The following is a 60,948-nucleotide window of genomic DNA, read 5'->3' as shown; positions in this document are numbered from 1 at the left end:
AAATTATTAAAAAAGGGATGGTTAACAAGACTAATAATGTCATAATGCCCCTGTATCGTTCCATGGTGAGATCTCATTTGGAATATTGCGTTCAATTCTAGTCTCCATATCTCATGAAAGATATAGTGGTGCTAGAAAAGGTTCAAAGAACAGCGACCAAGATGGTAAAGGGGATGGAACTCCTCTTGTATGAGGAAAGACTAAAACGGTTAGGGCTCTTCAGCATTCACAATTCACTGCTATTGCCGGCTTCAGGCCTTCCTCTCTGTCGGGTCCTGTCTTCATGAAAACAGGAAGTAGGCAGGACCCGGCAGAGAACAAGGCCTAAAGCCGACAACAGCAGTGAATTGTAAACGCTGCTGCTGCCCGAAGAAGGTAATTGAGCACCGAGGCAGACCGCTTCTCCCCCCTCCCAGCCGAACCCCCGCTGACCCTCCTATCTCTCCCTCCCGATCCTCCCAGCGAGTTGACAACCTCCCTCCAGTAGCGTCGGCAGCCGCAGCAGCTAAACAGGCTGCTTCGCGGCTTTCTCCTGCCCGCGAATCCCTCTGCCGCGTCACCGATGATGTCATTAGTGACACTTCGCCGGCAGGAGAAAGCCGCGAAGCAGCCTGTTTAGCTTGCTGCGGCTGCCGATGCTACTGGAGGGAGGTTGTCAATTTGCTGGGTTGGGAGAGATAGGAGGCTGCGATCCCCTGTCCCGTTGTCCCCACTCACAGCTTTGGGACACCCTTTCTGAAAAAGGGACATTTCGGGCGTCCCGAAGCTGTGAGTGGGGACAACGGGACAGGGGATATGAAAAAGGGACTGTCCCATTCAAAACGGGACGTATGGTCACCTTAACCAAAACACACAGCTCCAACCAAGGGGCAGCTCCAACTAAAGTAATAGATTTACAGCATTTTAACACACATTCATATACCATGAGTGGCATAGTAACGGGAGGGGTCCATCCCGGGCACTGTTTTGCTTAGGGCACATCTCGCCTCCTCTCCTTGCTGCACGTGCATGGCCTTTACCTTCCCCAGCATGAGGTTCCTGTCTGTGTCGGCATCGGCGCTCTATCTGATGTCACTTCCAGGACCTGTGCCTAGGAAGTGATGTCAAAGGGCGAGCCGACATCAATGTGGGCACACTGCTCACATCGGAGAAGTTATAAAGGTATGGAGAAAGGGAAAGTGGGGGGGGGGGGGTCAAGGCCTCAGTTCCCTGGGTACCGCTTACCCTTACTATGCCACTGGTGGTATATGAATGAATGCTGTAAATCAATTACTTTAGTAGGAGCTGTGTGTTTTGGTGGTTATTAGGGGTTGTATTTGGTGTGTATGGGGTTAAAGCTACAGCCTCAGCACCCTGAGGGGATGGTGAAGTTCAAACCCTCTGCTGCTCCTTGTCACAAATCTCTTTTTTGCTCCTTCTGAAAACATTGACTCAGCGCAACTGACATTCTGCAAATGCAGAGTTGGGAGAAGGAACCAAAGGGCAGAAAGAGATTTGCAGCTGGAACTTTCTCTTCAATCTTCCTGAAATAAGAGGCTGGTGACGTCACAAGGGAGAGGGCGGGGCTTCATAGCGAAGGCCGAGTCCTTATAGTGCTCATTGGTCAGAATGGTCCCTTGATGGGAAGAGGAGGGGGGCGGGATAAGGGAGATAGAGGAGTTAATTGGTCAGAATCTCCCTTGGGCGGGAAAGTGTCTCTGCCTCGCGCGCTCTCATCTCCACCTCGCGTCCTGGCTCCTCCCTCCCCCCCCCCCGCACGCGGCCTCCTGAGGGGCAGCTGTGGAATTTGTCTCGAGCTGTGGAGCCCGCTTAACAAGCTCCGCCCCTTCCAAGCTGAGACAGGTAGTCAGGGCCCTTCCCCTGATGCTCCGCCCCCTTTGCGATGTTATCACAATGTGCCCAGAGGCGTCGTCCATCTTGTGACGTGCAGTTCTCTCTCCCCCACCCACGGCAAGAGACAAACCCTGAGCTGGAGAAAGAGCCCCAGAGTTGTTTCTAAGGCTGGAAAATGGCTGCAGGAGCTTCTGCTCAGGTAGGAGGTGCCCCTCCCCCACCGCCTCTGCAGAATCAACCCCCACCCCCCAAGCAGACTTCCTTGCCCTGGCAGTAGGCCTCATTCTCTTCGCATCTTGGAGGGTGGGGGTGGGCAGAGGACTCTGAGAAGATGAGGGAGGGGAGGAATTAGAGAATGACATGGGGAAAAAAATCTGTCCCCTTCACCATCTCAGCAGCATCCATACAACCCTCAGTACTGCAATATTTAGCTTATTCCTTCCTTATAAATCAAAGTTCTGGTTGCTGAACTGGAGAAAGAGATGTTCAGCTGGCAGGGCTTTGTTTATAAATTTTTATCAACACAACTAATATACTACTTTATCCTGAAGCAAAAAGAAATATAATGTTTTACCTACCTTTGTTGTCTGGTTTCTGCTTTCCTCATCTTCTCATTCAATTCCTTCCACTGCCTCTCTTCTCTCTGCATCTTCCATTTGCTCTGTTACTGTGCCTCTCCCTTTCTCCCCCCCCCTCCACATTGGTCTGGCACCCATCTTCTTCCCTCTGCTCCCCCCATAATCTGGCATCTCTGTCTTCTTCCCTGCCAGCATCTTCTCCCACTCTCTTTTCCCCATTTCCCTTCAGCGTCTTCTCCCACTCTGTCTTCCCCATGTCTTTTCAGTGTCCTTCTCACCACTCTGTCTTCCCCGTGTGCGTTCAGCATCTTTTCCTCTCCACCCCACCTTTCCTCCCTCCCTGACCATTACCTTTGTGGTGCTTTCACCCCCACCCTCCCGGACAACAGGCCTGGTCTGACAAACCTCCCTGCCCTTTACCTGTGGCCGGCAATGTCTAAACTGCCTTCTTACAGCAGCCGGAGCGCTGAAGTTGCATATGGCTTCCGGAAAGGTCGTCTCTGATGCAACTTCCGGTTGCATCAGAGATGATCTTTATGGCAGCCACACGGACTTTGGAAAATTGCAAGCCATGGAATTGAGGGTGAAATATTCACGTGGATTAAAAACTGGCTGAAGCATAGGAAACAGAGAGTGGGGGTAAATGGACAATACTCGGACTGGAAGAGCGTCACCAGTGGGGTCCCGCAGGGCTCGGTGCTTGGACCCGTGCTCTTTAACATTTTTATAAATGATCTGGACATAGGTACGACGAGTGAGGTGATTAAATTTGCTGATAATACGAAGTTATTCAGAGTAGTAAAGACGCAGGGGGATTGCGAAGATCTGCAACGTGACATAATCATGCTCGAGGAATGGGCATCGAAATGGCAGATGAGATTCAATGTGGATAAGTGTAAAGTGATGCATGTCGGTAACAAAAATCTCATGCACGAATACAGGATGTCCGGGGCGGTACTTGGAGAGACCTCCCAGGAAAGGGACTTGGGAGTTCTGATCAACAAGTCTGTGAAGCTGTCCACACAATGTGCGGCGGCAGCAAAAAGGGCAAACAGAATGCTAGGAATGATAAAGAAGGGGATCATGAACAGATCAGATAAGGTTATCATGCCGCTGTACCGGGCCATGGTACGCCCTCACCTGGAGTACTGCGTCCAGCACCGATCGCCGTACATGAAGAAGGACACGGTACTACTCGAAAGGGTCCAGAGAAGAGCGACTAAGATGGTTAAGGGGCTGGAGGAGCTGCCGTACTGCGAAAGATTAGAGAAACTGGGCCTCTTCTCTCTCGAACAGAGGAGATTGAGAGGGGACATGATTGAAACATTCAAGGTACTGAAGGGGATAGACTTAGTAGATAAGGACAGGTTGTTCACCCTCTCCAAGGTAGGGAGAACAAGAGGGCACTCTCTAAATTTGAAAGGGGATAGATTCCGTACAAACGTAAGGAAGTTCTTCTTCACCTAGAGAGTGGTAGAAAGCTGGAATGCTCTTCCGGAGGCTGTTATAGGGGAAAACATCCTCCAAGGATTCAAGACAAAGTTAGACAAGTTTCTGCTGAACAAGAACGTGCACTGGTAGGGCTAGTCTCAGTTAGGGTGCTGGTCTTAGACCAGAGGGCCGCCGCGTGAGCAGACTGCTGGTCATGATGGACCACTGGTCTGACTCAGCAGTGGCAATTCTTATGTTCTTATCATTACACCACTTCTCCCCTGCATGATTCATCCAATGGTGGGGGAGGGTTCACTCCAGGCACTGTCTTGGTAGGGGGGGGAACTGGTACCCGTCCTCTCTGCCTCCCAATCCCACCATTACTATGTGCTTTCCCTGTACCTCTTTAATGCTGCTGACGCAAGCAGGGAAGGGATTCACGTGTGCGACAGGATGGGGGAGGGAAGAAGATGGTGGGGGATGGGCACCACCGCCCTGGGCGCCTCTCACCCTCGCTATGCCACTGGGTCCATCCAGTCTGCCCAACAATCGCATTTATTTTCAAGGTAATGTTGAATCAACAATCCAGTTTCCAGTGCAATAGGGATGGTATGCTGAATCTTAGGGTTGCCCATGCCTGATAGCCAGCATTCTGCAAAACATGTCAATCCCAGCTTTTTCAGCTCTTCCTTCTCCCCAGTCTCTGCTACCCCTTCAGTTCTTCCTTGTGCAGGTGAGCATGAATAATAATAATAATATTTTAATTATAGACTGCTAAAGCTGCAAAATTCTAAGCAGTTTACAATAAGAGGACCAGTACAAACTACTGAGATTTACATTGTAAAGTACATTACACTAGAAAGAGGAAGGGTTATAAAGCTATTATAAGGGGCAGTATAGAAGTTGGTGTTTTGATCTGCTACCTTTATTTCTTTATTTTGTGGTGTTTTTCATTTTTTTTCAGTTGTTTGTGGTTTTTATGCAGCTCCAGGAACTGCTGTGCCTGCTTAGAGAGGGGCAGATTTTAAGTCTGCAACTGGCAGGTGTATCCTTTGGGGACTTGTGCCGCCGAACATTGGTAGAGATGAGGGTTCCTGGCCCACAATGACACCGGCCCTTACGCTGCTCCTTTGAAGATTGGAGGTTGGCTCTCAGATTTTCTGGAGACAAGGGAACTAATGACATCTGAACAGTAGGTTCTGGATATTGTCAGAGAGGGTTGCATAGTAGAATTTGTGCATCCTCTCTCCAATTGGTTCGTGCAGGCCGGCCAGAGAAAGCAAAAAGGATCCAAGAAATGCTGTGGAGGTTGCTAGATGTCCCAGCCATAGAACCAGTGCCTCCAGACAACTTGTAGATACTCTATATACTTTGTTGTGCCAAAGACAGGCTCAAAGAAATGGAGGCCCATCCTGGATCTCAAACATGTGAACACGGCCCTGAGAGTACCTTGTTTTTGAATGGAGACCGTTCAGTCCATTATCACAGTGTTAGAACCATGATAATTTTTAGCTGCCTTAGATTTAACGGAAGCTTACTTTCACATCCCCATCTTCCTGGAACACAGGAAGTTCCTCAGATTCCAGAAGGTGGAAAATTACTATCAATTCTTAGCACTTCCTTTGGGCTAGCAACAGCGCCCCAACTTTTCATCAAGGTTATACTGGTGGTGGCAGCTCATCTCTGCATCTCCCTTAGGTTTCCCCACCTCCAAAATCCTAAAATCGCTGTTTTAAAAAAAATTTTAGTTAAAGCATTTTGGAGCCATTTTTTTTTTACGCCAAAACACTTTCATGGCGGTCATTTCATATTTCCCAATTTCTTTTTCAAAGTTGTCCAGAACCTTCAAATCACCTAATTTTACCTCAAAACTGGCTTGGATGGAGTCCTTGGGCTCCTTTACCATCAATTAATGCCAGATTTCTGCTGGAAAAACGCCCTTATGCCATGTGCCACACAGCACATGAAGGGGGGATGGTGGGAGTGGCCAGCTTAGCCTCCCCTTTACTCTCTAGGCCTGAACAGTCAGGGGGGGGTCTATCAGTTGGGGGTAAATCCCTTCCAGAGCTCTTGTATGTGTTTCCTCCGTGGACCATGATAGATAGTTCAGATACTCCACAGGATTACAAGCCATCAGGGAAAGGTCATTCTCATGATTCCAGATTGGCCTTGTAGACCGTGGTTTGTGTCTTCAGAAGGGAGCATGTCTCAGACTGCAAAAACTTGTTAAGTTCCGCTCTAAGATGTCTTCCACGCCCCCTGAGATATGTAAGACCTGTACTTGGACGATATGAATACATATATTGCTCCTGATCCTTTCTTTCCATTTTCAGGGCTCAGACTGTAAAAACATCTGCCCTGTATTGGCCATACTCTTCAGCTATCGGAGTTGCAGTCAAAATGTGCTCTGTCTTGCCACATATGAGATACAGACCATAGAAGTCCATCCAGCATTGGCTACATCACTCCACTGCTGGCAACTCCATCCTGATCTGTCTTACCATATAGACTGTTGAAGACGTCCAGCATCAGTTTCACTTCCTCACTGTAGGAGCTGCCATTTAAGCACCACTCCTGCATGTCTTAAAGGAAGTTATAGCTCTTGATCTGTTGAGTTATATTTTGATACTATCCTCTTTCTATTTAGGGTTCTAATATATGCAGATCTCTCCTCAAGTTTTCTGTTCCCTCCGGCGTGTCTACTCTGTTGCAAATCTTCATGTCATCTGCAAAACTACATACTTTGCCTTCTAACCCTTTTAGAAATGTCACTCAAAAAATTTATTGAACAGAATGGGCTCCAGTACCGATCTCTGATGCACGCCAATACTTGCATTTCTTTCCTCTGACCAAATTTCATTTATCACCACTCGCTGTCATCTGTCAGTCAATCAGTTTCTAATCTAGGTCGCTAATTTGGATTTTAACTTCAGGCCACTAAGTTTATTGATGAGCCTCCTATGAGGAACCATGCCAAAGGTTTTGCTGAATCAAAGTAGACTACATATAGTGCATGTCCTCTATCCAATTCTCTAGTCACCTAGTCAAAAAATCTATCAGATTCTCTTGGCATTATTTTTCCTTGGAGAAGCCATGTTGTCTCAGATCTTGTAACCCTTTTGATTCTAGGTAGTTCACTATTTTTTCCTCTAGCAGAGCTTGAATTATTTTTCCCAAAATGATATTTACTGACCTGTAGTTTCAGACTTTTTTCTTTACCTCGTTTACTCTTCTCCAATCCCTCAGAACCTCTCCTGTCTCTAAGGATTTATTAAACAAGTCTGTGAGAGGACCTGCAAGAACTTCTTTGAGCTCTTTCAGTATCCTAGGATGGATCTCGTCCGGTCCCATGGCTTTTTCCACTTTTAGTTTTTCCAGTTGTTCATTAACGTTTTCTTCTTTGAATGATTTGATATCAACATAGTATACATATATAATAGTGTAATAATGCAAATACAAACATGATATCCTAGCCAAGCAGCTAGGAGGCCGACAACAATCACACTGGACTCCATCTGAATCAGTATTTAAAATCCATTACAGATGTCTTTGAAAAACCACTCTGAATTGACTCCCCAGTCGTTGCGGTATAGAAGTTTCCGATAAAGATCTACTCCATCCCCATATATATACCTGTAGTAATAGCAGGAGAAGTGCAGAATTTACACAACACCCAGAGAGGCATAGACGCACCACATTAAGACAGGCATGTACCCAGAGATACACAGCCCACCCTACAGACAAGCCCAGAAAACCATTTTGACTTTCTGGGCAATTGTATAGATTGGCACCAAGATGGGAGCTTAAGCAGTTAAAGAATACAGTACAAAGTCACTTTGGCACACTGAAACATAGGCACAATAACTGGTCAGTGGCTGGTGTAAGTTGGTGTGCCTAAGTGTATGATGCTCAACTGATACTATTCTATAAGACGTACAGGTCACTTGGAGACAAATCCACGCTCCATCCACATGTACGCTTCCCCTTGCAGTTGCACACTAAGCAACTTACGTGCCCCAGTTATACAATAATGCCTGATGGTGATACAGAAAGTGCTGAGTGTGTTTCTGGTTTGTGTTTCAGATGCGGGTGACGTTTGAGGACATCGCTGTCTCTTTCTCCCAGGAGGAGTGGGAGTATTTAGATGAAAAACAGAAGGAGCTTTATAGGGAGGTTATGAAGGAGAATTATGAGATTCTGATCTCCCTAGGTAAGAATTGTTTTATCTGCATTTAATATAATAAAACGGTAAGCCGCGCATGCACAGTTCCTATGCGTGCGTCCGTTTTCCGTGAGCTGTAGCTAGGAAGTGCGCATGCGCGGCTTATGGTCTTCTTCCTCCCCCCCCCCTTCCGAGGTGGATGTCGGCCGCGGCGGCCCAAGGTGGATGTCAACCGCGGCGGCTGCTGGCTGCCCGAAGCTCTCTCTCTCTCTTCCTCCCCCATGCTATAAAAGAGGCACGCACGCACACGCACGTTTCTGCACATGCTCAGGAAGGAGCCCTTTTGAGACTTCAGGCTGTTGCCAGCCTAACCCAACCCGGCGGCTAACCCGCTATGGAGGGCGATCTGGCTCTTGAAGAAGAGATTGAGCTGCAGTTAAGCAAAGTGAGCGTGAAAGGGGAGGATGCGGAGAGCAAGGAGGAGGGCTGGAGCGCTGCCGAGGCGGTAAGGCAAAGCGCTAGCCAGAGGGAGGCAGAGCGGACGGTTGCTAGGTTACCTCAAAGGACGGAACGCGCTTTGCCACTTCCTGGGTAAGGGGTTCGTTTTTGTAGATGCTGCTGCTCCTGAGAGTTTAAAGGGAAACTTGCACTTTGGTGGGGGGTGAGGGGAAAATATGCACAGTTCAAATTCTAATGTCAGAGTTCTTTTGCAGAAATGTCTGAGAATGAGCTCAAACATAAGTAGGGCATGGAGTTCAGGAGGAAGGTATGGGGGGGGACAAAAATACTGCACAGGGAAGTGGGGTGGGAGGGAAATGCTGCAACACACGGAAATGGAGGGGCAGAAAAGGGGTTGATGGACAGGGGGGGCAGAAAAAATGAAGACAGGCCTACTGCTGGACAGGGGGAGCAGGAAGGAGGTGATGATGGACAGGGGGAGGTAAAACAAAGGGAGAAGGGCTTCTGCTGGATAAGGTGAGCAGTGATGGGGTGGTGGAGGACACAGGGGAGGTAAAAGGAAGGGAGAATGGACAGGGGGAGCAGGCAAGGGGTGGTAGTGGATAGCCAAGGAAAAAAAAAAAAGACAGACATACATTTTTTAAATGAATCACTGCATGCCTACATAATTCCATAATAATCTACATAATAATTCTATAATAATCTACAATGGAACATAGGTGTTTAGGTTCCATCATAAATAGGCTCTTACCACATGGCCTTTGAGGTACATAAAGGGAGGTGCCCATTTACAGAACTGTCTCCTTAATGTCTCCCATTGGGATAAGACAGAGGAGGAGCTAAAGACTTTGGCATTGGTACTATACTGTGTTCCATCACTAATGGGAACTGTTTCTCCAGTTTACTGTACTGTGTTCCATCATTCATGGGAACCATTTTTCCAGTTACTGTACTGTATTCCATCACTCATGGGAACCGTTTCTCCAGTAACAAGGTGCATAGTGCTGCCCAGCAGTATGATAAACATAAGGTGGCAAGGATTAACACAACCCAAAACGTCTGAGTATCTAGCGTATGCTTTTAATAGAAATGTATATTCCTGTAAACCTGGCCATTCAGCAAAATGTAAGCCTGCGATTCAGGTTGTTCCCACATTAAAGGGATATAGTACACGATTCTTTTTCTCTGTAATTGTGTTCACTCGGTCTCTGAAACCTGAGTCACTTCTACTGTTTCGGTGTTCTCCACTCCTTCAGATAATTTCTGTCCTTGATGCTGTGCTTCCACGCAGTTAACCACTTGCATGATGCTTTGGTCAAAAGTACAGTTTCAGTCTCTTCCCCCACTACCTCTGCTTCCTGATCTGCTGCTACAGTGCTAACCACATGCTCCACTTGAGTCCCCTGGTTAAGGGACTGGATTTTGCAAGGCACAAATCACCATGGTACTTGGTCATGTGTTGGCGTAGCGTATGAGCATCTCTTTTTTTTTTTAGTTCTTTATTTATTGCAGTTTCTACATTTGACAATAAAACAAGTCAAAAAAAAAAACAAACAACGGAAACAGAAATAACTTTATTTTTTTTCTATACCGCCATAGTCAAGCGACTTCTAGGCGGTTCACATTGAAAGAAGACTGGACAGTCAGCGAATAACAAGAAGTCTAAAATAGAAAAGTTACATACTAATTTAAGTTCCGTGGGTAAAGAATACATGAAAATTGGAGCTTCCTGAGAGATTGTAATAGCGTTTCCAGAGGGGAATATCATAGAGAGAGAGGGTGGTCTGTTTTAGTCAATATAGCTAATTAGCAAGAATCAAAATATTCCTACATAATAATTAAAAATTAAATTATACATAAGGTAAATAAAGATGGAGCTTGATAACCTCCGAGCAATTTCCATTGAGCAGATTAACTGGAGTACAAATCTCACGAAGCAGGTATAGACTGTGTGGAAATAAATTTAGATAGTTGCTGCGGCTCATAAAATACTTATCTATTATCTTTATATACCATTACGCATTTACATGGATATCGTAAAATGAAGGTTGCTCCTAACTGCAATACCTGGGGTCTCAAAAGAAGAAATTGCTTGCTTCTATTCTGGGTGGGTCTAGATACGTCATGGTACATTCTCACTTTACATGACATAAAGGGAACATCTCTATGTTTAAAGCAACCATTCCCTATCGGAATATATGGCAAATTGAACCAAACTTGGGCTTCACTATCAGACCTCTCTAGGAAATTAGTTAAATCAAGGCTATCGGCAGATAAGTTCTGCTGGCTTACGAGCATCTATATAGGCTTCATGGCACACTGGACAGACATAGGGCTGCTCTCCAGTGTGTGTTCTCGCATGACGTTTCAGGGAACGGGCATCTGCCCTGGATACGCCACATGTCAAACACTCAAAAGGCTTAACTCCTTCATTGTTATTCATGTGTCGTCTGTACTTCCACAATGCTCTCAGACACGTTCCAGGTTCTGCTTTGCTCTCCCTTTCTTCCCATGCCTTCTGCACAAGGCCTTTTCAAAGAACTCTTTGCCACAGACAGTGCACTTTTATGGGACTTCCCATGGGAGTACCAGACTTTTTTCCAGCTGTAGCACTTCCCACAGTACTGCCATTGGAATGGCTTCCCGCCCAAGTGCTTATTCATGTGCTTCCGGAGATCCCGAGCTTCATAGAAACTCTTCTCACACTGGCTACATTGAAACCCTCGAACTTCAGGTTTTGGTTTAGGTTTCTTTAAGTGCTTGCTGAGTCCTATGTGAATGCTCGGTTGTCCTTGAAAGACTCCGTTTTGGAACAAAAGGTTTCTAACATAAGTGACATCTGAAATGCTTCTGCGCTTCATGAAGCACCGTATGCATTTTTAAGCCATGCAAATATGTAAATGTCTTCCTAAAATCTTGCCAAAAATGACTCGGATATCATGAAAAGTCAGTAATAATATGTGAAAACACTTTCACTATGAATGATACAAAATATCAAATGGTACACTATCAGAACAGTACAGGCTTTGTAGCAATTTGAAAAAAAAGGAAAAAGCCTCCAAGGGCCCTCCCACCTCCACAAATGTGATTTCAAAGGTGGTTGAGCGGTCACCTCGTTGGCATAAAACCTTCATTAAGTTTCAAAAAAGCTCTGTGCTGTGCTTATAGAAGATGTAAAAAGATAGGAGAAAAATCTTTTCATCTTATCTTCAGCTGATCGGTACATCAACGGTGACCAGCGTTTCACAAGTCTGCTGCCTCAGGGTATAACACGTCCAATCAGACTTTTAAATGGAACGCCGAACGCGTCTCCTATCTTTTTACGTCTTCTATAAGCACAGTATAGGTTTTATTCAAACTTAACGAAGGTTTAATGCCAACGAGGTGACCGCTCAGCCACCTTTGAAGCCACATTTGTGGAGGTGGGAGGGCCCTTGTCGAGGCTTTTTTCTTAAGAACATAAGAACATAAGAAGTTGCCTCCGCTGAGGCAGACCAGAGGTCCATCTCGCCCAGCGGTCCGCTCCCGCGGCGGCCCATCAGGCCCATTGCCTGAGCAATGGTCCCAGACTATCCCTATAACCTACCGCTACTCTTATCTGTACCCTTCAATTCCTTTATCCTCTAGGAACCTATCCAAACCTTCTTTGAAGCCTTGTAACGTGCTCCGGCCTATCACAGCCTCCGGGAGCGCGTTCCATGTGTCCACCACCCTCTGGGTGAAAAAGAACTTTCTGGCATTTGTTTTAAACCTGTCTCCTTTTAATTTTTCCGAGTGCCCCCTTGTACTTGTGGTTCCCCGTAATCTGAAAAATCTGTCCCTGTCTACTTTTTCTATACCCTTCAGGATCTTGAAGGTTTCTATCATGTCTCCTCTAAGTCTCCGCTTTTCCAGGGAGAACAGCCCCAGCTTTTTCAGTCTGTCAGTATATGAGAGGTTTTCCATACCTCTTATCAGTTTAGTTGCTCTTCTCTGGACTCCCTCAAGTACCGCCATGTCCTTTTTGAGGTACGGCGACCAATATTGGACACAGTACTCCAGATGCGGTCGCACCATTGCACGATACAGTGGCAGGATGACCTCCTTTGTCCTGGTCGTGATACCCTTCTTAATGATACCCAACATTTTGTTTGCTTTTCTTGAGGCTTTTCTTTTTCAAATTGCTACAAAGTTCTAATAGTGTACCACTTGACACTGGCATCATTTACAGTGAAAGTGTTTTCACATATTCCTACAAATCTTGCACACTTTACTCCTGTATGCTTAAAGAAGTGTAGTCTCAAGAGAGTACAACTTCGGGAGAATACTTCCACAAATATCACAAATAAACTGGCGTTTTGTTTGACCTTTGATTTCTTCCACTCCTGCTTGCTGCATAGTTGTGGCGGAAGGTGGTGCCTCATTTTTCCGAAAGTGTCGAATAAGGTGGACTCGTAAGGAGGTGGCATACTGGAACTCTTTCTTACATAGAGGACATTTACAGCTTTTTCTTCCTTCATGTTTCAAGGTGTGCATTATAAGTGCATATTGTCTCCGGAAAATCATTCCACACTTGTTGCACCTATGATCTGTCTCTGCCTCCACCTTCTCTCTTTTTGGCTGCTCCATCTTCTTGCCCCTTTGCACTAACTTCATAGCCATCTGCTGAACTTCTGATTTGGGAGCTGCCATTCTGCTTTGTCATTTTTTTCCAGGCCCTTGTGCAGTCGGATGTATCCAACAGTGCGCTGCCAAAGACGGATTTTGTACATGCTCTTCACAGTGAAATCTTTGGGCTCTGGGACTATAGCCTCAGGGACTAGGCCCTTATCCAAGCTATGGCATGTTTCACCTCTACGCCGCTTTCGTTTGGTTATTTCCTGAACAGCGTGAGCTGCTTTGGAGGTTGCATCATGATTCCTCTCGTTTTCATTTTGAAAGTTAGTGGTGATGTCATTCACCATTCCAGGTCTTGTATCTACCGGATTAACATGGACTTCTGTAGGTATGGTTTCAAGTTTCAAGTTTATTCAGATTTGATTAATCGCTTTATCTTAATTCAAAGCGATGTACATAATAAAATTATAATTTAAAAAGTAATACATTAAAGAATGATGACTAAACTAATGACAAATTTGACAATACTGGAAACACTTTGGAAAGAGAAGGGCTGGAAGTTACATTGTAATATAAAGATGGGGAAAACATTTAGGGAAAGTACATGAGGCAGGGGTAAAACAAAGTTTTGAAATTATTTTATAATGAAATTATTGACTTAAAAGGCATCAGTAAATAAAAAAGTTTACTGATGGTCTCGGTTCCATTTGACTCTGACCTGATAGGCAATGCTTACACTGAACAATTTGCAGTTACATTTAAGGTAGGATCAGTTTGTGTTATTTCACTTGTAGTTTCTGTGCTTACAGCTGCTTAAGCTTCAGTACTGATCACACCTGAAAGGGAAGCTTCTTCTTTGTCACTGGGAGGTCCCATCTGCTCCCCATTCTTTTTCTGTACATTATTTGATGATTCAACTACATACACATTGCCTCCATCTGCTTGTGCACATGCTCACAGATTTCTAAGATTGTGGACATAAAGAGTTGGCGAGCCAGCATGGCAACTTTCATCTTGCTGCGAAAGTCAAAACTTAATACGGAGGTGTGAACAAATTCAAATAATGGAAGTAAACTGGCCTTGCAGAAACCTGAAAGATCCACAACAGCTTCATGACTTCCATCAATTCCTCATGTCCTGGAGTTTCTGCAGGATGGCCTAAAGGACTAATGGTAGTTTCGCTCTGGGTACAGAGGGGCTTACTGGCAGCTCTTCTGAATGTGTCTCTTTTGCTATGGGGCGCTCTGCGACTTAGGCCTCAGTTGAGCCTTTCCTGTTTGACTTGGAATTTTAATCTGGTTCTCCACTCTCTGGCTCATCTGCCGTATGAGCCTCTGGAGCGGGCGTCCCTTATGGATCTCACGATCAAGATAGTCTTCCTGGTGGATATTACCTTAGCCCGTACAGTTTTGGAGCTTCAGGCTCTCACTTGCTGGGATCCCTTTCAGCGTATTATGTATTATCCCAGGACAAGCAGGCAGCATATTCTTGACTGATGGGTGACGGCACCGACGGAGCCCCGGTACGGACACTTTTAGAGTGATTGCACTCTAAGAACTTGGAAAGTTCTAGAGGCCGCACCGCGCATGCGCGAGTGCCTTCCCACCCGACACAGGCGCGCGGTCCCCAGTTTCTTAGTTTCCGCGGAGCTAAGAAGACGCGTTTTTCAAAGGCCGTTGAAAATTTTTCTCCACGCCTTCCCACTCGCGAAAACCCCTTTGGCTCTATTGCCTCTTTTCTTTTCTTTTATTTTTGTAAAAAAAAAACAAAAAAAACTTTGTATTTTTTCTTCATTTTTGGTTTTTCCCCGGCGGGGCCTTCTGCCACCATCAAGGCCTCGGCCTTCGATTTGGCGGAAGCCGTTTTTCCTTTCATGCCCCCTCAGCCAGGGTTCAAAAAGTGCCAGCGGTGTACACGGCCTATCTCCCTTACGGACCCGCACAACTGGTGTCTACAGTGCCTGGGTCCGGAGCATCAGGCGTCCACCTGCACCCGCTGTGCCACATTGAAAAAACGTACTTTAAAGAATCGTGAAATTCAACAACGATTACTTTTCGGTACCGAGATGTCCGATCCCGTGACATCGACACCGGTATCGGCTCCGGTACATTCGGCACCTACATCATCGACACCGCGTGACACCGTGCCGGCGTCGCAACACCCAGGTAAGCCGGCTAAGAAGCCTTCCCCACTGGAGCGTCCTCCGGTCTCGATTGCAGCGAGTCCAGTCCTGCCGACCGTGAGGCGCCAGCGGAAGCGCTCCGCCCCTATTGAGGTGAGTCCCTCGACATCGGGCTCCTCATCTCCGGGGTGTAGAGCGGCACCGCAGGTACCGCAAAAGAAAAAGGCGGTACCGGTGCCTTCATTAGATGATCGCATAGCGGCCATCCTCCAAGTGCAGCTTAAGGAGCAATTACAACAACTCCTTCCAGCTATCTTGGCTCCGAATCTCCCGGTGCCGGTCCGTACTGAGCCACCGGTACCGGCAGTGGAACAGCCTGTATTGTCTGCATCTACTGTTTCGGTACCAGTGCACTCGGCCTCATCGGTATCGATGCCGCTCCTCGCACCGGAGCCGACATCCCACCACCAGTCGGTACAAACTTCGGCACCGATGCGACCGGTGACTTCTCCCGGTACCGCATCGATGAGGTCGGGTAAGTCACTGCGCAAGTCCCGACACTTGGAACCATCCACCCCTGAGTCTCGGGACCATTGTTCCCATATTAGGGACCCTGATCTGTGTGGTGATTCCGAAGAACCTTTTCTATCAGAGGGTGAGTGTTCTTCGGATGGGGATGATCCTGTTGTTCCTGACCCATCCTCCAAGCATGACTCTTTGTCTTTTTCTTCCTTTTTAAAAGACATGTGTGAGTCTCTTTCCATTCCTTTGGAGGCTGGGTCTAAAAAGTCTAAAGCCTTTCTTGATGCCCTTGACTTTGACCAGCCTCCAAAGGAATTTTTGAAACTCCCTCTTCATGACATCCTGAGGGAAACATTTTACAAAAATCTAGAGACTCCTCTTACTATTCCGGGAGCTCCCCGCAAATTGGACTCTCTATACAAAGTCATCCCTATTCCAGGGTTTGACAAACCCCAGCTTCCACATGAGTCCCTTCTTGTGGAATCTACACTTAAAAAGTCATCAGGAGCTAGTGTTTATGCTTCTGTCCCTCCTGGCAGAGAAGGTAAAGCCATGGATAAATTTGGTAAGCGTCTTTACCAGAATGCAATGCTCGCCAATAGATCTGGCAACTATGCTTTTCATTTTTCATTCTATTTAAAGCATCTCCTTACCACCATGGCTTCTTTTGAGCAGTACCTTCCTGAGCGAAAGCGACTGGCGTTTCGCCAATGTTCTTCTTCACTTTTCCAGCTGAGAAAATTTATGGTAAGATCTATTTACGATACTTTTGAACTTACCTCTAGAGCAACAGCTATGTCTGTGGCCATGCGCCGCCTTGCCTGGCTGAGGGTATCCGAGCTTGATGTCAACCATCAAGACCGGTTGGCTAATGCACCGTGCTTAGGGGATGAGCTGTTTGGAGAGTCTATGGACTCAACTACCCAAAAGCTCTCCGCCCATGAAACACGCTGGGATACTCTCCTCAAGACAAAAAAGAAACCGCCACCGGCACGGCCTTTCAGACAACAATCGGCCTACCAACGCCGTTATGTAGCTCGTCCTCTGCAGTCAGCTCCACAACAACCTAGAAGGCAGCGTCAGCAGCAACGGCAGACACCTAGACCACAACAGCCTGCCAAGCCGCCTCCTCAACAGAAATCCACGCAGCCCTTTTGACTTACTTCTCCAGGGCATAGCCAGCGTCCAACCATCTTCCCTGCAACCTCAACCTATAGGGGGTCGTCTTTCCTTTTTCCTCAGCTGGTGGGAAGTTATCACTTTGGACCAATGGGTCCTCAACATCATCCACCACGGCTACTCTCTCAACTTTCAGAACCTCCCGGTCCCAAATCTACAAAAAGAGTCTGCTTTGAACTCTCCTCAGTCTTCCCTCCTTCTTCAGGAGGTTCAATCCCTCCTCCTTCTAAACGCTATAGAGGAAGTTCCTCCAGATCAAAAGGGGCAGGGATTCTACTCCCGTTACTTTCTGGTCCCCAAAAAGACAGGAGACCTCAGACCGATTCTAGATCTTCGCGATCTCAACAAATGCTTGGTCAAAGAGAAATTCAAAATGCTATCTTTAGCCACGCTTTATCCTCTTCTCAATCAAAACGAATGGCTATGCTCCCTCGACATTACCATCCTCCTTCCATTCGACATACATAACCCAATCTCCACAGAACGCCTGAAAACTACATTGGAAACAGTGGATAAATGGATGATAGATCACAAGTTGAAGCTAAATTCTGACAAAACCAAATTCTTATTACTAGAGAAAGACAAAACACCATCCCTAACAGAACTGGAAGTAAACTCAATCAAGTACCCTATACAGAACTCCCTCAAAATCCTTGGAATACACTTAGACAGATGCTGTACAATGCAAACACAAATCCAAAAAATCACCCAAAAAGCATTCTTCACAATGCGAAATTTAAGAAAAATCAGAAAATTCTTTAAAAAAGACCAATTCAGGATCATTGTCCAATCCCTGGTACTAAGTATCGTCGACTATTGCAACAGCCTCTACTTACCCTGCCCGACCAACACAATAAAAAAACTACAGACCATCCAGAACACAGCCCTCAGACTCATATATTCACTCAGCAAATACGACCACATTACCAATGCATACCTAGAATCTCACTGGCTACCAATAAAAGCAAGAACACAATTCAAACTCTACTGTCTCATTTTCAAAGTAACCCATGGCACGGCACCCAGTTACCTAAATAACCGTTTTCACTACTACCACCCACCAAGAAAAAGGAGAACACAGAACCTCTTCACCTATCCACCACTCAACGGTACTTGTCGTAAGAAACTCTACGACAACCTCCTGGGGACACAGGCAGCCAAAATAGACTCTGACATCTCTAAATTACTGACCAAAACAACAGACATAAAAGAGTTCCGCAAAGAAATAAAAACACTACTGTTCAAAAAATATCTCCCATCACTCTAACCACCGCCCAATGAGTTCCCAATCAACGACTTCGGAATCACTCATCCATATTATCTCTTTGTCTGTGATCAAGAATGTACTGTAACTCTTCTACACTACACCCGACTTAACTGATCGAGTTGACATGTATTACCTCTGTAAAATGCATTATCTTCTGCTATATGTATTATCTTCTGTAATAAGTAATATCTTCTGTAAAATTGTAATATCATAACTCTTCACTGTTCCTGTAACTTACTCCTATCCTGAAATGTAATTCTACTGGAATGTCCCAGATATTTTCTATATTGTAATCCGCCTAGAACCGCAAGGCACAGGCGGAATAGAAATCCCTAATGTAATGTAATGTAATGTAATGTAATACACTCACATACCGGTCAATCTGACCTCCAGACAGTACCTCCGCTTCATGATCAACCGTTGTCATTACCAATACAAGGTACTACCCTTCGGTCTTGCCTCCTCTCCAAGAGTATTCACCAAGTGTCTGATTGTGGTAGCTGCCTTTCTACGCTCTCACCACCTTCAAGTCTTTCCTTACTTGGACGATTGGTTAATCAAGGCCGATTCATCTCAGTCAGTGCTCCTGGCCACCAACCAAACCATCCTGTTTCTACAACTTCTGGGGTTCGAGATCAATCTTCCCAAATCTCATCTCATCCCCACTCAGAGACTTCAATTCATTGGAGCAGTGCTGGACACAGTCCTCATGAGAGCATTTCTACCGGCCAACCGTCTTCAGACTATCCAATTTCTCTGTCAGCAGGTACTTCTTCAGAGTTCCATCTCTGCCAAACAGATGATGATACTCTTGGGTCACATGGCCTCCACAGTTCATGTCACACCCCTCGCACGTCTTCACCTGCGCACTCCTCAATGGACCCTTGCTACCCAGTGGTCCCAAGCGACGGATCTTTGCTCACGACACATATCTGTGACATCATCTCTTCGTCAGTCTCTACAATGGTGGTTGATATCCTCAAATCTCTCCAGAGGTCTTCTGCTCCATCTACCTCCTCATCAACTAGTCATCACCACCGACGCATCCCCTTATGCCTGGGGAGCTCATTTGAACGAGTTCCAAACTCAAGGCCTTTGGACAGCCCAGGAAAAGAAGCATCACATCAATTTCCTGGAACTCAGAGCGATGTTTTACGCCCTCAAGGCCTTCCAACACCTTCTCTTTCCTCAAGTCCTCCTGCTGTGCACAGACAATCAGGTTGCGATGTACTACATCAACAAACAGAGTGGAACAGGCTCTCGCCTCTTGTGTCAGGAATCCCAGAAAATCTGGACTTGGGCCACAGCTCGCAGCCTATTCCTGAAGGCGATCTACATCCAAGGAGAGCAGAATTCATTAGCGGACAAGCTCAGTAGAATTCTCCAACCTCACGAATGGACTCTCGATCCTTCAACCCTACAGTCCATCTTCGATCAATGGGGCACTCCTCAAGTGGACCTCTTTGCAGCTCCTCACAATCACCAACTGCCCCAATTCTGCTCCAGAATCTATACTCCTCACCGTCTGGCAGCGGATGCATTTCTTCTGGATTGGTCCAATCTGTTCCTGTATGCTTTTCCTCCTCTGCCGCTCATGCTGCGGACCTTGTTCAAACTCAAGAAGGAACGAGCCACCATGATTCTGATTGCTCCACGATGGCCCAGACAACATTGGTTCTCCCTTCTTCTTCAACTCAGTTCCAGAGAGCCTTTGCTACTTCCTCTATTTCCTTCTCTGCTTTCGCAGCATCAGGAGACCCTCCTGCATCCCAACCTTCAGTCTCTACACCTGATAGCTTGGTATCTCTCGGGCTGACTTCAAACAACTCTCTTCTCTCTCAGCCCGTTCGTTCTATTCTGGATGCTTCCAGGAAACCAGCCACTCTCCAGTGTTATCATCAGAAGTGGACAAGGTTTTCTTCTTGGTGTCTCCTTCATCATCATAATCCTACGTCTCTTCCAGTGGAGACCTTGTTGGATTATCTGCTTTCTCTGTCTGACTCTGGCCTCAAATCTACCTCCATCAGAGTCCATCTCAGTGCTATTGCTGCTTTTCATAAGCCAGTCCATGGGAAACTCCTTACAGCTCATCCCCTGGTCTCCAGATTCATGCGAGGTCTTTTCAATGTTAAACCACCTCTTAAAGCACCTCCTGTGATCTGGGATCTTAATGTGGTTCTCTCCGCTTTGATGAAGCCCCCGTTTGAATCTTTGGCGACAGCCACTTTCAAGTTTCTCACTTGGAAGGTACTTTTCCTTATTGCTCTTACCTCTGCCAGGAGGGTCAGTGAGCTACATGCACTAGTTGCAGATCCACCTTTTACGATCTTTCATCATGATAAGGTGGTTCTGCGTACACATCCAAAGTTTCTCCCTAAGGTTGTCTCTGAATTCCATCTCAACCAATCCATTGTTCTGCCTGTCTTCTTTCCGAAACCTCATTCTCATTCTGGGGAACAGGCTCTACATACTTTGGATTGTAAGCGGGCTTTAGCTTACTATTTGGATCGTACTAAGCCCCACAGATCATCGCCACAACTCTTTTTGTCCTTTGATCCTAATAAATTGGGTCATCCTGTTTCTAAGCGTACACTGTCGAATTGGTTGGCAGCGTGCATTTCTTTCTGCTCTGCTCAGTCCGGACTGACACTGGGAGGTTCCGTCACGGCCCATAGAGTTAGGGCTATGGCAGCATCTGTAGCTTTCCTCCGTTCTACGCCTATTGAGGAAATCTGCAAGGCTGCCACTTGGTCCTCAGTTCATACTTTTACATCACACTATTGTCTGGATACATTTTCCAGACGGGATGGTCACTTCGGCCAATCTGTTTTGCAAAATTTGTTTTCCTAATGGCCAACCTTCCCTCCATCCCTCTTTTTGTTAGCTTGGAGGTCACCCATCAGTCAAGAATATGCTGCCTGCTTGTCCTGGGATAAAGCACAGTTACTTACCGTAACAGGTGTTATCCAGGGACAGCAGGCAGATATTCTTCCGTCCCACCCACCTCCCTGGGTTGGCTTCTTAGCTGGCTTATCATAACTGGGGACCGCGCGCCTGTGTCGGGCGGGAAGGCACTCGCGCATGCGCGGTGCGGCCTCTAGAACTTTCCAAGTTCTTAGAGTGCAATCACTCTAAAAGTGTCCGTACTGGGGCTCCGTCGGTGCCGTCACCCATCAGTCAAGAATATCTGCCTGCTGTCCCTGGATAACACCTGTTACGGTAAGTAACTGTGCTTTCCGGTGTGATGCTGCACACTGTTCCTTTCTTCTGAAAATGTTTTCCTCTTTCCATTTGATTCAGGGAGCCCATCTTCCTGCTTTTGCTTCCTCTGGTGTGATTGAGCAGGACCGGGAGTTACAGTCAAGAGAGGTCTGCTGTCTCCCTGGAGCCAGGATCCAGGATAATACCACTAGCCTAGACAAAATTCTAAAACCTAATGATCATTTTCCCATGTTTCTCATCCATGTAGGCACAAATGACACTGCTAGGAATGCCACAGAGAACTTCCCCAGAGATTTTGGAGCGCTGGGAAAGAAGTTGAAGCAGATAGGTGCACAGGTGGTCTTTTCATCAATTCTTCCAGTAAGAAACAAAGGCAGAGCTAGAGAAGAGCGTATTCAGCGGACTAACGAATGGCTCCGAGAATGGTGCATAGAAATGAACTTTGGATTCCTAAACCACGGCGAGACGATCCAGGGACTACAAGGACCAGACGGACTCCACCTAACCAGAAGAGGTAGAAACGTATTTGGACATCGATTGGCCCGCCTACTCCATAGGGCTTTAAACTAGGTAAGTTGGGGGAGGGTACATACTTATATCCCAGAGCAGTAAGAAACCACCCTGAGGAGGCAAGTCGCACTCACACTACCAAGTCTAAGGTAAGTACCAATGATATCCACAATAATTCAGGGAGAAATATCACTGATAATTTAGGAGCCACACTAGCTCGTAAAGGAATCTCTTCACAGATATGGAGGGATATGTATGTTAATGCACACAGCTTGGGCAATAAAATTCTAGCATTAGAGACTGAGATAACAAACGCCGATCTTGACGTGATAGCGCTATCCGAAACCTGGTTCACGGAATCGCATGGGTGGGATATGGTTATACCAGGGTACAACCTACTTCGTTGCGACTGAGAGGGTAAATTGGGAGGAGGAGTAGCGCTATACACTAAGGAAAGCATCAAAACCACCAGAATCACAGATGTTAGATACACCGGGGAATCCCTCTGGGTGAACCTGGCCAGAGGGAATGAAAAATGCCTATACCTTGGGGTGATATATAGACCTCCCAGGCAACAGGAGGACAAAGACATGGAATTAATCGAGGACATAGAGAACATCACACTGCGCGGGGACACAGTAATGCTAGGAGACTTCAACATGCCAGATGCAGATTGGAACACACTCTCCGCGACTACGGGTAGCAGCAAAAGAATATTAACCTCCATAAAGGGTGCATGTCTCAAGCAATTGGTATTGGAGCCCACCAGGGACCAGGCGTTACTAGACCTAGTTCTCACCAACGGAGATAGCGTCACGGAAGTCTCAGTAGGAGACACACTGGCCTCCAGCGACCATAATATGGTATGGCTCAACCTCAAGAAAGGTTTCCCTAAGACAAACACAGCAACAAGGGTTCTCAACTTTAGAGGCACAGACTTCAACCGCATGGGAGATTTTGTCCATCAGGAGCTATATAAACAAGCAATATCTGACAATGTGGAGGATATGTGGTCGTCTCTGAAGTCCATCCTACACGAAGCAACAGACCGATATATAAAGACAGTAAGTAAATGCAGGAGAAACAAAAGACCCCAATGGTTCAGTAAAGAAATTTCAGACCTAGTTAAACAGAAAAAAGACGCATTTATCACCTACAAACATTTAGGCAGAGGGGGGGGGGGAAAGAGGACTATCTAGACAGATCTAAAGCTGTCAAAACAGCAGTCAGAGAAGCCAAACTCCGAATGGAGGAAGAGCTAGCACGGAAAATTAAGAAAGGGGATAAATCTTTCTTCAGCTATATTAGTGACAGGAAAAGAAACAAAGATGGGATAGTACGCTTGAAGCAATCGGACGGTAACTTTGCGGAATCAGATTCTGAGAAGGCAGAACTACTAAACAAATACTTCTGTTTAGTGTTCACCCGCGAAGCGCCGGGAGCTGGTCCACAGCTGCAGACGGGAGATAACCAGAAAGACCCGTTTCAAGATTTCGAATTTACGCCCAGTAGCGTCTATGATGAACTATCAAGACTCAAAGTAAACAAAGCCATGGGACCGGATAACCTACACCCCAGAATGCTCAGGGAGTTAAGGGAAGTCCTGGCAGAACCATTATCTGTTCTTTTCAATCTTTCCCTAAGCACAGGAAGGGTCCCCTTGGACTGGAAAACCGCCAACGTAATCCCACTCCACAAAAAGGGCTGCAGGACAGAGACAGCAAACTACAGACCAGTGAGTCTCACGTCTATAGTGTGTAAACTCATGGAAACACTGATCAAACAGAATCTTGACACAATCCTAGACGAAGAAAAACTGCGTGATCCACACCAACACGGGTTCACCCAGGGTAGATCCTGCCAATCTAATCTGATTAGCTTTTTTGACTGGGTTACTAGAAAACTGGACGTCGGAGAGTCACTGGATGTGGCATATTTGGACTTCAGTAAAGCATTTGATCCCTCATCGAAGATTACTTAACAAGCTGAAATTGATAGGATTAGGAGACACTCTAACTACATGGGTTGGGGATTGGCTGAGCGGTAGACTTCAGAAGGTGGTGGTGAATGGTACCCCATCCGAAGCATCGGACGTGATCAGTGGAGTGCCGCAGGGCTCTTTCCTAGGCCCGATTCTATTTAACTTATTCATAAGAGATATGACGCAAGGACTTAGAGGAAGGGTATCACTGTTCGCCGCCAACGCCAAACTTTGCAACATAGTAGGCAAAAGCTTATTACCTGATAATATGACACACGACCTACTGTTGCTGGAACAATGGTCAACTACTTGTCAGCTAGGCTTCAATGCTAAAAAATGCAAGATAATGCACCTGGGTAAGAGAAACCCGCGTAGAACTTATGTACTAAATGGTGAGATCTTGGTTAGTACTTGCCAGGGAGTTTCCCCGTTCCCCTCTCTCTTGTTATCCTTTACAGATGTTTCTGGCTGCTTTAAGACTGACTGAGGGTACAGGGACAGTGATGAGGTAAGAGGGGGGGGGTTAAGTCTCTGAAGTTTGAAGCTCCCCATAAAGTCCTGGAAATAACCCACTGGTCCCAGAATAAAGTGTGGATTTACAAGAAAGAAGATTAGCGAAGGTAAGAACCTAATCTTTTGTTTTGCTTTTATGCTTGTTGCTATTTGGAAAATTAGTTTCATAACCTAATTTAAAAAAAAGAGAAAAAAATTTGTGGAATTTTCTTATCAGAAATTACTTGTAGTCGTATGAACACCAAAAATTGTGTTTCTTCATCGTTAGTAGCGCTCCAAAGTTACTAATATACTATTACTGTCTTTTGTTTCTATCTAGCAGATACTGAGGCAATGCAGGAGATGAAGAGAGAAGAGAATGAAGAAAAATGTCTTCTAGAAATTGAACACATCCCAAGACAACCAGGAAATGTCAGTGAGAATATTTCCCATAGTAATGAGAATCAAAACACAAGGAATTATCAACAGGAATTGGAGAAGAAGCAGAATGATGTTGCAAGAGACTCCCTGGATTCAGTCACTGAGGGTGAGAAAAGTGACGGGGAACTCGCAAACATCCCTTTTATTATTGCCCAAGAGAATCCAGCCCTTTTCGCGCCCCTTTGCGCCTCCTGGAATGGACCTACCAGCCTCTTAGAAACTTCCTGCATGCAGGACTGCTCCGACTGGAACCTTCTGGCTGCTGAGTCCTTCCTTATTTATTTAAAACATTTATATCTCGCGTTTCCAAAAATCTAAGCGGGTTACAAAAGAACACACGTAAGCTTAACATAAAACCCTGACATCTAAAACTAGCAAAACTAAAGCTTAATTTTGTATACCGAGTCATCATTCTGAGAAGGCTTGACTCGGTTTACTGCAATTAAATAAACAGGGAATGATTTACAAATGATAAATAGAAGATAATAGCAAAAACACACTTAAACATCCTAAAAATAGTCAACTTACATAATAACACAGACACACACACACAATAACACATACACACACACAATAATGCAAAACCCTAAACAATATACACAAAATCATTTTTATGTATTAGATTTAAATGCAGAAGAAATAATTACTCCCATTACAAATTTTGGAATATATTAGAAAATGATTAAAAATAGCCCAGACTCGCTCTTACGTCTCGGGTTCTTTCTGGAGTTCTCTTGTAACTACTAGACTTGCTTTCAAAACAAAAAAGATTTAGTTTTCAACAAAATGTATTTTTGGAGGGATCATGTGATCAGAGGTGGTTTTGGCGAGAACAAGACTTTGGCTGTCGTTGTGAGTGCTTTGTGGGTTGCATTTGCTGTTCAGAAAACTATTTTCATAAACTAATTTTAAAAAGAGAAAGGTTTGAAGACTTATTTGCTATTTTGCAGAATTTCTTAACATCCAAAATCCCATGTAGTCGTATGAGCCCAGAAGATTTTGTTTCTTGATTGTTAATAGCGCTCCATAGTTACTAATACACGATTACCATCTTTTGTTTCTATCCAGCAGATACTGAGGCAATGCAGTGGATAAAGAGGGAGGAGAATGAAGAAAAATGGCTTCTAGAAATTGAACACATCCCAAGACAACCAGGAAATGTCAGCGAGAACATTTCCAAGAGGAATGAGAGTAGAAACGCAAGGAATTATCAACAGGAATCGGAGAAGAAGCAGAGAGACCCTGCAAGATACTCCCTAGATGCAGTCACCGAGTGTGAGAAAAGTGACGGGGAACTGACAACCATCCTTAAGCTCCAGAGACACCCGAGAGAAGAGAGATCCTTGCAAAATAAAGACGGTGACCAAATGACTTTTCAAATCCACCAGGAAGAGAGGAAAGGGGAGATATCCATTCTGCATAACACCTGTGGTATGATGCATCATTTATTATTGCCCAAGAGAATCCAGCCCAGGGTGGGACCCTTTTCATGTTGTCAGTGTAGAAAAGGTTCCTAGTGAAAGGTGACCCTGAAATGCAGCACAGAACGCGTGCTGAAGTGAAACCTTTTACATGTAGTGATGTGACAAAGCATTAAATTCCTAGGGATGGGCAGCCCAAACATTTTGTTTCATTTTCATTTCAGGGCAGTATCGCTAAGAGTGTGAACTAGTGCTGCCCGATTCAGGGGAAAAAATTTTGATTCGATTCGATTTTGTTTTTCGATTCGATTTTCCTGCCCAATTGGGTGTTTTTTTCAAACATCCTGGTGGGTTTATTTTATAGCTACTTCACCCCCTTTGGCTTCTCCTAACCACACTGGTGCTGTGGTGTAAACAAAATAAAGAAACAAAAAGGACTTTTCCTCTCTCTGTTAAATCCTAGCTCACGTTTGCAGTCTAACACAGGCTCTGGCAGGATACATTTCAAATCTGACATATTGTAATCACAAAACAGAAAATAAAATTATATTTTTTTCTATCTTTTGTTATCTGGTCATTATTCAAATTTTGTTGGTCCCAGGCTCTGGTTGTCTTCTGATAACTTGCTTGCCAGGGTCTCTTTCTTTCTTCTTTCTCCATGCTAACCATCCATCTGCCATTTCTGTCCTCCCCTTCCGTTTCCCTTCCCTCCCCCGGAGGTCTGGCATCTTTCCTTTTTTTCGTTTCCATTCACAGATTCACCTTTTCTCAACTAACTTTTCATCCAGCATCTCTCCCACCTTCCCCATCATCCCAGGGTCCACCATATCTCTCTTTCTTTTCCCAACTACCCTCCTATCCCCCCCTCCACACCATCCCTTGTGTCCAACTTCTCTCCCTTTCTGTTCCTTCCCTCCCTAAATCCCATTGTCCGTCATAAGAACATAAGAAGTTGCCTCCGCTGGGTCAGACCAGAGGTCCATCGTGCCCAGCAGATCTATTTTTAGTCCCATTATTTCTTCCCCCCCCAAAGTCAGACATATGCATGTCTCTTTGAACCCCTCCTTCCCTCCCTCCCTCCCTCCCTCCCTCCGTGTACTTCTACACCAGGGCTTTCCTCCTCTGAAGGTCTGTCCCCCCTGAAGGCCTGTGCCACCATTCCTGAAGGCGTGTCCCCCCCTTGAAGGCCTGCATCCCACCCCTGAAGACCTGCCTGTCCCCTATGAAGGCCTGTCCCACCCCCCTTGAAGGCCTGTCCCCCCCCCCCCCCGGAAGCCCTGCCTGTTAAAGAGCCGGTTATTACGGCCTCCACTGACAGACCACTCGACTCTCTTTATGCTGATACAAATTATTAAACTCATATTATCGAATAGCGATAGCTTACAGGAACAACTCACACAGCATACAGACTATTAGAGCATACACCAGGCTGGCCAGACTGATGGAGAACTTCCAAAGAGTTTAAGGAGCTTCCACCTTGGTTTAAGGAGCTTTCTTTTATATGATTCTGACAGCTCTGGCCCATGTTGGTGCATGTTACATTTCACACTTTCATTGGTTAATCCTATTTCTTATCTCATTTATTAATCTATGGATTGGTTAACATAATTGAGTGATACTGTGTCACGCCTTTTTCCATCTAATTCTACCCTTTTAATATATCAAGAACCTCCCTCGAGCACCTGGCTTGACAGCTTTTCAGTTCTGTGGTTAGCCTTCTTGCACACTCGTATCCCTGGTTCGTCTTTCTTCTTGTTAAACTTTCATAAGCTCATACCATTATAGGGCTAAGATCTCTCTTTCACTAGAAATGTTTTTCTCTCTAGCTGTGTCTTCTGTTTGACCCTGCTTTCAAGAAAAGCAGAAGTGTCTTTTCAGAGCTGGCTGTTTTTTAGTCAAAGTGTCCATTTTGCTTCTTTCAGCAACCATTTTAAGTCTTTAGCTGTATTGGCCTGTTTTTGGCCTGTCCCTGCTATATTGGGGAAATTCTCAGAGGTCTTTCTTTCTCAGGGGTCTTCACTTGGGCTTACAGGACTTCTCATCCCTTCCTCACTGTCCCCTCTAAAGGCCTGTCCCCCCTGAAGGCCTGCCTGCTTCCCCCCCCTTGAAGGCCTGTCTCCCCCCCCCTTGAAGGCCTGCCTGCCTGCCCCCCCTGAAGGCCTGCCCCACCCCGAAGGACTGCTCACATCCCCCCGGAAGGCCTGCATGTTCCCCCTGGCCTCTCACTGGTGTGTGGCTTCCCCCTAGCCTCCCCACACCGTTTACCTTTGAAGACCAGCCTGCAAGCAAGATCGCGGTTATAGCGTCTTTCCAAATTGCTTCGGAGCTGTTTTCTCCGCAGCGGTCCCGCCCTTCTTCTGATGTCAGAGGAGGGGCGGGACCGCTGTGGAGAAAACAGCTTCGAAGCAGTTTGGAAAGATGCTATAACTGCGATCTTGCTTGCAGGCTGGTCTTCAAAGGTAAATGGTGCGGAGAGGCCAGGGGGGGAATCCAGATGTCAGGGGAGAGAAACCGGATGCCAGGGGGGAGGAAGCAGGACAGCAGCACTTCCCGATTAACCCTCCCCCCTCGCCCTCTAAAGCAGGTGCGGCAGCGGCCGGCCAGCAAGAGCAGTGCTGCCATTCCTGCTTTAGGGGATGAGGGAGGGGAAGCCGAATCGGGAAGCTGAGTTTTTGGGGGTGTTTTGAATTGATTCGAATCGATTAACCTGAAGTGAATCGGTGAATCGATTCGAATCATGAATCGGGCAGCATTAGTGTGAACTATTTGGAAATATTGCACACTTTTATGAAAAAAGGGGCTCTAATTCTGATGGGGCTCCAGTATTTGCAAAGAGGACATGTTATTACTGGCAAACCAAAAGACACCAAATATATTTCTTCTGCTGATGTCCTTGGCTTGTCCCATGTCATTGCCACAGCAGAGATCATACTAGGAAAACTACAGAGTGTGTGAAATCTCATAATTGGAAGCATTTCTTAATGAAGATCCTAAAAATAGCCATGATCATATATTGAAGCTGAAAAAAGCATCCATCGGAAGAAAAATCTAAGGATCTTCAGCATGTTTTAAGCAGGAGATGAAGCTTCCAATGGCTTAAACCACATTGATTGGGCCATCTGCTGATTTTCCCTGGCACTTAACCAGGTAGGGCTGCTGAATGTTCTCTCAGGGTTTCCGCAGCTGGCATTGTGCATGTTGCAGGTTTCCGGGTCTCGCAGCGATTCCATCCCCCCACCCTCGCACCCTCTCTCTTAATCGTTGGTGGCAACCCCCCCCCAGAAGATTTTGTTTCTTGATCATTAATAGCACTCCATAGTTACTAATACACAATTACCATCTTTTGTTTCTATCCAGCAGATACTGAAGCAGTGCAGTGGATAAAGAGGGAGAATGAAGAAAAATGGCTTCTAGAAATTGAACACATCCCAAGACAACCAGGAAATGTCAGCGAGAACATTTCCCAGAGGAATGAGAGTAGAAATGCAAGGAATTATCAACAGGAATTGGAGAAGAAGCAGAATGACCCCGCAAGAGGTTCCCAGGATGCAATCACTGAATGTGAGAAAAGTGACGGAGAACTCGCAAACATCTTTGAGCTCCAGAGATATCGGAGAGAAGAGAGTCCCTTACAAAATAAAGACGGTGACCAAATGACTTTTCAACTCCAACAGGGAGAGAGGAAAGGGGAGATATCCATTCTGCATGACACCTATGAAAAAAGCCTTGGTAAGATATATCATTTATTATTGCCCAAGAGAATCCAGCCCAGGGTGAGACTCTTTTCACGTTATCAGTGTAGAAAAGGTTTCAAATAAAAGGTGAACCTGAAATTCAGCAGAGAACACACATCGAGGGAATGTATCAAAGCATTAATTCCTAGGGACAGGCATCCCCAAAATTTTATCTTGCTTCATTTTTAGTTCTTCATTTTCGTTTCAGGTGCAATATCACCAAGTTTGTAAACTATTTGGAAATATTGCACATCGTTATGAAAAAAGAGGCCCTATTTCTGACGATGCTCCAAAGGGTCACATGTATGCAGTATTTGCAAAGAAGACACGCTATTAATAGCAAACCGAAAGACACAAATGTTTTTTTCTGCTTGTCTTTGTTTAATGACATGGGATATGTTTTTGGCTTTTCTCGTTTCATCGCCATTGCTTTTAAGTCCACAGCAGAAAACACAGTAGGAAAGCTACCATAATTCGAAGCATTTCTTAATGAAGATCCTGAAAATAACCATGACCATATATTGAAGCTGAGAAAAGAATCCTTCAGAAGAAAATTCTAAGGTTGATAATGGCTTAAACCATGTTGAGTGGGCCAGCCGTTGATATTCCGTGGCACTTAACCAGGCAGGGCTGCAAAATATGTTTGTTTGTTCATTATACTTGATAAATCGAACCATTTTGAACCAGTCAAGTCTGTGCAATTTGCAAAATAATTAAAAAATACATGCAGAAAGAACTCCATAAATTACCTAATAGAAAAGGTTCAGACACATCAGGGGAAAGATGGGACACAGTACCTAGCGATTGCTGCTATGCTCCTCTTGTCCTTAAAAATTTTAAGAAAAAGTTTCCAAGTTCCAAGTTTCCAAGTTTATTAGTTTTTAATATCCCGACCATCAAACAATTGTCTGGCCGGTTAACAATAAAATTAATAAAGAGTTTAAATGTAGTAGAATGTGCATGAAGATGTCTAAAATTAAACATAAATGACAAAGACTTGACGTACAGGAGTGTGATTGGCAATAGGGGAGGAAGGGGAAAAAGTTACATTGTATAGAAGAAATGGGAAAAGTGGGGGGGGGGATTGAACGAAGGGAAGGGGAGGCGTGAAGATGATGGATGCTTGCCTGATGAAAGAAAGAAAAAAGAGAAAGAGAGAGAAAAAGAGAGAGAAAAAAATATATAAAAAGTTTAGGTTAGATTAAAAGCGTCCCGGAATAAGAAAGTCTTTAGATTTATCTTGAATTTAGCTAATTGTTGTTCGTCACGGAGGTATTGTGGAAGTGAGTTCCATAATGTAGGGGCGGTTATAGCGAAATTTGTTTTGCGAGTATAGTAGAAGTCTTTTAGGGATGGAATATAGAGAAGTTTGTGGTCTGATGATCTTAATGTACGAGTGGAACTTTGAGGAATAAGGAGTTTGTCAAGAAATGTAGGTTGATGTAAGAGTTTGATTTTGAACGTGAGTAGAATAATTTTATAAGTGATACGGTGGGAGATGGGAAGCCAATGGGCTTCCTTTAAGAGAGGAGTGACATGATCAAATTTCCTTTTCTTATAGATAAGTTTTATTGCGGTATTTTGTATCAGTTGAAGGCGTCGTAATTCTTTTTGAGGGAGGCCATTAAGGAGAGAATTGCAGTAGTCTAGATGAGAAATTACTAAGGAGTGGGTCAAAATGGTAATAGAGTCAGTATTCAGTATGGAAATTAATGATCTGATGATGCGGAGTTTAAAGAAGCAGACTTTTACGACGGAGCTAATGTGATCGTGAAAGGAGAGATCTCTATCGATAATGACGCCGAGTAATTTAATTTTAGATTCCATATGAAGTGGGATGGATTTGATGGAGATAGTTCCTAGTAATGATTCGGACTTTTTGATGGGGAGTAGGAGCCCACAGGATTTGTCGATGTTAAGTGAAAGTTTGTTTGTGTATAGCCAATCGTTAATGTTATCTAATTTATTATTTATATCTTTTATGTCAGAGATGTTGGTGGTGTTAATAGGGTGAAGAAGTTGAATATCGTCCGCATAGGCGAAGATTGTAAATCCTATGGATTGGGCTAATGTGAGGAGAGGAGAGAGGAATACATTGAATAATAATGGAGATAGTATAGATCCTTGTGGGACTCCGAAAGTTTGAAATATAGTTGAGGAAGTTACGTTTTTTACGCAGACTTTAGAGCTGCGTTCCTGAAAGTAAGATATGAACCAAGAGAGTGCAGAACCGGAAACGCGGCAGTCTTTTAATCTTTAGTCTTTTAAGCTTTCATAAACAAATCAGTCTTAAGCTTAACCTTGAATTGACCGAACGAGAGTTCAGAACAAAGCCTCTGAAGCGCAAAGCATTCCCCAAAGTGGGAGAATGAAAGAAAAAAGCACTGCTTCTTGTAGAGTCCCCACTGAGCCCAGGAGAACGATGGAATGACCAGCTAATGGTCATTGAGGGAGTGAAGTATTTTTCCCAATACGTAGAGCAGGGGTGTCCAACCTGCGGCCACGTGAATATTTTGTGCGGCCCTGGTTGAGGGTGATGCATTGTTTTCCTCTGCTGCCCCTGGGTGTTTACTGTCTTGCAGGCTCCCTCCTCTGTCTTGCTGCAGAATTTGCATGTTTGTGCAGCCCCAGAAACATTTTTTTCAGCCAACGCGGCCCAGGGAAGCCAAAAGGTTGGACACCCCTGACATAGAGTATAATTTCCATCGCTAAATGGGCCAGGGTCCCTTTACTAAGTGCTTTGAAAAGAAGGAGATGCTTCACCATCTTGATTTACTGTGAATGATCGATGCTGAAGAAATGAGGTGAACCTGGTTAGAGCCATATCTGATAGCCCAAGAGATAATCCTTGAAGTAGCAGAGAATGGTAAACCAGATCAAAGGCCGATGTCAGATCCAAGGAGACTAATAGTCTCTTTAGTGTGTCTCATATGAAGGGTGTGGATTGCTTCTGCATGATCAAGGAGTTGTCGATAAACCAGTTTTTCTATTATTTTAGCTAGGAATGGGATAGTAGAAACTGGGAGATAGTTATTAGTAGATTTCTCCAGAGCACTTTCTTAAGGATGGGTTGAACTGCAGAATTCCATGTATCAGGCATGAAGCCTGAAGACAGACTGGAAGAGACCAGTTGAACTCTTGGAAAAGACCTAAAGACGGCGCTTTAAGCCAGACAGGAAGAACAGGGTCTACAGTTGACTCCACCTAAGGGCACGTCGGTTAAGCGCACGCTTCGGTTATCTGCACCTGACCACCACGGTCCCAGTTTTTTAGGGTTTTTTTTTTTTTTTTTTTACATTAAAGTCAGTGGACGTAAACTCTGGATATTTGCAATTCTGATAAGCACATAATCCGCTTATGCGCATTGATGTCATAGGTCCAACCTCTATTCTTTCACATTACGTTCACTTTGGTTAAATGCAACTAATTTAATAAATTTAAAATCCTTTTAGTTGAGGTAAGGGACTGGAAGGTTGCCGATGATTGGAGCTAAGGAGCCGGGGAAGCACGCAGACTTGTATGGTCAGAGTCTATGACTTGCGTAGGCTCGATTACTGAGGCCCTTCCAGTTAGTTAATGATATTTGTTGCACTCTTTCATATTTAGTAGGAAATTAGGGGTCTCTCTGGTGACCAGCAGGATCCTCGAGGGAGGGGGGACGGATGAGGTGAGTGGCTGGGTGTCGGAGCTGTCTGTGGGTGAGCATGTTTTAGTGGTGTGTATTTTTAAATGAGAAAAGCTGCAGGAGTATTTATTAATGACCTAGAAACAGGGACGAAGTGTGAAGTTATAAAATTTGCGGATGACACCAAACTCTGTAGCAGGGATAGAACAGTAGAGGAATACAAAGAATTACAAAGGAATCTGAACAAGCTGGAGGAGGGGCAAATAAATGGCAGATGAGCTTCAATGTGGAGAAATGCAAGGTCATGCATGTAGGGAAAAAGAACCCAAGGTTCAGCTATAAAATGGGGGGGTTGTACTGGGGGAAAGTAACCTTGAAAGGGACTTGGGAGTGCTTGTGGACACCACAATGAAGCCAATGGCACAATGCGCAGCGGCCTCAAGGAAAGCAAACAGAATGTTGGGTATCATCAAGAAGGGTATTACAACCAGAACGAAGGAAGTTATCCTGCTGCTGTATCGAGCGATGGTGTGCCCGCATCTGGAGTACTGTGTCCAGTACTGGTCGCCGTACCTGAAGAAGGATATGGCGATACTTGAGAGGGTCCAGAGAAGAGCCACATATGATAAAGGGTATAGAAAACCTTTCATACGCAGACAGGCTACAGAAACTGGGGCTCTTCTCCCTGGAGAAGCAGAGACTCAGAGGAGACATGATAGAGACATATAAGATCATGAAGGGCATTGAGAATGTGGAGAGGGACAGATTCTTCAGCCTATGGGGAACTACAAGAACAAGAGGGCACTCGGAGAAACTAAAAGGGGCAGGTTTAGAACCAATGCTAGGGAGTACTTCTTCACTCAGAGGGTGGTGGATACCTGGAATGCACTTCCGGAGGGAGTGATAGGACAGAGTACTTTACAGGGTTTCAAAGAGAAATTGGATAAATTCTTGAAAGAAAAAGTTATTGAAGGATATAGATAGGGAAGATATAGGATAAAGAAGGGTACAGTTAGAAGGATATAGATAAGAAAGGATAAAAGGGATTGAAGGATATAAAGGATTATCCCAGGACAAGCAGGCAGGTATTCTCAGATATGGGTGATGTCATCGACGGAGCCCGGATGCGGATACCTCGCAAGCAGACTTGCTTGAAGAAACTCGAAGTTTTGAGTCGCCCGCACCGCGCATGCGCGAGTGCCTTCCCGCCCAGCGCAGGGTGCGACTCCTAGGTCGTGCCTGCCTAGCTAAACACTTCAGCCTCGTGCTTTCTAGCGTCGTTGCATTTTGGTGGACAATTTCTTCGAGATGGAGTGTCCTACTGATCCCTCAACTTAGAAGGTGTCTTCGGCCTCGACTTCCATTGAGGCTCCTTTTGGGCCTACTGCTTCCACCTCGAGCCTCATCAGACCTTCATCGTTTGCAGTGGTTCTTACTTCGATGTCACCTACTGTATCTTCCCCTGTTTCCTCAGGTCAGATAGCTCAACAGTCGGTTCCGCCGGTGGCGATTAAAGCGTCCAAGATTCCCAAGTCGAAACACACTCACACTACCTCGAAGGAACCTCCAGCCAAAGCAGGTGGTCCGGTTTCAGACGCGGATCCATCCTTGCCGGCTTCTTTCCAGACCATGTTAGAGAAGCAATTTATTCAGCTCCTTACCAACATGGAACCCAAATTGCTTCCTCTTATCCAGCATGGGCATTCAGCAGACTACCGCGAGGTCGAGCTGCTTCCTTTGCATCAGTCTGACCTCACACACTCTTTGCAGGGAGCAGAGTCTCTGCGAGTGTCTGGTTTGGCATCCAAGCACGTAAAGCAAGGAGCAGATTCTTTGCGAGTGCCTCGACGAGAATCCTCACACTCTATACAAGGAGTAGAGTATTTGAGAGTGCATCGAGATTCTTCAACCAAGCCTCTGGAGCTTTGATCTACAGCCTCTAGTCCGATTCAAACATCGGCATCGGCTGTCCACATCTCCGAGGCAAAATCTCCTCGATCCTCGAGATCTGGTTCCAGACACACTTCTCACCGACATTCGAGGCCTTCATCGAGGCATCCTTCCAGGCATAGTTCTTCGTCTCACGACAGACCATCTTCATCGAAGCCTCGATCTACTCCAACCTCGACCAGACCACCGACTCCTCGCTCGAGGTCTCCGATGCTGGACCTCGAGGATGTCCCGGTCTCGATTGTCTCGTCCAGGTCACCAGGTTCATTTTGATGCTTTTTTCCCTGCCAAGGCTTCATTTTCGACACAGGCTGCTTTGACGTCTTTGAGTCCTTCTCGAGGCATTGGCAGATCAGCTATCTTTCTTGTCTTTCTTGTGACAGATGGCTGTAGACTTGGATATTCAATTGGATATGGGTTCCAAGTTTTCTAAGGAGTATCTCGAAGTCATGCATCTTCCTCAACCTCCGGCAGAGTCTCTTAAGCTTCCACTTCATAAGCTTTTGAATCAGACTTTTGGTCGTTGCATGAAAACACCTTTTTCCATACCAGCTGTTCCAGGAAAATTGGACTCTAGATATAAGATTGCAAGCCTGCACGCCCTGCTCTTATCTATCAAAGGCATTTTGCTCCAAAGCCGGCTCCCTATAATCGCCCTCCTCTGAAAAAACAGCAACCTCAGAAGTAACAGTAACCCCAACCTTCTGCTGCATCTAAGGCTTCTTAGCCTTTTTGACTGTTTACAACAGAGCATAACCTCCACCGTTCTGTCTCCTTTTCCCCCTATAGGAAATCGTCGCCATCATTTTTACAACCGATGGACAATAATTACATCCAACCTCTGGGTGCTTACCATCATCAGAGAAGGATACTCTCTTCATTTCACTCAGGTTCCACCAGAGCTTCCTCCAAGAGAGTATCCTTCCAATCCATCCCAGACCGCCCTTCTTCAGGAAGCTCAATCTCTGCTTTCTCTCCATGCCATCGAACCAGTTCCCTTGGAACAGCAGAACAGGGGTTTTTTACTCCTGTTACTTCCTTGTTCCAAAGAAGATGGGCGATCTGCGACCCATTCTGGATCTCAGGGCTCTCAACAAATTTTTAGTCAAAGAAAAATTTCAAATGTTGTCCCTGGCATCTCTTTATCCCCTTCTCGAGCAGAACGACTGGTTATGCTCTCTGGTTCTCAAGGAGGCCTACACTCATATCCCCATTCATCCGGCCTCCCGTCAATACCTCGGATTTCGGGTGGGGAATCTGCATTATTAATACAGAGTACTACCCTTCGGCCTGGCCTTGTCTCCCAGAGTGTTCACCAAGTGCCTGGTAGTGGTAGCGGCAGCTCTCCGGAACCATGGTCTTCAGGTATTTCCCTACCTCGACGACTGGCTCATCAAAGATTCCACATCTCAAGGGGTTATTGTAGCAACCCAATGGACTACCTGGTTCCTACAAAGTTTGGGATTCGAAATCAACTTTCCCAAATCTCAATTTCAGCCCTCACAGAACCTACAATTCATTGGAGCTGTTCTGGACACTGTCCAACTCAGAGCATTCTTTCCACAACAACGTCTGGAAGCTCTTCTTCAACTCTGAAGTCATACAGTGTTTTCCCACTCTTCCATCTCAGTGAGACACATGATGGTACTTCTGGGTCACATGGCCTCCACAGTACACTTGACTCCTTTTGCCAGACTGCACCTCAGAATTCCTCAGTGGACCCTGGCATCTCAATGGACTCAAGTTTGCGACCCTCCTTCTCGACACATTTCAGTAACTCCTTCCTTGAAGAAGTCTCTCTGTTGATGGATGCTCTCTTCCAATCTTTCCAGAGGCTTGCTTTTTTCAAACGCCCTCTCATCAGAAGGTCCTCACGACAGTCTCTTCAACCTACACTTGGGGTGCTCATCTCGATGGTCTCAACGCCACTGGACCAGAACGGATCGTCAATTTCGCATAAATCTGTTGGAACTCAGAGCGATTTTCAAGGCTCTCAACGCTTTTCAACATCTTCTCGACCAGGTATCCTGATCCGGACGGAAAACCAAGTCGCCATGTATTCTGTCAACAAACAGGGAGGGACAGGGTCTGCCTCCCTTTGTCAAGAAGCTCTGGAGGTTTGGGACTGGGCAATCCGCCACAACACCTTCCTCAAAGCTGTCTACATTCAAGGGGCAAAGAATTGCTTGGTGGACAACTTGAGTCGTCTTCTGCAACCTCACGAATGGACTCTCCATTCCTCGCCTCTTCATCATATTTTTCCACAGTGGGGAACCCCCTCAGATAGACCTCTTTGAGGCTCCTCACAACTTCAAACTGCCTCAGTTCTGCTCCAGGATATACTCTCCTCACCGCCTCGAGGCAGATGCTTTTCTTCTGGAATGGACGAATCTCTTCCTCTACGCATTCCCTCCATTTCCTCTCATTCTCAAGACTCTGGTCAAGTTGAGGGACGATCATGCCACCATGATTCTAATCGCTCCTCAGTGGCCAAGACAACCTTGGTACTCCCTCCTACTTCAACTCAGCACCAGGGAGCCATACCTTCTACCAGTTTTTCCTTCTCTGCTTACACAGAGTCAAGGATCTCTGCTTCATCCCAACCTGCAGTCTCTACACCTGACAGCTTGGTACCTTTCAATGTAACTCCTCTTCAGTTTTCTCAATCTGTAAGAGATGTTTTAGAAGCTTCTAGGAAGCCTAACACTAGACAATGCTATCACCAAAAGTGGACTAGATTTTCTACGTGGTGTTTTTCTCATCATAAGGAGCCTCAGCATTCCTCCTTATCTTCTGTTTTGGACTACCTGTTGCACTTATCCAATTCTGCCCTCAAGTCTACATTGTGACTAGTCAGACACGATGCCTGCCAAGGTCCCAGTTAGGTCAGGGGGAAAAGTAAATATGAAAACCAGGAAGGGAAATTCCAAGGTCCCTCCAGTTCCTGAGACTGACAATTTCTCCTTTGACCTCCAGAGGGAGCCTGAATTGACTGAGGAGGAGTTAGGTGATCTGTATACGAGTCACCACCGGGAGAACCTTCTACTTGGAATGCACCAAACCACACAGAACTGCTCCTCAACTTTTTGTTTCCTTTGAGCCAAATAAGTTGGGCCATCCTATTTCTAAGCGTACCATCTCCAAATGGTGGTTTGTATCTCTTTCTGCGATGCCCAGGCTGGATTACCTCTTCACAGTAAAGTCACAGCCCATAAGGTCAGAGCTATGGCAGCTTCAGTAGCTTTCCTCAGATCTACACCTATTGAGGAAATTTGTAGAGCTGCTACTTGGTCCTTGGTTCATACCTTCACTTCTCACTATTGTCTGGATACTTTCTCCAGACGGGATGGACTGTTTGGCCAAACAGTGTTACAAAATTTATTTTCCTAAATTGCCAACACTCCCTCCATCCCATTCTGGTTAGCTTGGAGGTCACCCATATGTGAGAATACCTGCCTGCTTGTCCTGGGATAAAGCACAGTTACTTACCGTAACAGGTGTTATCCAGGGACAGCATGCAGCTATTCTCACAACCCACCCACCTCCTCTGGTTGGCTTCTCTGCTAGCTATCTGAACTGAGGAGACGCGCCCTGTGCTGGGCGGGAAGGCACTCGTGCATGTGCAGTGCGGGCGACTCGAAACTTCGAGTTTCTTCAAGCAAGTCTGCTTGTGAGGCGTCCGCATCCGGGCTCCGTCGATGACGTCACCCATATGTGAGAATAGCTGCCTGCTGTCCCTGGATAACACCTGTTATGGTAAGTAACTGTGCTTTACTTACAGGTCATGGACCTGATGGGCCGCCGCGGGAGTGGACTACTGGGCGCGATGGACCTCTGGTCTGACCCAGCGGAGGCAAATTCTTATGTTCTTATGAGTTCATTCTTCAGGTTTCCTTTGTACTTTGTTTTGAGGAAGATTCCACGGAGGCCTCTCAGGTGGTTGATCCCTTCCTTTGAGGGATTCGTGTGGCGTCGCACTCCTTTCCCATGCATCAAGATAGCCAGGACTTTGTGCAGATTCAATAGAAGGTCCCTGATGCGCCTTTTCAGCTATCTCGTTTTATGACCCATTTGTATCCTATTCCTGAGGCTGATAGGGATCCTTGCCTCCACCAATAGTGGATGTGGTGGTTTTGGCCATTTCTTAAATGGCAGTTGGTTTCGGTGGAGGGGAGTTCAGCCCTGGGGGACCCCTAGTAGAGAAAGACGCAGAGAAAAAGTTTGTTCCTGCCCTGTTCCTGCGAGTTTGGTCCCCATCCCTGCAAAAAAAGTCTGCTCCCATCCGCACAAGTCTCAAATAGTTTTGATTTTATATTTAACTTTTTTTTTTATTAAAGTATAAAAAGAAACACTATTCTGTACAATTGTCATTTTATAAATACAATACAGAGCAAGGATCAACAAAAACCCTGTCTCCCCTCCCATTCACAAATATCCCCTCCACTATCGAGAAAACTGTATAAGTCAAATTATTACAGAATGCTACATAGAAAACTCATGCTGACAGAATACAGAGAGCTTGCCGAGACTCATCAAGCCTGATGACTACAATCCAATGCTGCTCATCCATATTGGCACTAACAATGCTGCCAGCTACCCCTGCGAATGTGTCAAAAGTGACTTAGTGTCTCTGGGAGAGAAGGTGAAGCAGTCGCATCATTTGATCTCCCAACATCGGGAATTTAAACAAAGCAAACAAAGTCCCAGTTCCTCCCAAGAATTCACTGCAAGCAGCAAGACCCGATTCAGTTTTATAATCACTTTGGTGAGTAGAGATGACATGTTCAGGTCACATGAACCCAGAAACAAGAGGCAAACGAGATGTCAAAATACCGACCAAGGGGAATACTTTAGTAAGTCAATAAAAAGAATGTCATAAAAATAGACACAGTCTATAGTATAATCTCCATATTGAAATGAGTATAACGGAGTCTAGGTTATACCTAGATTGTCCCAACTAGGATCCCAGTTTCGTCATCCATAGATGCCTTCATCAGGGGAGAAATGGGCACTGCCATGAATGAGGGACGACAAAAACCGGCAGGAAACAGACAACAGTTAAAGCGCGATAAGAGCATCAGTGAGGGCAAAAATGCGCCCAAAAGTTCATTCAGCAGCATTCAGCTCTGAAAAAGAGGAGCAGAGCAGCAATCATTAGTACATAGTCCATCATACAAACAGCAGTAGCAGCACTGAAAATCCCAGCACGATCCAGGCAGTGGTGAGATGGGTCAGGGGTGGAGTCAGGTCAGAACCTGAAATTAAGCAGACGGACAGTGGCAACAATGCCACTACCTGCATAGCTAACTGGGTAAGTAAGACCGCTTAAATACTAGTCCTAACTGTGTCCAGTTAGCTATGTGGGTACTGCACTGAAAACCAGTTGTACCCACATAACATCCAGCCATCACCGATGAACCAGATTTTTAATACTGGTGCCCGGAACTGGCCCAATATTGACTATCTGGGACTAATCTAGGTAGCAGTTAATCAGCTTTATAGAAAAGGCTCGCTGTCCTGAGGTTGCCAGCTGTCTAGGCCTACCCCAAGATAGAGACCTCACACTCTATATACTGGTATCAATCAATAAGTATATTTATTAACAAATCAGTAACAGCTTACAAGAATAAATCATTCAGCATATAGAGTAACAGAATGTGATCTTCAGGCCTGAGGATCCTCTGATGTCTGTTCTACCTACTTCCTCTTACATGCCTGTTTTTATACATTTCTTGGTGGCCAGCACCACGTTGGTTTAAATCACATGATAAATCTTTATTGGTTATTTCTTAAATGTCATTACATTTGTTAATTCATTAATTGGTTTATAATATTTGTGTCATGCTATACGTATGTCCAGTTTACCAGAAAGCCTATCCTTTTCCCGCATATGTCTTTTTAATCCTACCACATCAGCAATTCCAAGCCCTGCCTTTATCACAAGATACTCTTGCTAAATAATTTTCTTTAGAATTCCATTCTTGACCAGGATGTAGTCATCCTTTCATAATATCCTGGCAGGTGTGAGGCCCTATTGCCATGCAACTGAGTTAAGTCTTGCTTGCTTGTTTGTTCCTTCTCATAAGTTTCGCTTAGCCCAGCAGTTAGCTAAGTAGGGTATTTCCCAATCAATATATGCCAGCTGGCAAATGTAGTAAGAAATGTCTTTTAAATTGTTAATATACTGATTTATTAGTGCAGGAGGGAGAAAAGGGGATTTTTCTTCTTTGAGGTCTGGTCTCTTCACCTTTAGTGTTATCCAAAGGACCTAATATTCTTCACCTGTATCATACAAGGACTTTATAAGTGTATTTTCCTTTATGCCAGAGTTTCCATGATTTTCTCCTTCATCTAAGTCCCCGGCTGAATATTGACCCATAACAATTTAACAATTATAAGCAGGAATAACACTAATTATGTATAAAAACGGAGATAAAAGCTTCTTTATCATATCTAAGAATGCACAAAATAATCCAAATGGGAAACATTCTACATCTTTATAATATAACACTTTTTATCATCAACCAGGTTTAAAATGTCTTCAGAGGACCGATGAAAGTGTGAGATCATTTACGTATCCAGAATGTGGCAAAGATGTTAATCACCAATCAAGTTTAAGGAATCACGAGATGATTCATGCCGAAGAGAAACAGTATACCTGTACAGAATGTGGTAAAAGTTTTAATGGGCAATCAAATTTAAAAAGGCACGTGAGGATTCATACTGGAGAGAAACGATATACATGTCCAGAATGTGGTAAAAATTTTAATGGTCAAGCAGCTTTAAAAATACACAAGAGGATTCATACTGGAGAGAAACCATATACCTGTTCAGAATGTGGGAAAAGCTTTAGTCAGATATCACATTTAAAAATGCACTTCAGAATTCATACAGGAGACAAACCATATACTTGTCTAGAATGTGGTAAAAGCTTTAGTTTGCAATCAAATTTAAGAAAACATGAGAGAATTCATACTGGAGAGAAACCATATACATGCCCAGAATGTGGTAAAAGCTTTACTCAGCCGTCAGGTTTAAAAATGCACAAGAGGATTCATACTGGGGAGAAACCATACACTTGTCCGGAATGTGGGAAAAGCTTTAGTCAGATACCACATTTAAAAGTACACTACAGAATTCATACAGGAGACAAACCATATCCTTGTCTGGAATGTGGTAAAAGCTTTAGTTTGCAATCAAATTTAAGAAAACATGAAAGGATTCATACTGGAGAAAAACCATATAACTGTCCAGAATGTGAGAAAAGCTTTAGGCGGCAATCAAACTTAGTAACACACAAGAGGACTCATACTGGGGAGAAACCATATATTTGTCCAGAATGTGGTAAAACCTATAAGGTTCAATCAGATTTAAAAAGGCACAAGAGAATTCATAGTGGAGAGGAACCATATGCTTGTCCAGAATGTGGCAAACTTTTTAATCACCAATCAAGTTTAAGAAAACATGAGAGAAGTCATACTGGAGAAAGACTGTATATCTGTCCAGAATGTAGTAAAAGTTTTAATGAGCAATCAAATTTAAAAATGCACATGAGGATTCATACTGGAGAAAAACCATATACCTGTTTAGAATGTGGGAAAAGCTTTGGTCATCGATCAATTTTAAGAAAACACAAGAGGAGTCATACTGGAGAGAAACCATATACCTGTTCAGAATGTGATAAAAGATATAGTGATGCCTCGGCTTTAAAAAAGCACAAGAGGAGTCATACTGGAGAGAAACCATATTCCTGTCCAGAATGTGATAAAAGATATAGCGATCTATCAGCTTTTAAAAGGCACAAGAGGATTCATACTGGAGATAAACCATAAGCTTTATTCAGCAATCAAATTTAACATACAAGAGGATTCATAATGGGGGGAAACCATATATATGTTCAGAATGTGAAAGATGTTTTAATCAGCAATCACATTTAAAGATACATAAGAAAATTCATACAGGAGATACAGAAAGAAGGCATATATGAACATCTAGGAGTGGCAGAAGGAACAGCTATTGAGCTGAGAGAAAATATCAGTAAAGAATATTATAGGAGACTAAAACTAATTGAAGAGTACATTAACATCACAGAAAAAGTTTACAGGCTATTAATCAACTGGCTTTTCCTGTTCTCTCATATAACCTTGGTATTGTAGACTTACCTCGTGAAGACCTTGAAAAACTAACAAGAAAACTCCTTCATGCCCACGAGGTCATCTATAAGTGTCAGTGTATCCCTAGACTTGAACGTTACTGGATATGATGGAGGAATAAGTCGCATAGGTGTAATCTGTCATAACAGTACCTGACAAAAAACCAAATACTAGCAACATTCCATTCTACTGATCCCAGAACAGGCATTGGCTTCACCCCTGTCTGTCTCAACAGCAGACCTAGCTCTGTTAACCACTGTTGCCACATCATTTGAGAATGCGTTCCAGAGCTTAACTATTTTCTCTTTTTTTTTCCAGTTTAATATGTTTTATTAATTATTTGCAAAAATAGAACAATGTAAAGACAAGACTTGTAACAATCAGGAATGTCTTTGAACAAGAAAAAAATTATACATGAATATCAGGTCTGTAAAATAAAAATCAAATAACAATGTGGCATTACACCAATTGATTTAAGAAGGTATCAATGGGGGACCAAATACATCTGTATGATCCTGAAGTTAGTGAAAATAGTTTCTCACTAGTCTTTAAGCCCGTTACATTAACGGGTACTAGAGCAGATGTTTGTCTGTTATGTTTTCTTTGTCTCTCTCTCCTTGGACGCTGTCTGTCTGTCTGTCATTCGTTCTGTCTGTGTCTCTCCCTGGCCCCCTTTGTCTGTCTGTCTTTCTCCGTGGCCCCCTTCTGTCTCCCCCTCAAAGCAAACCAAGATTTCTCCCTGCCCCCTAGCAAACCCCTCCCACTTTGGGCAAACAAGTTTGCTATTTGGCCCCCCCTTTCCCTCTCCCCCACCCCAACTTCCCTGTGCAGCAGCAGCATTTCCCTCCCCCCTTCCCTGAAGAGCAGCAGCAGCATTTCCCTCCCCTTTCCCCACCCCACTTCTCTGTGCAGCAACATGTTTGTTTCTGGCCGGCTCCCTTACCCTTTCCAAGCTTTTATACTTTAAAGGAAAGAGTTAGATGCACTGGCAGCTGAAACCCAGAACCTTTTATGACTCCTCATCAGCTGGGGGGGGAGCAAAAACAGCGCACAACAACAAACCTTCCTCTTCCCCGGACCCGATCTCCATGCTCCCGCCCCTTTACCGAGGAACACGTGAAGCGTCCAGCAGCTCGGGCAGTGCCCCGCACCGCCACCTCAGCCAGCGACCAGACGCGGGATCTGCAGTCCGTAGGCTCGACTCTAAGGCGGTCATCGCACCGCATGCGCCTCCAGCTAGCGCAGGCACCGTGAGGACTGGCACAGAAGCACACCTCACGGCGCCAGGAATCACGATCTTTCAACAGCGCATGTGCGCTTAGCCTTTTATTATTATAGATAAGCCAGATGCTCATATCTCTTATATAAGCATAATGAGTTTGACCAGAAGGTGTAGTCCAATAATGGAGTTGATTTCCAGTTTTGTAGAACTTGGTAAATGCCGACGGAGATCTTGGTATCTAATAAATTCAGTCACAAGGACAATTATGGAAGCAAGGATGCAATGATCTCATAATAATGATTTCAAAGGAAGGAGCAGTTGGTAAATTGTAGAAATAGTCTGCCAAATTTTATTCCAAAAGGTTGAATTTTAGAACATTCAAAGGAATTATACTGATACTTCAACTTGATGAGTTGAGATTTAATTAGTTGATTTATTCAGATCAGCTATGTATCGGGTTTCTGTATCTTTGATATTTTATTTTAAATCTCTTAACTGTTTAGGTTCAAACAATTTTTATTGATGCAAACAATAATGCTATCAATACCGTGAAACTCAAAAGATGCATAGTACAAATATTGAGGTATCATATTCAACATATCTCAAATACATACAGGAGATAAGAACAGCAACACAACCCTCCTGCAATCAACTCATGGCAAACAAGGCCAGAGTCAGCAGAATGACCCTTCGAGGCCCTGGACGCTGATGAGCCCCGAAGAAGCCACTCCATCTCCCTCCCCCAACTCATCCCCAATTCAGACACCTATGACTAAGTGCAAGAACCATACGGAACCCCCCCCCCACCCCCTTGGTACTCCCCACCCCATCCCACCAGGAAGCTCTAGACTCTAGCACCCCAGCAAACTGAGCATCCAGTTCAGGTCACCCATTTTAAAATCGCACTTTGACCTTTTGGGTGTAAGGTCTGCAGATATGGCTCCCAGATATTCAAGAAGACTATCTTCTGCTTCCGAGACCCTCCCACATCCCTCGCCTCCCAGGTAGACAACTGATTCCAAAACACTGGAGGGTCCGGGACCGTCCAATATTGCAGAATACATTTCCTGGCCAGGAGACTCGTATTCCTACAGAGAGCCCTATTGCCCCTATGCAAATGCCCATATGCCTCTGGCAAATCCAATACAAAGTGGGCCGGGGTACTTCGCAAAGCTCTACCAATCAAGCCCAACATTTAAGAGATGATACGTCTCCAGAAGTGCTGTATTACAGACAGGACCAAAACGCGTGCCCCAAAGTGTGTCCTCCCCGTCCCACATTTATGACACAATGGAGTGGGCAGACCTCCACTATAGTATAACTATGTATGAGTATAAAAGGCACGTAATGCCACCCTGTAATGTGTTTCTCGTAACCAAGCACATGGGGTCACCACAGGCGTCGCCCACAAGGTACGGCCGTCATCCTAGTTTCCCAAATTAATCTGCAATTCCAACTCCCATTTACCCCGAACCAAATGATAGTCTTTAGCTGGCTGTAAATCTTGCAAATCTGCATGGATGCTGGACACTGAGAGGGAAACCCCCTCCTCCCAGCAAAGAACTCTCGCAGCCGGGCCCGCAAATGCTTTCTCAATTGTGTTCTGTCGAGGGATCCCACATAATGCTCCACTTGAGACGGCACGCAAACTGCGCTCCCCAGGTATCTCCCACCATTGCCTATAAAGCTGCACTGGCCAACAACTCCCCATCAGCCCCCAATAAATGTTCTAACCGGGTTACTCCTCTCTCTCCCCACAACAAATACTCCCTGGACTCCCTACCTAGAGGGAAGGCTGGATTACCCCTCAAAGGCAAGAGATCCATAACTGGGATCACTCCCCATGGCTCGTACAAGTCAATGCCATGCTGCCTGCAATGCGAAATATCACACTGGCTCTGATACAGGGGGGCAGGTCCTTCCGGGGACTATGAAGTAATGCAAACACATCGAAGGGAGCTAAAAACTCACATTCCATCTGCAGAGGGGTATAACGGCTAGACGCATTCACTAAATCCCCCAAATGGCGTAGCAAACACACATAATTATATACCTGAACATCTGGCAAACCTAACCCCCCCCCCAACGCCAATTCCCCAACAACTGAGACAGCTGCAATCTTGGTTTTTTAGCCGCCCAACAAAAACAAATAACCTCTTTGTAGAAGAGGCGCAAATCTTTCTGCGTTAAACACACGGGTAGAGTCTGCAACATATATAGCCACTGTGGAAATATAAACATCCTTATCAAGCATATGTGCCCCCATCAGGGAAAGGGGCAAGGCCCGCCATGTATCTAGTGTGCGCTCTGTCTGTTGCTGAAGTCTGTCCACATTAAGACGATATACGAGGGGAACCGTCATAGTCATCAGTATCCCCAGGTACACAAACTGCCCAGGTCAACGGAAATCGAGTCTCCCAGAGCGCCTGAACTGCTACCGAAGACACCAACACCTCCGATTTCTCCAAATTTAGGCAGAAACCCACATAATCTCCATACTCTTTAATCAAGTCCAATAAGGCTCTCTTAACTGTTTAAAGGATTCTTTCTTTTTCCAAGCCATTAGACTAATTATCTCGCCTCTTAGTGATGCTTTATAAGCCTTCCAAATTGTGCAAGGCGACCGACCCAGACTTAAGTGATTATTTTGAAAAAACTTCCTCTGTAAAGGAGCAGATTTTCTCAGCTATTTCTTCATCAGTTAAAAGGAAATTGTTAAGTCACCAATGACGGTTAGGCTTAGATTTCGGCAAAGCCTTTGATACAGTTCCTCATAGGAGGCTGTTGAACAAACTTGAAGGGCTAAACTTAGGACCCAAAGTGGTGAACTGGGTTAGAAACTGTCTGTCAGACAGACGCCAGACGGTGGTGGTTAATGGAAGTCGCTCGAAGGAAGGAAAGGTGACTAGTGGAGTCCCTCGGGGTTCAGTGCTGGGGCCAATCCTGTTCAATATGTATGTGAGTGACATTGCTGAAGGGTTAGAAGGAAAAGTGTGCCTTTTTGCAGATGAAACCAAGATTTGTAACAGAGTAGACACCGAAGAGGGAGTGGAAAATATGAAAAAGGATCTGCAAAAGTTAGAGGAATGGTCTAATGCCTGGCAACTAAAATTCAATTCAAAGAAATGCAGAGTAATGCATTTGGGGATTAATAATAGGAAGGAACCGTATATGCTGGGAGGAGAGAAGCTGATATGTACAGATGGGGAGAGGGACCTTGGGGTGATAGTATCCGAAGATCTAAAGGCGAAAAAACTGTGACAAGGCAGTGGCTGCTGCCAGAAGGATGCTGGGCTGTATAAAGAGAGGCGTAGTCAGTAGAAGGAAGAAGGTGTTGATGCCCCTGTACAGGTCATTGATAAGGCCCCACTTGGAGTATTGTGTTCAGTTTTAGAGACCGTATCTGGCGAAGGACGTAAGAAGACTTGAAGCGGTCCACAGGAGGGCGACGAAAATGATAGGAGGCTTGTGCCAGAAGAAGTATGAGGAGAGACTGGAAGCCCTGAATATGTATACCCTAGAGGAAAGGAGAGACAGGGGAGATATGATTCAGATGTTCAAATACTTGAAGGGTATTAACATAGAACAAAATCTTTTCCAGAGGAAGGAAAATGGTAAAACCAGAGGACATAATTTGAGGTTGAGGGGTGGTAGATTCCAAAGCAATGTTAGGAAATTCTACTTTACGGAGAGGGTGGTGGATGCCTGGAATGAGCTCCCGAGAGAGGTGGAAAGTAAAACTGTGACTGAGTTCAAAGAAGCGTGGGATGAACACAAAGAATCTAGAATCAGAAAATAATATTAAAAATTGAACTAAGGCCAGTATTGGGCAGACTTGCACGGTCTGTGTCTGTATATGGCCGTTTGGTGGAGGATGGGCTGGGGAGGGCTTCAATGGCTGGGAGGGTGTAGATGGACTGGAGTTGGTCTTAATGGAGGTTTCGGCAGTTGGAACCCAAGCACAGTACCGGGTAGAGCTTTGGATTCTTGCCCAGAAATAGATAAGAAGAAAAAATTTAAAAAATTGAATCAGGTTGGGCAGACTGGATGGACCATTCAGGTCTTTATTTGCCGTCATCTACTATGTTACTATGTGACGTCAGAGAATTTAAGAAAAATAGAAATGGGAGCGTGATCAGAAAGCAGAATTGAATGAATAATAGAATTACTGAAGACGGAGGATAATCCAGCTGAAATCAAAAAGTAGTCCAATCTGGCATAGGTGTCATGGGGTGGTGAGTAGTGGGTATAATCCCTTTCAGTAGGGTGCTGTATTCTCCATGGATCTATTAGATTGAAATTTACTCCGTTTTGGATTTGAAGGGATGACATTTTAGACGTTCTATCCAATAGCATGTCCAAAGGTTGGTTAAAGTCTCCACCAATCATGAGAGGAATACTGGGAAACTAGTAGAGATTGCTGTAGATTTTTGAAAAACTCAGGGGAATCTGCAACAGGAGCGTACAAATTTAACAAACTAAAAGCCTGATGTTTAATAGAGCTGTAAGAGGCATCATCTGCCTTCAGAGTCTGAGCTGTGGGAAGAAATGGTGAGGTTTAAAGAAGATTTACAGTAAATTGAAACTCCATTCTTTTTCTTAAGAGCTGGTGAGATATCTAGGTACAAGAGATATCTGGATAGAACTCTCACTTTTCAAACTGGCAGAGTGAATGATTGGTTTGATAAAATTTTTATGCATGCTTCCTTACTTATAGAAAACTAGTAAAATCCCAGCTGTTTGATCAATTCATAACTTAAGGGTTTATTGTATTTATGACAATTTGTAATTTTCTACTGATTGTCCGATACTTCTTACTGTGTAAATCTAACATTATCTGATATTGAAAGGGTATATGATCATATTGATGTAAATGAGAATTGAGGAAAACTCTGAAAAGAAGACAATGACATCATGCCTGAAATTAGAATTATATATAAAAAGAGACATCCTGAAAAATAACACAGAACAAGATGACATATAAAAAAAAGGCCATAAAGCCAGAGACATGTCACCCGAGGAACTGAAACAGAACAGGTGGGATTGAAACTGCTATCAGCGTATCTCCACGGCTGACGATCCTCTCCCCATAAGGCGAACTATGAATTAAAGGGATCTGTTAGCTTACTGAGACATGTAAAATATGGAAGTTATTGCATTTTTATCAAGTCAATATATTGTACTTCAGCAGGCTCTAAGAAGGTAGAGGTTTTATTACCTTTATGCGCGCTGGGTAGAGGCGGCCAAATCTGGCACCAATCTCTTTGAGGTCTTGTCATTGCAGAAAGAGCTTGCGGCGAGTGGCCGTGGTTTTAGCCAGATCTGGGAAGAAAATAATTTTCCTTCCTTGGTAGAGCAGTTGTTTCTTCTCCTTCGCGGCGGTAAGAATCTGGAGTGAATGTTGAAATCGTAGAACTTTTGCAACTATTGGTCTTGGGGATTTCTGTGCTGGGTTAGGCCTTGAGGGAACATGATGTGCTCTCTCCAGTTCCAGAGAAATGTCGAATGTAAAGCCTAATTGTGATGTTATTAGGTTGTGAAGAAATGTTATCATATCCGATCATTCCAATGTTTCAGGAATACCCAGTACAGTATTCAGATATTATTTTGTCTGCTTCTGTTAGCTAGGTCTTCTAGATCGTTTAGAGAGATGATATCTCGGTCATGTTTGTTAATGAGCAGAATAGATTTTGCTCAGTGGCAGACATCAAAGGGTGATGGTAAACGGCACTCCCTCCGAAACGTCGGAGGTGGTCAATGGAGTACCACAGTGCTCGGTCCTGGGTCCAATCCTATTTAATATCTTCAAAAGGGATCTACCTCAGGGACTTCAGGGTAAAATTGCATTATTTGCCGATGATGCTAAATTATGTAATGTAGTGGGCGGAGGTACCATACCCGACAGTATAACCGAGGACCTACTTTTGGCAGCTGAGCTTTAATGCCAAGAAGTGTAAAGTTATGCACCTTGGTATCAAATGGAGAAATGGAGAAAGCTTCATCCAAGGCTAGACAAATGCTGGGTTGCAACCAGAGAAGTTTCGTCAGCCGAAAGCCCGAAGTGGTAATGCCGCACAGGTCCATGGTGAGACCACATCTGGAATACTGTGTTCAATTTTGGATGTGCTGAGAATAGAGTAGGTTCAGTGATTGGCCACTAGGATGGTCTCAGCACTCAAGGATCTCCCATATGAAGAATGTCTAGGTAGGTTGCAGCTATACTCTCTCGAGGAACGCAGAGAGAGGGGAGACATGATAGAGACGTTCAAATATGTTACTGGCCGTATGGAGATGGAAGAAGACATCTTTTTCCTTACAGGACCTACTGCGAAAAGAGGGCATCCACTAAAAATCAGGGGTGGGAGATTTCATAGGGACATTAGAAAGCATTTCTTCACCGAAAGGGTGGTTGATCATTGGAATGATCTTCCACTTCAGGTAGTAGAGGCCAACAACGTTCTCGCTTTTAAGAATAAATGGGATAAACATGTGGGTTCACTTCGAGGAAGTGCTTAGGGGGGTGATTTATCCGAGTGAGCAGACTTGTTGGGTTGTCGGCCCTTTTCTGCCGTCATACTCTATGTTTCTATGTTAGAAGTAGATTCTTCGAGAGCATCAGTTTTATGGCGCGTGTCTGTGAACTGAGCATTGAGTGCTTCTATTTCTGTTCTGATAAGCTGCGATTCCTCCACTTGTTTGGTCATGAGGCTCTTAAATTCTCACATTTCAGTTAGTAGTAGATCAAGCTGTGAGTCAGTTTTTGGCGCCATTTTATCGGGAGACGAAGGATCATGCTTAGGCCTCTTACCACTCGGCAGGGGGGAAGATAGCAAATCTGCTGTACTATTTTTTGTCGCAGACATTCTCCGAAGTAATCAGGAGCGATGGATCTTATCTGTTGTCGTTAAGCTCAGTAAGCATGCAAATTTTCTAAATATAATTGCCATTGCAGGAGAGAGCTCAGTCAGCAGGAGAGAGCAGTCAGTCCGATCGCCCTGCGTGTCAAGCCATGCCCCCCCCCCACTTAACTATTTTCTAAGTGAAAAAATATTTCTTTGTATTGGTTTTAAAAGTATTTCCCTGTAACTTTGTTGAGTGTCCTCTAGCCTTTATCATTTTTGATGGCGTAAAAAAAATCGATTCACTTGTATCTGTTCTACACCACTCAGGAATTTGTAGACTTCAATCATATCTCCTCTCAGCCATCTTATTTCCAAGCTGAAGAGCCCTAACTTCATACGAGAGATGTTCCATCCCCTTTATCCTCTTAGTCGCTCTTCTTTGAACCTTTTTTAATTCCACTAAGGGGCTCATTTTCAAAAAAGAAAGACATGGTGCGACCTCACCTAGAGTACTGCATTGAGTTCTGGTCTCCTCATCTCAAGAAAGATATAACGGCACTAGAAAAGGTTCAAAGAAGAGCGACCAAGATGATAAAGGAGTTGGAACTCCTTTTGTATGAGGAAAGACTAAAAAGGTGTTAGAGGCATGTTATGGGCAAGCTTAGCAGTTGGACATCCCGCGGCAATAATGAAACATTTCGCAAAATGTCCAGGGCGCCATTTAGATGTTCAGAACTAGACCGATTTTTAAAAAATGTATAAGGGCCCAAAACCCCCCACACACACACACATTCCCCCAGTGGTCACTGACCCACCTCCAAAGATATGACTGAAACAGTTCATATCTGTGTCTGATAGCTGCAGATCTTATGATCAGTGCTATTTAGAGTAGCAAGCAGGTCTCTGGAGTACCCTGGTGGTCAGTGCAATGGACCAAGGCCCATTTCCCACTGTAACTGGTACATGAAAAAACCTATTGTAGTGCCTTGTAGATGACACCTGCAGACATAATGGCTATAGGGCTGTTAGGTGGGTACAGTAGGTTTGAGGGAGGGTTGGAAGGCTTAGCATATAATGTAAAGGATTTATAGGGAGATGTGTACCTGCCATTCTTTATGTGAAGTTCACAGCAGTGCCCCCTAGAGTGTCCCACTGCTCTGCTGGCACGTCTGTGTGGCCAGTCTACTAAAACTTCTGGCCCCTCCTATATCCAAATGGCTTTTTGGTTTTTCATTTGGCCAAGAAAGATGGAGGACTGAGGGAGCAAGACATCTAGCAGGTCATAAGAACATAAGCAATGCCTCTGCTGGGTCAGACCTGAGGTCCATCGCGCCCAGCAGTCCGCTCACGCGGCGGCCCAACAGGTCCAGGACCTGTGCAGTAATCCTCTATCTATACCCCTCTATCCCCTTTTCCAGTAGGAAATTGTCCAATCCTTTCTTAAACCCCAGTACCGTACTCTGCCCTATTACGTCCTCTGGAAGCGCATTCCAGGTGTCCACCACACGTTGGGTAAAAAAGAACTTCCTAGTATTCGTTTTGAATCTGTCCCCTATCAGCTTTTCTGAGTGCCCTCTTGTTCTTTTATTTTTCGAAACTTTGAAGAATCTGTTCCTCTCCACTGTCTCTATGCCCTTCATGATCTTGTAAGTCTGTATCACAGATGTCTTGCAGTTTAGAAAATAGATATTTTGTCCTGAGTTTTGGACACACTTCTCAAAGTCAGATGAACTACTCTAACCCCGCAAGCCTGGAGGGAATCCCCACGGGATTCCCATCATCTCTGTTCCCATGCAGCTTTCTATTCCATACTGCTACCAGGATCCCTGCTATGTTCATTACCTTGGGGGGGAAAGGGATTGGGACTTTCAGAGAAAGGAAAATGGTAAAACCAGAGGACATAATTTGAGGTTGAGGGGTGGTAGATTCAGGGGCAATGTTAGGAAATTCTACTTTACGGAGAGGGTAATGGATGCCTGGAATGCACTCCCGAGAGAGGTGGTGGAGAGTAAAACTGTGACCGAGTTCAAAGAAGCGTGGGATGAACACAGAGGATTTAGAATCAGAAAATAATATTAAATATTGAACTAAGGCCAGTTACTGGGCAGACTTGCACGGTCTGTGTCTGTGTATGGCCGTTTGGTAGAGGATGGGCAGGGGAGGGCTTCAATGGCTGGGAGGGTGTAGATGGGCTGGAGTAAATCTTAATAGAGATTTCGGCAGTTGGAACTCAAGGATAAAGCTTTGGATTCTTGCCCAGAAATAGCTAAAAAGAAAAAATTTAAATTGAATCAGGTTGGGCAGACTGGATCTTTATCTTTATCTTTATCTGCCGTCATCTACTATCAGGTTGGGCAGACTGGATCTTTATCTTTATCTTTATCTGCCGTCATCTACTATGTTACTATGTTACTATGACTTGTATACCGCCTTTTTGTAGTCATTCAACCACACTCAAAGCAGTTTACATAAAAGCACTTCAACCATTTTCCTTATCTGTCTCAGCGGGCTCACAGTCTATCTATAATGTACCTGGAGCAGTGGAGGATTAAGTGACTTGCCCAGCGTCACAGGGTTTGAACACGCAACCTCTGGGTGCTGAGGCTGCAGCTGTAACCACTACGCCACACTCTCCTCCATACAAACCCTTCATCCTAAAGAAATTAAATATTCTGGGTCATAAGCAGAACTAGCTGGGCTGTAGATACTTTAGAACATAACAAGTGTTGCCATACTGGGACAGACCAAAGGTCCATCAAGCCCAGCATCCTGTTTCCAACAGTGGCCAAACCAGGTCACAAGTACCTGGCAAGATTTTAGAATGCATATCCTGGGACTAAGCAGTGGAATTCCCCAAGCCATCTTAATAATGGCTTATGATCATCTCTTTTAGGAAATTATCCACACCTTTTTTAAACCCTGCTAAGCTAATTGCCAAGGGCCAGCCAACAGGCCTTTGGTCTCTCCTGCTTCCTTTTACCATTGACCATTCTGAGTAGTATCTACTTTTTCTAGTGAAATTGCCCTCATCACATGTCCAAAATAGGTCAGTTTCTGTCTAATAATCTTGCCTTCCAGGGACAACTCTTGAGTTTATCTAATATAATAAAATGCATGCGCACTCTAAAGTCGTGTTCCCTGATCCATCGCGGACATGAGAGTGCGCATGCGCGCTTAGTACGTCACCACAGCCTCCCTGCTCTCCACCTTGCGCCGCTGCAGGCCCCACACTCGCAACTCGCCTTCGTTCAGGAGCCGCCAAAGAAGAGCGGCGGCCTTCCTTTCCTGCCTCTCCAACGGTGCGGCTCAGCTCTCGCGCAACCCCGGCTTCCCCACCTGGGGAAGCTGCGAGGCTGCGGCGGCCTTCCTCACCCGGCTCTCACGGTGCGGCTGAGCGATGGCGGCCGGCGATCCCCGTAATGACTCCCCACCCTCAACTAAAAAAATGAAGTTACACAGCTGGGGGAAGCCGCGAGGCTGAGGCGGCCTTCCTCACCTGGCTCTCACGGTAAGCGCCACCACGGCTCCTCTCTCGAACCGCACCAGGCAGGGATCGAGAGAGGAGCTGCGGCGGCGGCTTTCAACTAAAACATGAAATTACACAGCTGGGGCAAGCCGCGAGGCTGCGATGGCCTTCCTCATCCGGCTCTCACGAGTGCGCATGCGCTAGGGAGAGCGAAGGAAACCTCACTGACCCGTGAGGAAGAAGGGGGAGCAGCGGAGAAGGGGGGCCAGCCAAATTGCTGCTACCGCTACTGGGAAGCAAGTTAACCTGCCAACCAACACACACAGAAAACAAACAAACACACATACAGCAGGCAAAGAGACAAATACCAAAACAAACATAGACAGAGAGACCACAGGGAAGTGTGTGTGGGGGGGGAGGAAAATGCTGCACAGGGTGGGAGGGAAATGCTGCAGCACAGGGAAATGGAGGGGGAAGGAATGCTGATGTAGCTACTGCACAGGGAAGTGGAGGGGGGAGAGAAATGCTGCTGCATAGGGGGCAGGGAGAGAGACAGATAATGGGAGGGAGGGAAACAGAAAGAAAAGAAGAAGGAGACTGGGGCAGGGAGAGAGACAGAAATAAGAAAGACAGTGGCAGAAAGAGACAGAAATAAGTAAAGAAAGACAGACAAATATATATTTCTAGCACCCGTTCATGTAAGGGAGAAGGGCTGGACAGTCAAGGAAAGAGACACAGAAAGAAAGACAGAGCAGGAGGAAGAGAGATAGAAAGAAAGAAAGATAGACAAAGCAGCCAAGGAGAGAAAATGAAAAAAATAAACACAAAGACACACATCTATTCTAGCACCCGTTAATGTAACGGGGCCTAAAGACTAGTAATAATAATAATATAACAGTTTATATACCGCAGGACCATGAAGTTCTATGCGGTTTACAATAATTAGAAGATTTGAATGGATTTAGCAATGTTCTACCGGTTAACATTGATAGAAAGATGCTACAAGTTGAGTGGAATTAGCAAAGTTAGAAACTAGTGATTAACAACTCTAGGGATCAGTTATTGTGGGATGAGGTTAGTTGCCTATGTACTTTAGGAACAGATATGTTTTTAGGCATTTTTTCTAAATTCCCCATAAGTAGTAGACATAAGCAATTGTTCTTGTGGTCAAGAACATCTTTGTAGGTGATCCCAGCTGTCCATGGGATTCATAGAAGTCTTCTCCAGCACCAAAGCTTAAAGGTATTGATTTTTCTTCTATCTGCTTTTGTGAGTGTCCATATCTTGCAGCCATATGTTCCGATTAGGAACACAATGGCAATGATCAGTCTTTGTTTGATGGTGATTGAGACGTCCTTATACTTCTATATTTGGTCCATGCTTACTATGGCTGCACGCCCCGGTGCTAATCGACGCTTGATCTCTGCTGTCAAACCGCCACTGTGATCAATGAGGGACCCAAGGAAAATGAAGCTGTCAGCCACTTTTATTTCTTCATTGTCGATCTTTTTGTGGACTTTCTTGTGACTACCGCCAACATGTGATGAGCAAATTCACTAGAAAAGTAGGTGCTATTCGGACTGGTCAGTGGTAAAAGGAAATAGGGGAGATCAAAAGCCCATTGGCTGGATACCATCAAGAATGACACAGGAATGAATGTCAAGCAATTGTAAGAAACCGTGGAAAACAGGGAAGCATGGTGAGAGAAGAGCGACTAAGATGATTAAGGGATTGGAGGAGCTGCCGTACAGTGAAAGATTAGAGAAATTGGGCCTCTTCTCCTTCGAACAGAGGAGATTAAGAGGGGACATGATCGAAACATTCAAAATACTGAAGGGTTTAGACTTAGTAGATAAGGACAGGTTGTTCACCCTCTCCAAGGTAGTGAGAACGAGGACACTCTCTAAAGTTGAAAGAGGATAGATTCCATACGAACGTAAGGAAGTTGTTCTTCACCCAGAGAGTGGTAGAAAACTGGAACACTCTTCCAGAGTCTGCCATAGGGGAAAACACCCTCCAGAACGTACGCAGGTAGGGCTAGTCTCAGGGCACTGGTCTTTGTCCAAAGGGCCGCCACGTGAGCGGACTGCTGGGCACGATGGACCACTGGTCTGACCCAGCAGCGGCAATTCTTATGTTCCTAGGACTCCAAGGGTCGGACATGACTGAATGGATAATACTGTGTTTTCCCTGAAAATAAGCCGTAGTCGTGATTCGCCGGCAGTGCTTCTCCCTGCTGCCGTGCAGCCATCCTTCCCTCCCTCTCATCTGAACCGCCGACCTTGAGTGTGCCCTAAATACCAGTACCACCCTCCCTGGAGAAGAGGAGACTTAGAGGGGACATGATAGAAACTTTCAAAATCCTAAAGGGCATAGAGAAAGTGAATAAGAACAGATTCTTCAAACTGTGGGGAGCCACAAGCACTAGGGGTCACTCGGAGAAATTGAAAGGGGACAGGTTTAGAACAAATGCTAGGAAGTTCTTTTTTACCCAAAGGGTGGTGGACACATGGAACAAGCTTCCAGAGGAGGTGATAAGCCAGAACTCTGTACAGGGGTTCAAGAAAGGTTTGGATAGGTTCCTGGAGGATAAGGGGATAGAGGGGTACAGATAGAACTTGAGGTAGGTTATTGAATTGGTCAGTAACCACTTCACAGGTCGCGGACCTGATGGGCCGCCGCGGGAGCGGACCGCTGGGCAGGATGGACCTCGGTCTGACCCAGTGGAGGCAACTTCTTATGTTCTTATGTCCTCCAAATCAGCATGGGGCTGGCAACACTCTAAACAGGCTGCTTCGGCCTTGTCCGTCGGTTTATTCTCTCTGGCAGCAGAAGGAATTCACTGGCGGACAGGGCCGAAGCAGCCTGTTTAGAGTTCTTCCGGCCCGACGCAGATTTGGAGGGAGGTACCGGTATGTAGGGCTCGCTCGTGGTCGGTGGGGTTAGGGAGGGAGGGAAGGATGGAGGGTCAGCGGGGGTTCGGCTACACGACGCAGGGGGTGCTCAAGGGTTCTGCTGCACAAGAGATGGGAGTGAGGGGAGGAAAGATGCTTCACATGTGTGGGAGAGAAAGGAAAGAGGAAGAATTGAGGTGAAGGAGAGGAAGGGAGAGATGATCATATACATACCCAAAAATAAGACCAAAATTTTTTTTTTTTTTTTGTGCCCAAAATTAATATGACACCGTCTTATTTTTGGGGAAACACGGTAGTAGTAGTAAGCTAACTGCTTTCACCACATTCTCCAGAAGTGAATTCCAGAGTTTAATCACACGTTAGTGTGAAGAAATATTTTCTCCGGTTTGTTTTAAATCTACTACTTAGTAGTTTCATCACATGCCCCCTTCCCTAGTATTTTTGGAAAGAGTAAATAAGCAGTTCACACCTACTTGTTCTATTTTACTCTATATTTTATAGACCTGTATCATATCTCCCCTGAGCCATCTCTTCTCCAGGCTGAAGAGCTGCCTATCATTATAGGGAAGTCGTCCCACCCTCTTTATCATGTTTGCACCCTTCTCTGTAGCTTTTCTAATTCCAATATATCTTTTTTTAGAAGCAGTGACCAGAATTGCACACAATATTTACCAAAGAGTGATACAAAGGCATTATAATATTTTCATCTTGGTTTTCCATTCCTTTCCTCATGAATTCCTAATATTCTATTTGCTTTTGAGGTCTTCAACCTATCCTCAACGATGACACCTAGATCCTTTTCCTGAGCGGCGACTCCTAATGTGGAACCCTGTATCACATAGCCATAATTTGGGTTCCTCTTTCCCACATGCATCACTTTAAACGCCATCTGCCATTTTGACACCCAATCTTCCAGGCTCATAAAGAGGTCCTCTTGCAATTTTTCACAATTCTCTTGTGATTTAACAACTTTGTGTCATCAGCAAATTGAATTATCTCACTAATTATTGATAAATATATGTTAAAAAGCAGCGGTCCCAGCACAGACCCCTGGGAGCCCCACTATTTACAAAATACCCTTCTCCAAAACAATTGAGAATCTTCTTCTAAATTATTCAGAGGTGTTATTCTGCTATGAAACGCTCCTAAAACACCTTAAACACTTTTAATTCTTGTCAAAGGGGCAGAGCCTCAGATCCCCGTGTGTTGTAAAATCTTAACAATCACACTAGAAAGGGAATTAACCTCATGCTTCCCCTCCGATCGTTTTGCGACCACTTAACTATCAAATTTCCCTCTGGCCTGATTCACTTATCTCTCCTGCGATCCGCTTGGAATCCTTGCATGCAAATGAGGTGAAACGCATGCAAATTAGACAGCGACCTGATTCACTACACCAAATTTCCCATCCGACTGGGCTGGCCGATCACCTGAAGAAACGACTGCTGGGGACCAGTCGAAAATGTCTTTCCGACTGGAAGCCCTGCAATCTCTCCTGCCTGCTCGCCCCGAATGCTGCCCTGCTCTGCCTCGATCTTCCCCTGCTGCATTGCCATTCTCCTGCCCTTCCCCGCCCAGCGAGCCCGTGGTTTTAACCCGCGGGTTTAAAGCAGGTTAAAACCATGGGCTCCATTTATCTTTTTGTGAGGACAGCAGCTGGCAAGAGCGGGACCATCTTATAGGAGCTACACGGGTTGGGATCAGTGGAGGTGGCGGCATTTCCCCGAAGTCAAAAGTTACAAAATTAAAAAAATCGCTCCTCCTATGGTCTGCGCATGCGCAAGCTGTGCAGGCAGAGGGGGGGCATTCCTCCGATCGCCATCATCTGCATGTTTAAGTTTACTGAATCAGTCGGACCTGCCGGGATTGGGACCCGATCGGACCTGATCAGGCAGGTTAGTGAATCCAGCCCAAGGACTTAGCTTTCAAATCCAGGGCAAGGTGTGTTGAAAATTTCGCAGTGAGAATCATTATCACTCAATCCTGCTATCTCTGCTAGTCCTCTTGCCAACATTAAGCTAGCTGTTGTTTCATCCTCAGGCTGCATCAGGGCTGTGGACCAGTGTTGCGGTGTTTTGTTTACACGCTCAGCATGGCAGATGCAAAAGGAAGATGAGATCAAGTTTCAAATTATAGACCAGTTGCATCAATACTCTACTGAATTAATTTTTGAACAGGTTTGATATTTTCCATTCATCACAATCTGGTTTTCATAAGGGCTACAGTACAGAGACAGTTTTAGGATCTATGCTGGATATTTTAAGATCTCGCGTTTCGAAAAGTACTAGAGTCCTGATTTTACCATTTGACCTTTCCAGTGCATTTGATTTAGTTGATCCTGTGTTATTATTAAGATTGATTGATTATATTGGAATTATGGGAAATGTGGCTAAATGGTTTCAGAGTTTTTTGAATAGACCTTACCAAGTTTAAAATTCTATCTATGCTGTCAGACAATAGACAGCCTGCAGATGGGGTCCCGTGAGGCTCTCCCCATCCCCCTCTCTTTTTAATGTATATTTTATATTTGTTGGATCATGAACTCGAGAAGTTTAATTATACTTGCCTGTTTAGATTGTAAGCTCTTTCGAGCAGGGACTCTTTTCTTATTCTTTGTGACTCTGTGTAGCGCTGCGTGTGTCTGTAGCGCTATAGAAATAATTAATAGTAGTAGCAGTACTGTGTTTATGCAGATGATATTGCAGTGTTGATACCATTTTCAGATAATATAGAGCATGTAAAATTTAAAGCAAATCATTGTATAAATGTAATTGAGCAATGGATGGTTGAGTTTCGATTGAAATTGAATAGAGAAAAAACAAAAT

The 60,948-nt window shown here is 44.9% G+C and overlaps 1 protein-coding gene across 9 annotated transcripts; it reads left to right on the top strand.

Moving 5' to 3' along the window:
* The first annotated feature begins 1,763 nt into the window (after positions 1 to 1,763).
* On the top strand, positions 1,764 to 44,294 carry LOC117354677 (zinc finger protein 883-like). 9 transcript variants are annotated; one of them, XM_033932534.1, is made up of 6 exons: positions 1,764 to 2,032; positions 7,926 to 8,052; positions 24,698 to 24,901; positions 25,864 to 26,226; positions 29,574 to 29,945; positions 42,054 to 44,294. In XM_033932534.1, the coding sequence occupies exons 1-6, from the start codon at positions 2,009 to 2,011 to the stop codon at positions 43,355 to 43,357; spliced, it is 2,394 nt and encodes a 797-aa protein (XP_033788425.1). In that variant the 5' UTR covers positions 1,764 to 2,008; the 3' UTR covers positions 43,358 to 44,294. The 9 variants fall into 9 exon arrangements, with proteins under 9 accessions (XP_033788425.1, XP_033788423.1, XP_033788422.1 ...); XM_033932532.1 differs by having other exon boundaries at positions 24,695 to 24,901; positions 25,867 to 26,226; XM_033932531.1 differs by having other exon boundaries at positions 24,695 to 24,901; positions 29,577 to 29,945.
* The last annotated feature ends 16,654 nt before the right edge of the window (positions 44,295 to 60,948 follow it).

The sequence above is a fragment of the Geotrypetes seraphini genome, chromosome 2, assembly GCF_902459505.1.
Source record: "Geotrypetes seraphini chromosome 2, aGeoSer1.1, whole genome shotgun sequence".
NCBI lineage: Eukaryota > Metazoa > Chordata > Amphibia > Gymnophiona > Dermophiidae > Geotrypetes > Geotrypetes seraphini.
This window is presented reverse-complemented; position numbering and strand designations above follow the sequence as displayed.

Bases quoted from the DNA above. Each gene is read 5' to 3' on its own strand.
- LOC117354677 (XM_033932530.1), top strand. From the start codon at position 2,009: ATGGCTGCAGGAGCTTCTGCTCAG. The intron at 2,033-7,925 runs GTAGGAGGTGCC...TTTGTGTTTCAG, and splicing joins CTGCAGGAGCTTCTGCTCAG to ATGCGGGTGACGTTTGAGGA. The intron at 26,227-29,573 runs GTATGATGCATC...GTTTCTATCCAG, and splicing joins CATTCTGCATAACACCTGTG to CAGATACTGAAGCAGTGCAG.